At 41.5% G+C, this 72,089-nt stretch overlaps 2 long non-coding RNA genes across 2 annotated transcripts; one reads left to right on the forward strand and one right to left on the reverse strand.

Annotated features, from left to right (window-relative positions):
* Positions 1 to 16,288: 16,288 nt before the first annotated feature.
* On the forward strand, positions 16,289 to 16,666 carry LOC116711413 (uncharacterized). The gene is made up of 2 exons (XR_004337217.1): positions 16,289 to 16,488; positions 16,618 to 16,666. It is a non-coding gene; the product is annotated as an uncharacterized LOC116711413 (long non-coding RNA).
* A 2,378-nt stretch (positions 16,667 to 19,044) lies between these two features.
* LOC116711414 (uncharacterized) lies at positions 19,045 to 34,786 on the reverse strand. The gene is made up of 3 exons (XR_004337218.1): positions 34,777 to 34,786; positions 27,998 to 28,001; positions 19,045 to 19,117 (listed from the first exon to the last, which is right to left on the reverse strand). It is a non-coding gene; the product is annotated as an uncharacterized LOC116711414 (long non-coding RNA).
* Positions 34,787 to 72,089: the final 37,303 nt, after the last annotated feature.

Below are 72,089 nucleotides of genomic sequence, written 5' to 3' on the forward strand. Positions count from 1 at the left end.
ACATAGATCATCCGATTGGCGCCAAACTGGATATGTAGGACCTTTGTTCACCTCTAAAGAGCCCAACGGGTTTGAAATGTAATTTGACTCCACTGCGCCCCCTAAGTTGATACATCGGCTGTATCTCCTCGATGCATCGACCGATCTGCACCAGATTTTTTGACAGTCGTCGGGGAGCGCTGCCGAACGCATTCACGCGTGTCGCCCGGTGGACGGGCGGGGAAAATGCGCGACAGCTTCTGCAGCGGCTGGCGGGTGGCGGTGCTGGAAACTGCGGCAGAGCTTCTGCGGTGGGGAGCGGGCTGCGGCTCTGGAAACCGCGCAAGAGCTTCTGCGGTGGCTGGAACCCCCGCGGTGGCCAATAGGCCGGAGCGGCGCTTGCTCCGAGGGCCGTCCGAGGCTGCTTGCAGCTTTAATTACGATTCTGCCCCCCCAAAGAGGCGCCTTTTTGGGGGCTTTATCATATTCAAAAACTCACCAAACTTGGCGGTCGCGAGTAGAAAATGTAAAAATTTTGAATTTTAAGGTTGTCGCAAAAATCGCAAAAAAAATTGCTCAACGGCGTCAACTAGCAATTTTCTGTTGACACAATGGTATGAACGTACTTCATCGTAGAGACATGAAATTTGGTACACTTGTAGAGCTCACCAAAAGACTCAGAACTTACATTTAATGTTATAAGCCAACTATCACAGGAAGTCGGCCATTTTGGATTGAAGGTCCCATTTTGACCCCGATTTTGACGTTTACAGCCTTCGTATTTGATCGAACTCCTCCTATGGATTTCGATTGATCGGCTTCAAACCCGGTCAGTCTGATCATAAGGCATGTTTGATTTAAAGTTATCAAATTGGTGAGTTTTGGAGCATGTTGAAGGGGGGTTACCAGGGGTCAAAGTTCACCTACTCGCCATGAAACACGAAACTCTTATATTTCCTATACAAAAACACATAGAGGGACCAAACTTTCAGTGATTGATCATCATTAGGTGTCCTAAAACACCCTGTGGTGAAATTATGACATCGCTTAGGCCACACCCCCTGAGAACAGGAAGTGTCATGTTTTACTGTGAACGGTCGCTATCTTAGCCCTTTGACCTAATCAACATGAAACTGTGTCCAGAGACAGAAGACATGTTGGTGTGTTGTGGATTCAAGCCCTGACCGGCTGCGATGAAGCAGCTGGGTGTGGCGGCATGGCGAAGTGACCTGTAACGCCGATGCCATACGTTTGCTTCTAGATTTCACATGTTTCGACCGAGCTGCACCAAACTTGGCCTGAGTCATCCTGGTGTAATGCCTGACAATGCTATGTCATCATATTATGACGTCATCTAAGCCCCGCCCCCTCAGAATGAATTAGAGAGATCTTCTGTGTAATTACATTATTATGTAATTCCATGTTCGTCATTTGTAGGGCAATGCTGCCCTCTGCTGCCCACTGAAATAGTTTCAGTATTTCAGTAATTCGACACCAGAGGGCAGCATTGCCCTACGAATGACTAAGTTGAATTTTGTAATGAAGAGGAAAAAAATAAAAATTTGTATTTCGAACACAAAAACTCACAGAGATACCAAACTTTCAGTTATTGATCATCATCGGGTGTCCAATAATATCCAATGGTCAAATGATGACATCACTTAGGCCACGCCCCCTGACAACAGGAAGTCTCATATTTTACTGTGAACGGTGGATAGCTTCTGCACCAAACTTGGCCTGAGTGATACTGGTGGGATGCTCGTCGATCCTACGTCATCATATTATGACGTCATCTAAGCGCCGCCCCCTCACAACAGGAAGTGCCGTATTTTTCCTTGGAAAGCTCCGTTTATGGCTCTCTTGACCTAATGCAGATGATTCGGATGATGAGCTCTGTCAATGCTCGCTGCTGGCTGAACCGTGTGGGCGTGGCCAAATAGCGAATATCAGTCCCTCGCCATATTCATACGTTTGGCTCTAATTCACACATGGATCATCCGATTGGCGCCAAACTGGATATGTATGACCTTTGTTCACCTCTAAAGAGCCCAACAGGTTTGAAATGTAATTTGACTCCACTGCGCCCCCTAAGTTGATACATCGGCTGTATCTCCTTGATGCATCGACCGATCTGCACCAGATTTTTTGACAGTCGTCGGGGAGCGCCGCCGAACGCATTCACGCGTGCCGCCCAGTGGACGGGCGGGGAAAATGCGCGACAGCTTCTGCGGCGGCTAGCGGGCGGCGGTGCTGGAAACTGCGGCAGAGCGTCTGCGGTGGGGAGCGGGCTGCGGCTCTGGAAACCATGCGAGAGCTTCTGCGGTGGCTGGAACCCCCGTGGTGGCCAATAGGCCGGAGCGGCGCTTGCTGCGAGGGCCGCCCGAGGCTGCTTGCAGCTTTAATTAATTACTCTTATTATAATCATAATGTGAGTTATTACATATGTTTTCTGAAAAGAAACCAAGAGTAATCTATTATTGTAATTACTTGATACCAAAGTTACAGTTACTTGTTTCACCTGTAAGTGTACCCACAACTGTAAGTGTAAATGCAAGTATTCTTACAAGTAAACCAATATTAATATAAGTATTTTACTTCAAATCTTATCCAATTACTCAAAATGTTTAGATTTCATTCTTTAAAACTTTCATGCTTTGAAATAAGGAATAGTCTCAACTATTTTTATAAATCTGCAGGCTGGAAACTTACTTCCTCTTTTTCCAGGAAACCTGCTTCCTGTTTCATGACTCTGTCTGTCTGACTATGATCTTTTATGATTAGATAGAAAAAATAAGTAGAATTAAAGCAAAGTTTGCAGGAGACAAAAACAACACACACAACCAGATTGATTTTATTGATGTTTAAGTCTACTGTTGGGCCTAGATGTCACTTGTGTGATTAATTTTAAAGGTAACTTTATTTATTGTTACTGTTAAAAACCTCCTTCATGGGGAAGTGGGATGAGCTCGGGTTTTCTTGACAATGTCAGTGTCACAGCAAGTCTGATCAGGTTAGTGCTGCAGATTCAAAAACAGCTCCTGTAACAGCTTCTTATACTCCACTGTCCACTTCCTAACCAGTTTCAATTTTTCCCAGTAAATTGGAATGGGACAAAGCAGATAGTGGTCCGAGTCCTAAAGCTGCACTGGAAACTGTGAGAAATGCTTCTTTGAAGAGTGGTTCAGAGTCTTTCCCTGGTAGGACAAAAGGATTAAAATATCCCCAAGGAGAGAGAGAGTCTGGATGTTTTTGCTTCACATCTGTGATCACCACAGTGAGCTGCTGTCCAGGTGAGGACTACATGTCTTCTGTACTGTGATACAGAAGACCAGTCTTTGTATAGATAAAAGTAGATTCCACCTCCTCTCTTTTCTCAGAGAGCTCAGCACCACAGTCTACAAACTGTAATATACTGTACCTGGTAAGGCCATCATTAATGAGACTTTTTCTTGTGTTTTTTTTTTTTACTTAAATCCTAGTTACTTTGAGTCTGGCAAGTACATGGTTTCATCTCAATTCTGCAGTGGGTTAACACATACAGTTATCGCAAGAAATTTGGAAAAGATTTCCTGCTAGGAAGTGCACAGCTCCCCAAAAGTCAGTAACCTCTGGTGAGTTTCACTGTTGAATGATAATGCAATCATACTGAGGTAAAATGTTTAAATCAATGGCATTGGATGCACAGCTATTTGTTGTGTGTATACTTTTCAGAATGTGAGACCCAGACAACCAGCGCTGAGCTGAAGATTGACTTCTTTAACTTTTTAAAATCTCATTTTATACCAGATGTACATGCGGCTGAATTCCAACTCCAGTGCAGCAGTTAGTTGGACATGTGATGCCTGCTGCATGTGTGACTGCTCAGTGGGTGGATGAAACACACCGTCCTTCTATGCTGTCAGGAAATATCAGGATCCCACACTGCTGCCAATCTGAAAGCCAGGTTGGACACTTGGTTGTCACGATGGGATGTGGGCAGGAGCAGGTGGAAATGCTGTTGTTAGGCAACACTGAAAACACACCTAAAGGACCGAATGAGGTTTCTTTTATGTTTTGACAAATTTTAAAAAAAAGTTTTATGTATTTATTTTTTACCGGGATTTTTTTCTTATTTTTTTAATTTACAGCTTCAAACAAAAACAGGAACTGGCATTTAAAACTCAAATCCTCAATTTCATTTTGTGGGATTGATGATTGACTGTAAAAATGAGTTTTAGAATTGGTCGAGGTCCATTGGTGCCTCTGGAGTAATTAGAAAGTCTTGTGTATTTCTGGCACCCCATGCTGACAGTTTGCTCATGCACCACATGGGCTCCCAAATGTTGCTTAAGAAAACAGACACTATACTCCATCTGTACATGGACAGTCCTGCTGCCATCTCCCAGCAGGACTGTGTGACCCAGACTACAGGCCATGTGTTCATCTGCTGCAGATAAAGCAGGTTGTCACTCATCTTCCTCTCTCCCTCATTCTGTACTTGTAGCCTTTACATTTTGTGGCCTCTGCTCAGTAAGCCAGACATTTAATTTTGTTTAACCTCTCCAGACTTCTTTGCTCGAAGCTTATAGATGATATCTTCCTTTTCTTTTTTTACCTTAGCAACCTTAATTTACTCTAATGGTAAAAGCCTCAAACCTGCAGGACAAAATATGTAATTTCCTCTATTAACAAATGAAATATCTAACTACAACAATGTACACAAATGCACCCAAATGTGACTCCTAATTTAGGACAGTCTGATTTGTTTTCAAATACAGTATTTTATTCATAAAACTACACAGACATCTGTAATTCCAATATAAAATCTTCTGAAAGGTTTATAAATCTGCACTGCAAATACTAATTACAAAACCTGAGTGTAATTTGTATGCAGTTATTGCTGTTGCAATAATAACAGGACGTATGCTTTAGGGAAGGGGGAGCCAAGGAGGATTTTGGGATTTCATCGGATAAACTCAATATCCATCAATAAAATCAACCAACAGGCTTTTGCAGTCTATAAAAATTATTTTTGATATACTTTTTTGTTGCATTATGACAGCCTCAAACTGCCCCATATATGTGCATCAGGCTATGACAGTCAGCCACTCCTCTCGTGGACAAAAGTACAAACTGAACGCAGTGTTGTTTTTCTGATCAAACTGCCAACCTGTCATGGTAGCATCTGTATTGCTCAAAGTCACACCCCACTTCATACTTTTACCAGCATTTGATCTCTGATTTTCATCACTGCTTACGACTAGACGGGGATTTCTTTAAGTTCATTTTTGTCCATGGAGACAGCGAGTACTTTGCTCACTGTCTGCTAGCAAAGTCTCACAGACTTTGCACTGTTGCTCTTCTTTATTCTCCTTTTTTTCTCTACCTAACTGCTTATAATTGTAATATATTTATTATATAATTTTCTCTACCTAACTGTGAATAATTGTTCGAAAGTTGATTAAATACAATTTTACTTTCATGGGACTTACATAATAATCAACTACACCCCAAGCATTTAGGTGGGGTTCACTGTCTGATTTTATCTTTGTTTGTATCTCAGGATCTGCACTCTGTTGCAGTTAATCATCACAGGATAAATGTATCTGAGCTTTTAGGCATGGCCAGGATGGAAACAAGCAACAATGAGCTGTTGGCAGTCTACCACAACTACTAGTGAGGATTTGGTTTGTAGGGGCTTCTGCATCAGTTAAACTATTTCCAAGTGCCAGCTTTGCATCCACCTATCCCTGATGCTTGCAGCAACACAGCTCTGGTAAGCTTACCTCTTCTTACCCCACACCAACACATTGTCTTCTTTCTCCTATGCTTTCAGTCTTCAGCTTTAACCAATGCTGACTCTAGTAATATCGCCTAAGGAGATTTATCAGACTTCACACAGCTCCCCCTGGAGACACTAAAAGCTTTATGTGCACCATTTCTCCACAGCACACAGGCTTTGAAAGTTAAGTTTTGTCTGCAACACTGTAACTTTTTCTCAGAAAGAGAGGGCTAATGACAATTTATTACGATTGGAGGCTTAACCTGGTGGTTCTGACCTTCAATCCTTTCAGCTATGATAACAGTGTTCCCATCAAAATAATTGCTGAGATCTGGAAACAAGATTAAATCACTACAACAAAGACAGATAGGACACAAAGGGTTGGTTTATTCATATTATCTAAACCAATTTAGTTGGAAGTCAAGCTGGAAGTGAGGGCAACTGAATGCTTATAACACCTCATTGCACAGAAAAAAAAATGTGTGAGTGTGCACCTTTCAAAAGTAGGTGAAAGTTGTGCAGAAAGGGGAGCAATAATGTTTGACAAATGAATAGCTTAAGCACTTGCCATGTAGTGTTGCTCACTTTTCATATAAAATATGTTTGAACAAAATAATTTGTTGACATCTTACCTGATCATATTACTACTTTTTGGTGTTCCATGATACAATATAAATATCACTTTAAAGGTGTCTTGCAAAAATACTTGTCCCCAGTAAACTTTATTGCATTTTCACATTAAAATTTTAATAAATCAAATTTTCTTTGGATTTTGAAGGACAGATGTACACAAAGCACTGGATAATTCTGAAGTTGCAAGAAAAGGACGCATGGATTTTTTGACATTTTTATCAGTACAAATCTAAAAAGTGTGGCATACTCATGTATTCAGCACACTTTATGGAATAATTTATGGAATGTTGTGGTTTATACAGCTAAGGATTCAAATTCTTTTTCAGTTAAAAATTTTGGATGTTCAGTAGTTGTGTGTTTAGGGTAGTTGCTCTGTTTGAAGGTGAAATGTTGCTCCACTGTTTTGCAATCTCTGTTAGGTTTTCTTAGAGGGTTTTCTCTAACCATTTATCTTTTCATCCACACCGGTCAGCTTTTGGGTCAATCCCAAAGAAGAACATCCCCAGTTAGAGATGGGCCACCTGAAGCCAGGCTTCGAGGCAAGGGGGCGTGTCGATGCTTGTGACTGGCAACAAACGTTACCTCGCATTGCATGGGTCACGTGACAGCTTCATTTTGCATGTCGGTCTTCAAAATAAAAGCTTGATGAGCCGTCCTGCTTCATTGGTTATTGTATTTGATCTCGTATCAGAGGAGTATTTGTCTTCAGCAGTGGTCAAAATAAAAGGAACCTTGACCAACATAGTTCATGTGTAATTACTTTGATGATATCACTTATCAAAATGTAATGTTTGTTCCAGGTTTTCTCAATTGTTGATTATGGTATATTTTATGACTTTATATTTGTGTTTTTATTATGTAAAGCACTTTGAAACTGCATTGCTGCTGAAATGTGCTACACAAATAAACTTGATTGAAATGGAGCCAGCAAGAAGAAAAAAATATGACATCTGGGAATACTTCGAGATGATCACTCACAAGATTCTTAAATAAAAAAAGTAATTAATCCCTTCACCTCCAAAATTCTCACCTTCTTGAAATTTCCACTATTTCTTTGTCTGCAAAGATATATCAGTCTTGCACAGCAGAAACAGACTTAAAGCGGTTGGAAGAGTAAAATTCTGGCCTGATGAGTAAAAATATAAAAATATAAGTTACAAAAGAAAACAGCCACTGACAGTCAACATATACCAGGATTGACAACAAATAATTTTAATGAAAAAAAAAAAAAATAGTTAAATAGGATTTAATCGACTCTCCTGTTACTAAACATGAGTTTGACAACAACCTTGTGACAATGTTGCTTTTACAATATTTTTTAAGTAGGTCTATCTAAGTGACAAGGCTGCCTTTATGGCAAGCCGTTTTAACAAATTCGGTTTTACCGCCCTTACATTCCAGATATCTCAAATTGTTTTATGACTAGACGTTTTAGCGATTTAAGATATCTCTAATTATATTTTGACTAGTCGAAATGACGTCAGATTTACCATTGAGTTGTATGGAGACTTCAATTCAAGATATCTACAATGAATTACTGACTATCTGAAATACACATTTCAGATATCTACAATTAAATTATGACTAGTCATAAAGTAAATTCAAGATATCTCTATCTTTAGTTTTGACTAGTCATAATTCTAACTAAAGATATCTTGAATGACAACATAATTCAAGATATCTCACATTTATCTTTGGATAGGAGATATGTAGTTTTGACTAGTGAAAACTAAATTATAGATATCTTAAAAGCAAATAATGACTAGACAAAACTAAATTAAAGATATCTTGAATTGTAATTTTGACTAGTCAAAATTCCTTTTAAGATATCTCTAAATGAGTTAGCGATATCTTTAATTACACAGCTTTTCTATTTAAGATATCCTAAATTAACATTCTGACTAGTCAGAATGACATTACTGATATCTTGAATATGTATTCTGTATAGTCAAAAAGTCCCTGACTTAAGTGGCAATTTGAAAGTTTAATAAAACAATAAAAAATAGAAAAAACAAAAAAAGATGTTTGAAAATGCACAACTTTCATGTTAAAAATGCTTTTAGCTTTTCAAAGCTGTTTTTAAGTGCATTCGGTTAATCGGAAATGAATGAACAGTGTTTTTTTTGCAGAGTTGAGAAGCAGTCTTATAGTTGATGAAGTTTTGTGTTCTCCGCATATTCAACATTGCAGAGCTCTTTCTACGTCCGAGCAATTCTTAATACAGATATGTAAATTTGTAATTTTGACTAGTCATAATTAAGTTCAAGATATCTTAAATTCTTAAATTGTAATTACAGATGTGTCCTGTCAATTAACGGATCCAGTGTTGTAATTTAAGATATCTTGAAAGGAATTTTGACTCGTCAAAATGTAATTGAAGATATGTTGAATTATTATTCTTACTTATCAGAATGTAAATGCAGATATCTTGAATTACCATTCCAGATAGTCAAAATGTAGTTTTGTCTAGTCAAGATCCATTTTTAGATAGCTAGAATGTAATTACGGATAGTCAGACGAAACCGAATTTATGTTAAAATGGCTTGCCATACTGACACAGTTTCAACAGCGGATGTCACTAGTGAGAAATGACACTAGAGAGTAATGACCCTTTGGGCTAAGCAATAGGCTGGGAAGCTTCATTGCTTCATGAAGTTTCATTTGGCCATCAGTGGAAATAGGAGAGCAGCTCATCAGACAGCTCAGGGAGAAGCTGCACATGCTCCAGTCAATGAGCATCTTGTCGCTGGCTACACTCCTGGACCCACGATTTAAACTTATAGCATTTTTCAGCAACACAAAAGCTGCTGAAGCAGTGAAGCGCTTGACTTCAGAGTGTGCCACCGTCATCCAACGGAACACAGAAGAGAACACTCACGAGATTCCCCAGGCTTCCACCTCTCAAGAATTCACTGGAGGTAATCTTTTATATTACATTTTGAGATTACTTATTCCTATTACAACACTTACTAACATGACCTGTCATTTCCATTTAGGTAGCAGACTTTGGCAAAGATTGGACACTAGTGTCATGGAGGCAAAGAGGACTCAAAATGTGTCAGCAGATGCCACCGTAGAGGTCCAGCGCTACCTGTCAGAGGCAAACATAAGCAGGCTGGAGAACCCCCCTGGAGTACTGGGCTAATCATCGGTCACTGTACCCCAATCTGTACTAACATGCACTTATTTATTTATGCACCCCGGCATCATCTGTGCCATGTGAACATGTCTTTTCAAAGGCTGGAGAAGTAGTGTCTAAAAAGAGAAATCGTTTGAAACCAAAACCTGTGGAGAAATTGTTGTTAATAAAAATGCATGAAATCATCCAAGTTACACAAGCATTAGCCTATTCACTACCCCCTCCCTAGTTCCACAAGCACTTTCACTGTCCTCTGCCTGATTAAGCCCATGCCATTTTTCTAGAGTCACAGAAAAACATTATTACACAACATGCCATATCACATGACACTACTATTTTGGGAATAATTACACACAGAGAATACATTCAAACAGTATTTTATTATACACATATGTGTATACATAATTTACATAGACAAATGATTTTGTCCTACACCTTTTGTGAAGTCATTCCCAAGAGCCATAATAGACAAAAATTCAATGCATCACACGTGTTAAGATACAGCTGGCTGTGATTATACACCTGGCCAGTAGGTGGTTTTGTGTGCACATGAAGCTTCAAGAAATGAACCCTTTCTCGAACCAATTGGCTCAAGTGGTTCAATGCCTCATGAGGCTTCATCTCACCATCACTATAAATTAGCATATTTAACATTTAATTTCATAGTTAAACATCCTAACCAACATTTTTTTTTTTTACTTTCCTACTTCAACCAATAAACACCGAGTGTATTGTCCTTTTTTTTTTCAATAATATTAACTCTCAAACAATCAATCCAAGTCCATGTTTATGAGCAACAGCATTGCAAGCTTACCGGCTGTCCTTCACAGTTTTTTAGAAACTTTTGCACAGTTTCAATTTACGTGCTACCAGAATAGAATAGATAGAATAGAATAGATAGCATTTATTGTCATTGAACAGAATTCAACGAAATTTCCATTGCAGCTCCCGTGCAAAAGGTCAAATGTATACAGTATAAATAAGAAAAAAACACACAATAATAATAATAACAATATATACAACTAAATTAACTAAAGGCACTCAACCATCCAAAGAAGTAGCAGCAGGTCCAATTATGGCAAAGTACAGATAATGTGACAGTGCAAAGTGCAGAACAATATGGCTGTGTGGGGATGAGGGATATGTATGTGTGACTACGAGGTTATGATATGTGTGGGAGGGGGGGGCGGCAGGGAGTAATGGCTCTGACGGCTGTGGGGAAGAAACTGTTTCTCATTCTATTTGTTGTAGTCCGTATATTCCTGTACCGCTTGCCTGATGGCAGCGGCACAAACAGTCTGTGGCCCGGGTGGCTGGGATCCATGGCTATGGATCCAGCTCTCTTCTTGACCCGGTCTGTGTAAATGGAGTCCAGGTCTGGGAGGGGGCATCCCACAATGCCTTGTGCTGTTCTCACCACCCGTGTCAGTTGTTTCCTCTCCAGTGCTGTGCAGCTACCATACCACACAGTCATGTTGAGGCAGAGGATGCTCTCGATCATCGCCCTGTAAAAGTTCACGAGCAGCCGTGAGGAAAGTCCAGCCCGTCTCAGTTTCCTGAGGAAGAAGAGCCTTTGTTGTGCTTTCTTCACCAGGTGGGAGGTGTTTGTGTTCCAGGAGAAGTCAGACGTGATGTGGAGGCCCAGGAACTTGATGTTGTCCACACGTTCCACCACTTCTCCATCTATGAGAAGGGGAGTGTGAGCCGTCCTCCTGGACCTTCTGTAATCCACAATGACCTCCTTGGTCTTCCCTGTGTTCAGCACCAAGTTGTTGGCTGAACACCACTGAGTGAGCTGCAGAATCTCCTCTCTGTAGTGGGTCTCGTTGTTGTCTGAAATGAGACCCACTACTGTTGTGTCGTCCGCGTACTTCACGACTGTGTTGGTGGGGTGGATGGCCACGCAGTCGTGTGTAAACAGGGTGAAGAGAGCTGGGCTGAGCACACAGCCCTGCGGCGTGCCTGTGTTGAGGACCAGTGGGGACGATGTTGAGCCACTTATTCTCACCACCTGAGGCCTGTTGGTGAGGAAGTCTCTGATCCAGTGGCACAGTGAAGCGGGCAGCCCCACCTCGAGTAGCTTCAGCACCAGCTTGTCTGGGATGACGGTGTTAAATGCTGAGCTGAAGTCTACAAATAGCATCCTGACGTAGGTGTTGGGATGCTGCAGATGGGTCAGCGCTGTGTGCAGAGTGATGGAGACAGCATCCTCTGTTGACCGGTTCGCTCTGTAGGCGAACTGAAGGCTGTCCAGGTTTGCGGGGATGAAGTCTCTGATGTACCTCAGAAGAATCCTCTCAAAGCACTTCATGATCACCGGGGTCAGAGCGACAGGCCGGTAATCGTTCAGGCTGGTGATAGACCTCTTCTTCGGTACAGGGATGATGGTGGAAGACTTGAGACACTCAGGAACCATGGCGAGCTGCAGGGACAGATTGAAAATGTCCAGAAACACTCCTGCCAGCTGGTCGGCGCAGGTTTTCAGCGTCTGGCCTGACACCTTGTCCGGTCCTGGAGCTTTGTGGGTGTTGATCCTCCTCAAGGTGGACGTCACCTGATGCTTCTGTAGGACGAGGGGCTGGTGCTGCTCTTCCAGTTGGGGTAGATGTACGGCTTCTCTGGTCCTGGTCCTACCAGGATTGTTTGCTTTCATGCTGTGCCACTTCAAAACCAGGAGTGACAGGTCAGTCATCCCTTAAGTACCTACACTCTGATTGGTAGGAGATTGAATCCACCTGGTTCTCATCACTCCAGCAGAGAAGAAAGATGCAGTAGAGGGGTTTGGCAGAGGGGAGTGGCTTGCTGGCAGTTTGTCAGAACACTAATATAATGGGCTTTTAAGTTTTCATGGATTTCCAAGCGATCCTGAATTAAGAAGACAGTGGCTTGTAAATATTCGTCGCTATCAGTTAAAGCTAACGCCGCACAGCAAAGTTTACAGCCTTCACTCCGTATCAACTTCTTCAGCCTAAAGCAGAAGGTAAAGTAGCCGCCCAGTGTTATTTCCATGGAATCACTTCTGTATTCAGCCTGAAAGAGCGAGTGTACGGGAACGAGAGAGCAGACCAGAGCCAGACAGCCGAGCAACTGATCCGCCTGTACACACTGCTGTAAACACCATCCTGCTTCACAAGAAGCACGCAAAACTAATAAAGCGAAATAACACGGAGACCTTAAGGAACACGGCCATATTTTTCTAAAAGCAACATCAGAGCTGCTCTACTGTTAAGCTATGGGGTTGCTGTGCTTCCTCATGCTTCAGAAGCAAAAGCTCTGACACCAACGACAATAAACGCATGTAATATACTTAAAAATAAGGAAAAAACATTGTCCGTTAGAATGGATAAAAAATGTTTAGATACTTAAATAACACATTTTTACAAGAAAAATGTCAGAGAATATTGCCTACTAGCATAAGCTAAAGCTAAGTTTAAAGAAAGTAAAACTCACCTTTGTATCTATTTCCGTATAACAAGGCATACATCTTAAAACCTTTCTCCAGCTTACTTGTTGGGGTGTTCAAGCCCTGCAAACACCCACTGTAAAGTGCCATTTTCAATAGATCGGAAACGATTGAGCCGCTTTTCCCCGAACGCGGAAGCTAGCGTGCAAAGAGCCCATTGTTTTCCAGCCATTCAGAGTACAACTGATAACTGCCACCTTTTATAAGGCCTGCTCTTATTGGCTACAACATCAGATGAGGTACAAGACAAAAATAGAAAACTACAGTACATATAACATTGAATCAAATGAAATATAAACATCCAACAGTGTTAAAACAGACAAAAATCTGTAAACAATTTGCAGCATTTGGAAATTTATTTCAAATAATTTATAAAATTCACTTTCAATCATTTATAATTTTAAATGATTCACACAATTTATTTTAAATATTTTACTATCTGTTACAGATTTTCTTTTGTTTTGTTAACCTGCATTTGTTTTGCAGTGTTACTTTCATTCATCCAGTTTTCATGAATTTCCTTTTCTATTGGCACCATACTCTGGAGCAGAGTGCAGCCTTTTGGGCACCAATCAGTCAATCAGTTCCTTTTCTGAATGTATTTTGATGCTTAAGGTGAGAAACTTATATCAATTGGATGCATCTTTATTAAGCAAGCTTTTAGCAGGGATAAGTGACAGGTAGATTAATTATCAATTATTACAAATTAAGAATAAAAATTAAAATTAATAAAAAAAACACCTTCATCCTTTCCTAACTTCTTTCCCTAAACTGTGTCACTAATTTGCTGAGTGAGGCTTTGGGGTGCAGTTCAACTCATACACATCTCGGCAACAGAAAACTTCGATGTCCTTGGTCAGAGTCTTTGTCTTTGTAGGGCAAAATCCTCTTCTGAATAGAAGCAAAGCAGAACTGGTTGTTGTCTTCCGAACACTCAGATCTTCATCACACAGTGACCTTTGTCTTTCCACCAAGTCCAAAGTCCATTGCAAGAGCCTTGAGATCTTTGGGTTGAGTGCAGACCAGGCATTCGAATCAGGAACCAGGGTTGAAGGTCGATGGGTCTTGTCCCTTTTAGTAGTGCTGAGTCTTCACTTCTCCGTGGTTCCAGGGTGCGGTCCTCCGCTGGTCTTCTGTCTGCATCCTCTTGTTGGCTTGACTTCGGCACCGGGCACTAAGAACACTTTATTCCTCTTTTCATGGGTTTTTATACTCATCACATAGTTGTGTATGGCGTGATGGCTTACGTGACTTTTCGAACGTTCAATGGCTTCGTGGAAAATACCAAACCTTCTCATAGCAGTCAACGCCTTGCTCACATCTCCTTTTTTGTTGTTTGTCCACTGACCATCTGGATTTACTTCTCTAATCTAGTTTCGAAGAAAACACTCTAACACTCTAGTTCCTCTTTTAGGCCTCCTGCCTTTCCGCTCAGCTCTGGCACTTACTTCTGCTCTGACTTCTACTCTATAACACAGTCTGAGAACAACATGTCATTATGCTTCACACAATGTATTATTACTTCAGTTACAATTCTGTATGCTGTATGATCATCATAAGTCATTAAACATAATCATCTTTCTGATTTAATTCAAACATAACTTCTTATAATAATCATCTGAGTTTAATTCTATTCACCATTTATTCATTTCTTGATCTGCTTTTCATTACATCAACTCTTTGTATAATCATCAATAAATCAAAATACAAAAATCTTTATTTTAATAATCATTGATAAATCAAAATACAAGAGTGCGTATTTTATAATCAATCAGTAAATTAAAATGCAAGATTACTTATGTCTCCCAGGCCTTTATGATCTGTTTTCTGCGTTTACCTTGAAAGATCTCACCACTCTATACCAGTTTTCACGACAATGTGTGACTAATAAAGTGGCATATAAGTAGCTCTGTTCAGCTTCAGGTAGACATGTTTCTGAACTTACTTTGAAGAGAGATAAACTAGAATCTTTGTGTTTGGATGGGTTGATTGCAGAGTGAGTAGAATCTGGCCCTGACTAGAGAGCTGGTGTGTTCCTTTCTGGACCAGTGGGCTGAAGGTTTCTTTGTGCTCACTGTTATACTCCTACTGTAAAACTCTAAGTAGCCACATTTCGTCTTTGACAGCTTTAGAGTTCTGTTTTAAGTAGAGCGATGACTCCTCACAACATGGTCATAAAAGTGACAGGTAGAAATAGACTCTGGGTAGTCTTCTTATCTGATCTATCTGGCAGGTTTCCACCCTGCTCGTCCCTTCTTGCTGAACAACTCAGCAGCAAAAGTTCCAGTGCCTCAGTATGAGGGAGAGAACCTTCAATCGTAATACTTTACTGCTCAATATAAAACTGCAAATAGAGGTGTGGAAAATCCAGAAAGAATACAAATGAGCAAATTTAGAAAAAAGCCAACCTTATTAAGGCAAGATTGGCTTGCCTTAATAAGTCTAAGTCTAAGTGGTTTTTCACAAAAATGATAACATAAAGCTGAAAAAAGGACAAACAAAAATGGAAGAATATATGTTAAATTTACACAATGCCAAAAACACTTTATAGTGTAATTGATGATATTTCAGTCATCAATGAGTTTAAACCGCTGTGCAGCTCATACTTTAGTATTCTAAAGTATGAGCTGTCGTTTAAATCATAAACTAAAAACCAAAAGACAGAATAAGGAAAAGTCTGTGTTTTTGGTTAAGTCATATTTATGGATTCCATACCACATTGCAGTGACAGAACTGATCTTATCTTGGGGATGCAAATGGTTATATAGAAGGACAGGGATTTTAACTCGTTCATTTAAATTAATTTTTATAACACAACTAATTGCATTTCTTTTTAACATGTAAAACTTCCGAGGAGAATCTTTATATTAATCTTTATACTCACATGTTTCTGGTATGCCTGTAAACCGTCCATCCGCAAACGATGGTTGGCAAAGCTGCTTCTATTTGTCCACTGGGAGTTCATCTTTATTTCAGCTTCCCAAGGATCCACTGCACGGGCATATGGCTTAGTCTGTTACTTTTTCATGCAGTCAAAACATGATTAAATAATTCCAGATATGGAACAAAACAAATTTCATTGAATCACCCAATATCACAATAAATGCATTACAAAGTCATGTCCCAAGAGATCTTGTGATGATAAAAAGTTATATTTTTCATCAACATAGACTCCTAGAGTAGTTCATACTGTCATGAAAACTGGCATAGGGTAGTGAGATCTTTCCAGGTACATGCAGAAAACAGAGCATAAAGGCCTGAGAAAAATAAAGTAATCTTGCAGTTTGATTTAAGTATAATTAAAGAGACTGTCAAGTTAAAACAGCAAATGGTGTATTTGTGTGAGTGCAATACCATCTCCACCCAGCTGGCACGTGGCTCACAGAAAATCAAGCACACCCGTCTCTCTCACTCAGGCCTTCAGGAGCCTATAAGGCAAATCAGCACACCTGTGTTTGGGATAATCTCTACAAACAAAGACCTCATCTTTAAGCTCCTGCAGAAACACCACTGGTAGGAACTGAACTTTAAACCTGTATTCGGAGGACCTAGCTGGCTTTACAAAAATGGATTTATGAAAGTAGTTTATTTTGTTTATTTTTTTGATGACTTAAAAGTAATTTGTAATTTGTTTGTTTGTAGGTTTTCAACCTGCTTGGGTGTCATGTATTGGAAAGTACAGTGATTTAAAGAAAAAAGAGAAAAGAGAAATAAAATAAATGGATGACACTGAGAAGAGTTGGTCCTGGATTTCTTTGATGGGAGCAAGCCCTTGTCAAGTTTGGGCAGAAGCTAAGGTGATTTGTAGAGGCCAAAAAACTTGACAGAGACATAAATATATATGTGCACAATTAATCACTGAATGAGTTTCTGAAATGTATCTTTGTATTTTAATCTGTAATACTGATGAGAACATGATGATTATGATTGATAATTATGTATGTGATTTACAGTCATGGTTGATAATTAATAATGGATTATAAGAACGTGTGGATTTAAAAACATACTTAAAGTTATGATGAATGTAAATGATAAATGATAACATGATGGTGTTAATGATTTATAATGAATTAACAGAAATGTGTTGATTTAAAAAGATAGAATTAAAGTGCTGGGTGAGGTCCTGTTCTCAGGCTGTGTCGCAATAGGCAAGCTGAGCAGAGCGGAGACTCGGGGATTTTAAGGAAGTACAAACAGATGGCCTTGGAAAAAAGGGGAAGTTCACATGATGTTAGCGCTATGAGTCATGCAAGGGCTGACGGTTGGGAAAGGTTGGGACTTTCCACTGACTCATCGGACATGTGAGAAGTCACGTACACCATCTTCCCCATACACAACCATGGGCTGAGATAGTATAAAAGACGGCAGAAAGAGGAAGAGAGCATTCTTAGTCCGCGGCGTGAGGACGAGTCAACAAGAGGACGCAGAGGAAACATCAGCAGAGGACCGCACCCTGGAGCTACGGGGAAGTTGAGACTTTGCGCCGCCAAGAAGGGACAAGATCCACCAGACCCCAGCCCTGGCTCCTGATTCTACCGCCGACTCTGCCTCAACCCAACGATCTCAAACCAACCGCAACAGACTTGGAGAAAAGACAAAGATCCCTGGAGGGATGAAGAATTGGATGTTCGAAGGAAAAGGACCAATTCTGCTTTGCTTCTATTCTAAAGAGGATTTTTCCACACAAAGACAAAGATTCTGAACCAAGGAATTAAAGACTTCTGTTGCCAAGATCAACTGCCATCTGGGTATGAGTCGAACTGCTCCCCAAAAGCCTCTCTCAGTTTATTAGTGACACAGGTCAGGAAAGGAAGTTAGGATAATATGTTTGGGTTATGTTGGTTTTATTATTTTGAATTAGTATTGTAATCTTTAATAATTAATCTGTATGTCACTTACCCCTGCTAAAGCTTGCTCAATAAATATATCTTTATAAAATTTTATAGAGGTTGGTGGACATTGAAATTAATTGAGTCATTGATTATTTTAGTTTCTCCAATTAAAGTAAAATCAGTGTACATGATTCCAGTAATGTGGTGGTTTCAGACTTTCCTTTAGTGAGAGTAAAAATAACGACCTTGGGACTTGAATCTAAGTCACTAAATCTAATCTAGCCGTTTCCAAGTGCAGGTTATTTAAGAGAGAGGGCTACCGTTAACAGAAGTGGTTATTGGGACTACGCAGCTGTGAGGGCTACTCAGTTGACTGTTCCTTAACTGTAGAGGGTCGTAACTTCTGGATCGAAGGTAGTTAGAACTAGACGAGCCTCTCTCGCCACCAGTTTAAACAGATTATCTCTCATGGACCTCCTGTAGGGTAAGACCCAGGTCTTAGAGATATTCCGGACCTGTTAGACAGAGAACTGGTCAGTAGTCAGCTCAGAGGAGTTGTGAGGAGTGGGCGGGGCTGACTATTGCTAGAGTAACGAACAATACAGAACATGAGAAAGATTAACTTCTGTCTGGCCAACGTGAACATGTGGTTCAAAAGTCAGAGATAAAAATATGTATTTCCATGTCTTTGAAAGCTGATCGGGGTTGATCAGTTGAACTAAACAAGAATGTCTCAGTGTCTTTGTTCAGGCAAACTTGGCCTAGAGATGAGTTTAGGTAAACTAAACTTTGCCTAAACTCATCTCTAGGTCAGAACTTACAGGTCTAGTTTCAAACATCGTTTTCAAAGCTAACCCCCCCACACCCCAAGTTGTAGTAGTCACAAAAAATACCTCCGTGGATGTGTCTAGTTCGGAGGGAAGGCTGTCTCTATGAAGAGCATTTTTTCTGTCAGAATGACTTAGCTTTATGAAATTGGTGCTGGTGGACCATTTTATATCCTGAGTGGAACTGTTGAACAGTGACAGAGTGACAGACCAGACAAGAATGATTGTTAGTAGTGTAAGATATTTTTGCCATACGTTGCAGCTAGCATGAGCGCCATGCAAAGGAACCTACTAGCGTTCAAGGTGGTCTGTGATTCACAGCTTTGCATTCTCCATTGAGCATTAGAGGAGCAATGCTTCCAGGGGCAATGGTCAGTGATTTGGTTTTCTCATGGTTCAGTTGAATTAATTATTTTGCTCAAATACTCGCAAGTTGTCGAGAGCCCATGCAGCCGCAGCCATACAGGGCGCCGCCATCTTAACCTCAGCAGTCTTGGACTACATCAGGTTCTGCACAGACAATGTCACCAGAACTCCAGCAAACCATTGAAAAGCTTGTGGAAGGAAACCCAAAAGGTTTGACCCAAATCATACAGTTCAAAGGCAATGCTGCCAAATCAAGTACTGACTGGCTGTATGTAAACATCTGGATTTAAAGACTTTCATTTAAAAATAAATAAATAAAAAACAAACTGACCTATTCTCTATTTATTGCAGAATTTAGTAAAGATAAATATTTTTTATGATTGTAACTGACCTAAAACTGGAGAATTTTGGTCTGCTTTAACTTCTTTCATCACAATTAAATGCAGACCCCAATACCTCCCACGTGAGTTTAACGCCATTCTACTCACTGCGGTTTACATAGCACCGGATGCTAACGCTAGCTCGGCCGTGGGACTCCTGCATGATACTATCAGCAACAACCAGAACAAGTACCCCGAGGCTGTTCACATCGTCTCTGGGGACTTTAATCATGCTGATCTGAAATCAGTCCTCCCCAAATTCCATCAACACGTAAAGTGCACAACCAGGGGTGATAAAACTCTGGACAAGCTGTACACAAACATCAGACAAGCATACAGGGCTAAACCCTTCGCACACCTTGGCCAGTCTGATCATGTGTCCCTGCTACTGATCCCTGCTTACACTCCCCTGCGGAAACGTGTCCCCAGTACAACCCGGACTGTCACCATCTGGCCTGAGGATGCCTCTCACCAACTACAGGACTGCTTCCAGAGAACTGACTGGGAGGTTTTTGCACATCAGGACCTGGAGAACTACACCTCAGCAGTCTTGGACTACATCAGGTTCTGCACAGACAATGTCACCAGGAACAAACTCATCAGGATCTATCCGAATAGGGAACCCTGGATGACTAAGGAGGTCCAGGGCCTCTTGAAAGCCAGGAATGCTGCTTTCAGGTCCGGGGACAAAGCACTTTACAGTTCTGCCAGAGCCAACCTGAGAAGAGGCATCTGCCAAGCTAAGGCATCATACAGAGGGAGAATAGAGAAGCAGCACCAGGCAGGTGTGGCAGGGTGTTCAGCACATTACAAACTACAGATCCAGCAACCAGCCATGCACGGAGGGAACCACTTCCCTGGCAGAGGAGATGAATATCTTATTTGCCCGCTTTGAGGCGACACCTACCACAGCTCCATCACAGCTGCCTGTCCACAGCAGCTCTGCTCTCACAGTAGAGGAGTGTGAGGTGAGGCAGGTGATGAGGAAGGTGAACCCAAGGAAGGCTGCAGGACCTGACGGTGTGTCGGGACGGGTGCTTAAAGACTGTGCAGACCAACTGGCTGGAATCTTCACAAAGATTTTTAACCAGTCCCTGTCTCAAGCCACTGTCCCTCCCTGCCTAAAGTCCTCTACCATTGTCCCCCTGCCGAAAAGAACCAACATCAACACCCTGAACGACTACCGTCCAGTGGCACTCACACCGATCATCATGAAGTGCTTCGAGAGACTGGTGCGGAGTCACATCCTCGCTGGCCTGCCTGCTGAGCTGGACCCTCTCCAATTTGCCTACAAAGCAAAGAGGTCCACAGAGGACGCTGTATCCACAGCACTTCATGCTGCCCTGACCCACTTAGAGAAGCAGGGGAGCTACGTCAGAATGCTCTTTGTGGACTTCAGCTCAGCATTTAATACTATACTTCCCCAACGTCTGGTGTCCAAGCTAGCAAACCTTAGGCTCCCATCAGCCACCTGCAGTTGGATCCTGGACTTCCTGACAGGTCGCTCCCAGAGGGTCAGACTGGGCCCCCACACCTCCACTGCTCTGAGCCTGAACACCGGATCGCCACAGGGTTGCGTGCTCAGTCCACTTCTCTACACCCTCTACACTCATGACTGTGTCTCCAACCACCTCAGCAACAAGATCATAAAGTTTGCAGATGACACGACTGTTGTTGGTCTCATCTCAGGCGGGAAGGGGGAGCTGGAGTACAGGGATGAGGTGAAGCGGCTGTCAGAGTGGTGCAAAGTCAATAACCTGCTCCTCAACACCTCCAAAACAAAGGAGCTGGTGATCGACTTCAGGAAGAACAAAACGGACATCCAGCCTCTCACCATCAGTGGGACCTGTGTGGAGAGGGTCCCAGTGTTCAGGTTTCTGGGCATGGAGTTGGAGGACAAGCTAACCTGGAGCACCAACACCAAGGAGCTGTTGAAAAAGGCACAGCAGAGACTGTACTTTCTGAGAATACTCAAGAAGAACCGTCTCCCCTCAGACCTGCTGCAGGCCTTCTATCACTGCTCCATAGAGAGTGTGCTCACGTACAGTCTGTGTGTCTGGTACGGCAGTAGCACATCCGCGGACAAGAAGGCGCTCCAGAGGGTTGTCAGGGCAGCAGAGAGAACCATAGGCTGCCCCCTCCCCACTATGGAACAGATTCACACTTCCAGGCTCCACAAGAAAATTTTGGACATTTTAAATGACTCTTCACACCCTGGCCATGGTCTCTTCCAGCTGCTGCCATCAGGCAAGAGATACAGAGCAATAAAAACCAGGACAAATCGCCTAAAAAACAGTTTTTACCCGATGGCAATCATGGCAATAAATTCAAAGGCATAAGAACTTCTGCTCTTGACACCACTTTGTTAAAAATGTAAATTCTGTTGCGACACCTCCAGGCGCTGCAACCATCTTCTGATGTCTATTTATTTCTCATTTTGTACTATTTATTTCTTTATCTTTGTATATTATGTATATACACATAACCTGCATCTTAACTCGAGTCGAGCAAATCTCAATCTCGTAATCTGTTGATGACAATGACAATAAATCTTATCTTATCTTATCTAATTCACACTGATATTCATTGTTTTGATGGCAAATGTAAGATATACGACTACATCTTTAAGCTTTTGTTATTGTTTTGTTTTTGTTCAGTCTTATATTACAAGATTAGTTTAAAATGAAGAACATTAATTTAGAACCATGTCTTTTGAAGCAGGTGATTACAGGGTTTCTGTGTTTTTCCATTTGTTGGAGGTGTAGTATATAATAATAGAAACGTAAATTGAATGGATTACATCCACCATTTAATGAGCAGAACTTAGTAAAACTGGACAAGCAGGAGATAAGGCTTCGCATGATGAGTTGCTCATGGCTTTCTACACACAGACTGGCCAAAAAGCTGTTGTCTATGAAGAAGAGTGCGACTGCTTGGAGAAGCGGTTTCACATTTATTCCGACACAATAGCAACCAGAGTTGGAGACGAGCGGTGGAGAATTCACTCAGACACAGAGTGAATTGAAGATATTTGTGTTGAAAACACAAATGAATGATGCCTTTGGAAAATCTGATCTCTGTTTTGTCATTGCAGTTTTGCAGCTGTTTTTCTGGTGTCCTGTGGATGTGGTCTCATTCAAAGTCTGCGTTCTTTGATAAAAGATTAAAGTAATTTCCCTGATGGAAAATAACAAAGCCAAATTTACCCTTTTAAGTTAAGCCATTGTTTGATTATGCTGACACTGATGAAGATGACACTAGAGAATGTTGTACTTATGTTTCTGATGCTAATGAAACCCATTTTGTCATGAAGTGCGGGTGGTGTTGGTGGTGAGGCAGATGCAGCGGACCCAGGTTAGATGAATTATGATGATTTAATGATGAAAACCAGGCAAAACTACGAACAGCAGGCACAGGGAAACACTGAGGACGACTAGACTGGACATTGACGAAACAATGACGAGGACCCGACGAGGAACAAGGAACACAGGTGGAGTTAAATACACTGGAGGGTAATCACAGAAACGAGACACACCTGGGAACAATCAAAGGGAGGACAGGACAACGAAGAGACTAAGGACACAGAAAACTCTAAATAAACACAGAAAAACACAGATCCTGACAGTACCCCCCCCTCAAGGGCGGCTACCAGACGCCCAAAAAAAACAACACAACAAGGGTGGGCGGAGGGGCGCCGGATGGGGGGCCAGAGTCCAGAAAAAACAAAAACACAACAAGGGTGGGCGGAGGGGCGCTGGACGGGGGGCCAGAGTCCAGAAAAACAAAAAACTACCCACCATCGTGGGCGGAAACACAAGAAGGGCCAAGAGTCCATAAACAAACAAAAAACTACCCACAGGGTGGGCGGAGGCAAAGGAGGCAGGAACCACGGAGGTGGTCCGGCGGTCGTCCGCGGCGGCGGGAACCACGGAGGCGGTCCGGCGGCCGTCCGCGGCGCTGGAGGCGGGAACCACGGAGGCGGTCCGGCGGCCGTCCGCGGCGCTGGAGGCGGGAACCACGGAGGCGGTCCGGCGGCCGTCCGCGGCGCTGGAGGCGGGAACCACGGAGGCGGTCCGGCGGCCGTCCGCGGCGCTGGAGGCGGGAACCACGGAGGCGGGAACCCCGGAGGCGGGAACCATGGAGGCGGTCCGGCGGCCGTCCGCGGCGCTGGAGGCGGGAACCCCGGAGGCGGGACCCCAGGAGGCGGTCCAGCGGCCATCCGCGGCCCTGGAGGTGGCGATGATGAGCCCCGGGGGCCGCCCACAGACGGCGATGACGAGCCCCTCGAGGTAGGGTCTCTGGTGGAGCACAGGGGGTCTCGGTCGGCGCACAAGGGGTCTCGGTCGGAACGCTGGGAGTCTCGGTCGGAACGCTGGGAGTCTCGGTCGGAACGCTGGGAGTCTCAGTCGGAGCACAGGGGGTCTCGGTCGGAGCACAGGGGGTCTCGGTCTCGGGTGGAACACTGGGGTCTCGGTCTCGGGTGGAACACTGGGGGTCTCGGTCTCGGGTGGAACACTGGGGGTCTCGGTCTCGGGTGGAACACTGGGGGTCTCGGTCTCGGGTGGAACGCTGGGGGTCTCGGTCTCGGGTGGAACGCTGGAGGTCAGGGTCTCAGGAGGAACGCAGAAGGTCAGGGTCTCAGGAGGAACGCAGAAGGTCAGGGTCTCAGGAGGAACGCAGAAGGTCAGGGTCTCAGGAGGAACGCAGAAGGTCAGGGTCTCAGGAGGAACGCAGAAGGTCAGGGTCTCAGGAGGAACGCAGAAGGTCAGGGTCTCAGGAGGAACGCAGAAGGTCAGGGTCTCAGGAGGAACGCAGAAGGTCAGGGTCTCAGGAGGAACGCAGAAGGTCAGGGTCTCAGGAGGAACGCAGAAGGTCAGGGTCTCAGGAGGAACGCAGAGAGTCTGAGTCGGAACGCAGGGAGTCTCGGAAGGAACGCTGGGAGTCTCTGGAAGAACGCAGGGGGTCTGGGTCTTGGAAGGAACACTGGGAGTCTCGGAAGGAACACTGGGAGTCTCGGAAGGAACACTGGGAGTCTCGGAAGGTGCGCCGGCTGGAACGCCGGCTGATTCGGCCTCGGGTGCGCCGGCTGGAACGCCGGCTGATTCGGCCTCGGGTGCGCCGGCTGGAACGCCGGCTGATTCGGCCTCGGGTGCGCCGGCTGGAACGCCGGCTGATTCGGCCTCGGGTGCACCGGCTGGAACGCCGGCTGATTCGGCCTCGGGTGCGCCGGCTGGAACGCCGGCAGAAACGGCCTCGGGTGCGCCGGCTGGAACGCCGGCAGAAACGGCCTCGGGTGCGCCGGCTGGAACGCCGGCAGAAACGGCCTCGGGTGCGCCGGCTGGAGGTGAGCCGGAGCGGAGCCTCGGGGCCGGTTGCGGGGGCGAGCCGGAGCGGAGCCTCGGGGCCGGTTGCGGGGGCGAGCCGGAGCGAAGCCTTGGAACCGGCCGCGGGGGCGAGCCGCAGCGAAGCCTTGGAACCGGCCGCGGGGGCGAGCCGCAGCGAAGCCTTGGAAACGGCTGCGGAGGTGACAGCTCCGGAAGGCGACGAGGGGCCGGGTCCACCGGCGGCTCACGTCGCTGTCTCCGAGCGGGCAGCGGAGGTAGCGGCTCCGGAAAGCGACGAGGGGCCGGGTCTGCCGGCGGCTCACGTCGCCGTCTCCGGGCTGACAGCGGAGGTGACGGATCCGGAAGGCGACGAGGGGCCGGGTCCACCGGCGGCTCACGTCGCTGTCTCCGGGCTGACCGTGGGGGTGGCGGCTCCGGAAAGCGACGAGGGGCCGGGTCTGCCGGCGGCTCACGTCGCTGTCTCCGGGCAGACAGCGGAGGAAGTGGCTCCGGAAAGCGACGAGGGGCCGGCTCCACCGGCGGCTCAGGTCGCTGGCTTCCCGGACGGAGGTATCGACGGGGACCGTATCCGGGGGGTGCCAACACCAGTCTCGTCCCCCGGAAAAGCTCCCGCTGCAAGTCGGCAAGAGCTTCAGCCAGCTCCCTGTCCTCCCTGCCGGACCTCCGCCTCGGGCCGCTCTGCCCTCTAGGAGGCAACCTCGCTCCAGCTGGGTCCATTTTAAAGCTAGCCTCACCGTTCGGTTTGGTCGGGTCCTACTGTCATGAAGTGCGGGTGGTGTTGGTGGTGAGGCAGATGCAGCGGACCCAGGTTAGATGAATTATGATGATTTAATGATGAAAACCAGGCAAAACTACGAACAGCAGGCACAGGGAAACACTGAGGACGACTAGACTGGACATTGACGAAACAATGACGAGGACCCGACGAGGAACAAGGAACACAGGTGGAGTTAAATACACTGGAGGGTAATCACAGAAACGAGACACACCTGGGAACAATCAAAGGGAGGACAGGACAACGAAGAGACTAAGGACACAGAAAACTCTAAATAAACACAGAAAAACACAGATCCTGACACATTTTGATGAAGCAATGTCTGCCTTGAAAAACCTGCAACAGGCCATGTCACAGGATGCAGTTCCCTCACGAGGAGATTTTTTCTTGGCTCATATCTGGACCATTTTGTATTTTTACTGCCTGCATAATTCCATGTTTAAAATCAATGATAGCCAAAACTGTTGGAAATGTTGTGTATCAGTATCAACTTGTTGCCTCCATCTCTGAGGGAAACTCCGATGTCTAACGTTGTGACGGATACATTGAAAATGTGCCAGCAAGAAATGTATTTCTGATGTCTGTGTTAGACTTCATAAATAATAATATGAAAAACAGGAGGAAATGTTAGAAAAATGAACTAAGTTCATTTACTGGTGACTTTATTTGAAAGGTTATGTTTTCATATTATTTTGTGTGTTGTTTACTTGACTCCTTTTCTTCTGTGATACACTATTAACCATTTTTAGGATGTTTGCCTGGAGGCTAGAGACGTTTGCACATTCCTGTGTTGTCAGCTTTCTGTGGGGCTGATTGGTTGTGGTCAGCCTCATGCCCTTGTAAGGGCATGTCCACAGAAGTTTCCAGAACATCCTGTAGTAAAGGTCATTGGTCAAATTCTTTGTGTGACTATGTGAAAAAGCCCAACCTCCTTTTTCTATACATAATAAAGAGCAATGCAGAGAAAGAGCTGGCAGAGTTGATCACAGACAGTGTTTGATGGCGGTTCTCTGCGTCTGTTTTCAGCTCTCCTCTTCTGCAGAAAAGTAATTTGTGTCTCTGGTTGATTCTTTGCAGGTTAGGACCTAAAATAAACCTAACACACCCTTTTCTAATAGTATGTAATAATGCAATATTAGACATATGTTATTCCAGCTGTGAAACAGTCATGCCATACACAATACTCTGCCATCATTTTTTCTTCCAGAAGAAATCTCAACAGCTCAACATTTCAGGCAGTTTCAGCTTCTTCTGTCTTCAGTAAACTGCTGATAATGCAAGTTTAACACTTCCAGCTGATTCTCCTCATTAAAAGTTCAATGCTCTAATTGTTGACCTGGATTAACTGGGTAAGCTGTCAGATTATATTGACTGCATTTAACAGTGCTTGCTCTGTTTTTGCTGAGGATTTGTTTTGCCACCCTCCCCACTGACACTATGGCTGATAACTTTCTTGCGCTGCTCCATATCTTGTTGTCAAACACGAGCCCCTCTGTGTGTGGAATACGTAATGTGAATATTAACAGCCCCTGAACCAGCTCTGCCTTTGAACATGGCATTGATCTTCAGTCTGAGATGAGCCTGTCACTCAGCTCTTAATATGGAGAGTTTTATCTCTGATCAGAAATACATTCTGTTTGATTTGGCTCTTCTATCTGCAGCTCAGAGGCTTATTTAATGATCAGTATCCTCTGATTTTTCTTTCATTTTCATCTGGTCTCTCTCCCTCTCTGTCTGTTGATCTTTTATGTGCTTTAACAAATTGTGAGTGTCTGCTCTGAGCTTTGGTCCAAGTTGAAACCACAAACACCACGGAACTTGTTACCTCACTGAAATGAAGACGATTGCTGTCTGTAATGAGAGCGTGTCAGGTCACAGGCTGAATTGAGACATTTTGTCCAAGAGACTGTGAATACAATACTACTATCATTCACTTCAGATGTGGAGAGTAAATCCCAGGATTCTTATAATTGTCTAGAAAAATCTGTGATCTTTAGATGTATATTACAGGTCTGGAGAAATATGACAAAAATTGTCTAGACTTTCAGCTTGTTTCTTTCATGTGTTTGTTCACCTGTCCAATTTTCCATCAGGCCACCAGTCCATCTGGTTGTGAATCAGGTCATCCATCCATCCATTCATCTGTCCATCAGTCTTTCTCTAAATTCACCATGAACATCATGAAAGTCTGATATTTTTGGGTTTATTCACTGTCTACATTTTGTGTGTATGTTAGAAATGGCTCCTTACTGATTTGCTTAGCCAGTTTTAGTAAACCGGTATAATCATTTCACTAAAAGGCACATAGTGTTTGTGGTTATTTTTGGGACTTGTGGCCTTTTATTGACAATTACCAGACGGGACACGCTCTACCTCTATACCACGTATTGCCTGTAGTCATTATTACTTTCAAAGTCAATTAGGAGGAAAAAAAAAGATTAGCACATTTTCTATTTTAAGTAGCTTTTAGTGTAGTATGTTTTTTGAACACTCTCACATCACTAAATAAAATGTTAAGGTGAAAACTGCACCTTAACATTTTATTTAGTTTTTCTGCAACAGCCATCTGAGATGGCAGGCCATTGTTGAAGTCACACAAACACAGTCATACATTCTGGGCCAAACTTCAGACACACCAGGGCTAAACACTCAGATCTTTGTAAATTTGAGCCTGAAAAAGTATGGCATTTCAACAAAGTATGTGCAGGTACAGTTCATGGACACCAAGGTAGTTTTATTTGCCCATTCAGGCTGGCAGAATAGCAAAACAGTTGAAATAAAGTCATCCATCCTGTGTGCCATCAATTATTATAACAGAGCTCTGGGCTTTATTAGTGAGGACTATGTTCCCAGTGAGACCAGATGTCTCGTATGAAAGGTCAAACCTATTGAGTGGACCTGCGTCACACATGTGAGGCGCCAGCTAGCTTGCTGGAATAACCGTTCAATTTGAAGATAAATTAATGACCAGATGGATTTATGGATTACATACTTGGTCATCAGCTAGAAAATGAGAACTTCATCCGAATGCCCTGAGCAGAGACTGTACTGCTGTTTGTCACTGTTACATCATTGATCCCTGCTGCTCTCAGACACCATCAATCTGCTGTTTGAAGGTTTGCGTTGATCTTCTGTTCAAATCCTAAACCAATATCTTAGATTACAGGGAGAATTAAATAGTTCCCCCAACTGAATGACTTCAGGGTTAGTGAGATACCTGCTTTTGTCTCTTTGCAATTTCCCACTGTAGGTAATCATGAATAACAAAAGCTCTTCAGTATATATATTCACAGTTCACATCTTGGTGTTTTACCTAAAGTGATTCGAATTTGGCTTTCAGACGAGTTACATTAAACTGACTGAAACATACTTAATAAATATAGTATAGTCCAATCAAATGTGTGTTTTCTAAGGGGCAGTTTTTTCGTCAACATCAGTAAATTGTCACCATGACTTTCTAAATATCAGCCAATGGCGTGTCTAATTTCTCAACCACATGGTTGAGTAATTAGACATTTCTCAACCATGTGGTTGAGACATAGCAATTAGACATAGCAAACTCACATATTAAAATTACATAATTTTAATATGTGAGTTTTTCTAATATCAGAAGCTAATTAGCACAAGTGACAATAATATATGCATGTTGCAAAATTATTACACAAGGTGTCAGATGGAGTGCATTATTGTCTTTTGTTCAACAGTCACATTCCTCCTGCCAACCCTCATTACATCCAACTATAATGGGGAAAAACGTTGAATATTTCAGTGTTTTACATATTGGACCTCACATGCACATTCCACTCCAGAAATGTCTCTAGGTAGTGATGATTCTCGCTCTGTCTTCCGATCCAAAAACATGGTTTTGGTTGGATTAGAACATCTGATCTATACTCCAATCTAGAAGGTGGCAGTAATGCACCTTTAGTTGTTTGCAAACCACTATAAAAATACTAGTAGAAGACTAAGACGAAGTCAGAGTTTTGAAAGCCCAAGAGTGAGTGTTGGGAAAATTAGTATCTAAGTTCATTTAAATAATGAGTTTATCTGAAAGGTTATATTTTCATATTATTATTCTTTTGTGTTTTTTGCTAGGCTCCTTTTCTTTCTGTGGCTGATGATTAACTGTTCCAGGAAATGGGGACAGAGGCGACCAGAAGCTTGTGACTCGCTGAGATGATATCCGCAGAGAGACACAAGAAACAAGGCCATGTCAATGTCACACTCAGACTTAAAGAAAAGAGCTTGTATTTAAATGCTGTGTAATCAATTAGGACACGTTTCAGCTGTTTAGAGCTACAATGTTCATGTGATTAGGTCATACTCTGTTTCAATAAAGGGTAGTTGAGGACTGAGAACTGGCGGAGTTGATGGCGGCTCTCCGTGTCTGGCTTCTCTCCCCTCTTCTGCAGAAAAGCAACTTGTGTTCTTGGTTGATTCCTTGCAGGTAGGAAGGAATCTGCAAGGATCGTTCCTTCTTTGCCTGATCACAATCACTTCCACGTTTTTGTCTTTCAGATTTCCCTGTCTTACCTTGCCCACTTTGGATATCCCACTGGTTTTTGTTATCTGGACAACAACTCTGTTTCTGCCCCTCGACTTCTGCTTCCTGCCTCATCCCTGGGCCTGTCCGTCTGAGACTAACCCCATGTGCCTGACCTTTGTATGTCTCCAGATTCTCACCTGACCCTCGGATAAGTTTGCCTAATTCTGCTTCCCTGGTTCTGACCGCTTTGACTCCCTGACCTCCGAGTTCTGTTTGTTCCCTGTGATTAGCCCGCTGTGTGTTACCAGTGTTATTGCTGTGGACCAGTTTTTGCCACTCTGCAGAGTCCAGGTCACAGCAACTAGGACCCAGGCACAGCCCCTCACTACCCTTTGCTCACCATAGTCTCACAGAGGAACAAAGACTCTGTGCTGCCTGCTCCCTAAAGATTTTGAGGTTAGTGGTTTTCCTTTAGAGCTCATGACTACATCAAGAGTATTCAAGACACTAACCAGTTTATTTGTCGTTAGTGGTTCCTAGTCCCACTGTTGATGATCTCATTCAAATTCTCAATAAACCATTCAATGCTTTAAATTTGTGTTTCAGCTGAAATTTCAGGTCCTGCCTTGTTGAAGTTTTGGTTGGTTATGAATTAAACAAAAAAAACTACTAAAAATGTCAGAGGTAGCTAATAAGTGTATTTGTTCTCACCTTGTCTTTGACATTAATATTATTAATCAATAATTTAGACTGGACATTTCAGGATGAAGGCACAGTTGCTCTGGTTGCTGATGTGGATGAAGCTTTTTCTGGAGCTGCTTTCTCACTACACTGTATTTACACCCTCTCCATCCATACCAAACGTATGCATTTGATTTGCCTTATCATAATTGGTTTGAGTTCTATTATGTGACTCTAATCACATAGTTCGAGTTACAAAATTTAAATCAATTGGTGCCGTCAATTTTCCTAAATGATTTGAGTTAACTTGTTGGGTTTTACAGTCAGGTCTGAGTTCAGAAATTTGAAAAGATGAAGCTACAGCGGCTTTTGGAAAAAGCAAAGATGCTCTTTGTATGAGGCTTTTGACTCAGTATAATAAGATTATGTGTCGACAATGTCTCTATTTTTATGGTCCTCCACCGCTTTGAGGTAAAGTGTGAGAGTATTACTTTTTTCCTGTGGTACTCTAAGAATTTCAAATTCCTAGATATCCAAATATTTGTGTTCTTAGGCTCTGCATCAAAGAGATACTTGGTTTGTGGAACTGATTTCCTTTAGTTTTGTGAAAGAGCAAAAGGAGATGAAACACATGACTACTGATCAAACATGCATTACACCACACAAGTAAAACACCATAAATTGTGAAATAAATTAGCATGTTCTTTTTAAAATGACTACTTGAATGTTTTCTGACAGCAGGCAGTTGCTGCCTGCAGACTCCATAAAGTTAAGGAACATTAGGATATTTGCAGTGTAAGGGAATACATCCTGCATAGTCACTTTCCTTCTATATTTTTCTTGTATTTTAACTCACCCTGACGCTAAAATATGACATTAAAGTTGACAATGACATTTTGTGACATTTCATCTAATAAAAGTTCCTTCTAGTTGAAATGTGCATGCTTCAGCTATTAAAAATTTGAAGGAGTTTTAAACTCTACAATTGAAACTCTCCAGGCTGATCATATTTGCTAAGATCAGCATCATTAAATGCATGAAATTACCATTCTATTGCACCAAAATCAAGAATATATTTTGTCATTGCTTTTACAATGCATTGTAAAAAAAAAAAAATGTAAAGGTAAATTTGGCTTTGGAAAGTTGTTGATTTCAGTTCATCACAAGGTGACACCAAGCATACTGTTAGTTTTTCAGACAAGAATGTGCTTAAAAACTAAATCTTTATTTTTTTCTTAAGTCAACATATGGTCTTTGCTATATATACAAGTTCAATTCAAGTCCATTAAACGTGCTTTAACTCAGAAAAACAGAAAAATCCATGAAGGTACGTGAAGATCTGAGATGAATTTTTTTTAATCAATTTTATTGAAGACTAAATGAATCACATTCATCTTCTTTTTGCCAACATCTAGAAGTGTACCAACACTGTCATTGTGAGATGACTGGCAGTAAGACTGGATATTGAGAAAAAAAAAACAAGAAACCACCAAGACACTTCCAATATTCATTGGCATTTACATATTCATTTCTGAAATATGTAAATGTTCAACAGCAGTGTCATAAAGTCTTCCAGTATTTCTTTGTATACTGTACATGAAAGGCTTCTTCTATTTCCAGTGGAGGTTCATCCATTCCATATGGCTGGCTGAGGGATAGCAAACGTCATGACCTGAGGACAGTAGTTGACCGTAAATCTGTCCCCAAAATCACCCCATTTCTGCATTTAATGACAAAAATACTTTCCCCCTTTAAGGACCATTGACATTGGATATGACAATAAAAAATCACTTTTCTGGATTATGGAGTTAAGTACTACTACTAAGTACTACTATCTAAAGACATCTTTATGTTTATGTTAGACAAAAATAACAAGCAAAAATTTATTTAAGAAATAAGCCCCAAGGTCCTTCATATTTACTCCAACATAGGTCAGGGGGTCCCTCACTGATCCATTATGTTAAAGCAGAAAGGCTCTGCTCAAATGACTCGCCTTCTTTCTTGTGTATGTCCTGGTTTTCATGCAACTCTTGGGAAGAGCAACATGACAACATTTAAGTCATTCAGCAGCAGAGGCTTTCAAAAAAAGCTGTATGGATGGATAAAGAGACTAGTAAAGAAAACCACAGGAGTGTGGGAAAACATACACACTGACACATTTGCAGAGGGCCGGGCATCCTCTGTGCTTTCTTACTATGGCTGATTGAGTACACAGAGTTGCTCCCTGAAGGGATAATTTTGTGCCTTTGTATTAGAATAATTGGCTTGGTGTGGAAATGACATGGGTCGAGGGCATGTACCCACAATGCAGCCTGATGCATTACCACTGAAAGCCTAGAAAGTTCATAGAATATGTGGAGCTGGGCTAAATATCTGTAGGGTTCTGTGAGACATTTCCACTGGGGAGCATTACATACAAAACATACATTTTGGATATTGTAATATTTATTAAGTTACTTTAATATTTTGATCTTTTCAGTTTAGTGGGATTTACAGTGGTGGTCACGCATAAGTGTTTTTAAATGAAGGAGTTTATTAATAAGGTGTTTGTTCCTTTTTTTAGCCGGTGAAGTTGTAATGCATTTTCTGTGTTGTTTGAACAGCTAACTGTACAGATGGGGGGGGATCTGTACAGTCGCTTGAAAATCACATGTGGGACAGAAGATCAGTTGTCAGAAAGGAGTAACCCAGTTGGTTAATAATCTTAGATGTATTACATACAAATAATTTTGGTAATTATAACTGGCCTAAAACAAGACAAGTTTGGTCTGATTCGACTTCAGACTGAGGCAAAAAGGTGTATATGCCTTTTTGATCAGTTTATGTATTTGCCTTGTTCCAACTGTATTTATGATGACTTGTCCCAATTTTATTTCACAAATGTAACTTGAATTCTGTCCCTGGAGGCAGATTGCAGTATTGCACAGTTCCTTTGAAAAAGTAATCTGACTACTGATTAATGAACAATCCTTTAGAAGGTAACTTAGGGTGCATTCACACTAACTCAAAATAGTGATGGTATGTCCATCTAGTAACCATCCATTTATCTCCTACTTCCAGAGGTTGTTCATGTTTGTGTTGTTGGCTGCTTGGTATGTACTTTGCCAGACAGCAGTGCAAAGGTGTGGTGCATTGCACAATTTCATTTGTGAATTGGGGTTTAATATCCCCACTGCTTGTCACAGAATGGACTTTTTTTCTTACACCCTTTGGGGTGTTGAGGGCTTCTGTTGCCTATCTTCAGCGGTCAACGGATGAGAGGCGGAGTCACCCGGGACAGGTCTCCAGTCCATCTCAGGGCAACACAGAGACAGACAGGACAAACAATAACGCAAACTCTCACACCTAGGGAGAATTTAGACAGACAGACCCAGAGTACCCAGAGAGAACCCACCATTCACACGGAGAACATGCAAACTCCATGCAGAAAGACCCTGGGCCTGGAATCGAATCCAGGATCTTCTTGGTGCAACAGTGCTACCAACTGCGCCACTGTGCAGCCTGCATTGACTTTCATTCATTTTTCATTCATTTCTGTAGCCTAACCCTAACTGTAGACCTAACCATTAACAGTACATGCGTAATCCTAAATTGACTCAGTTCACAGTCCTAAACCTAGCCACTTACCCACAAACCCACAAACAATATTTCTTCTTATGGGATCCAGGTTCTACACACACACACACAGTTTGTTTCTGTTACCCAAAAGCTACAGTATGTCCTAATGTTATTCACTTAGCCATTGATTTCTCTGCTAAAACAGACTTGTATTTCCATTTTTCATTTGTGTTTTGATGCCAAATAAAACTGCATTCAGGATTAAAACATCTCCCTAAGCACGAACTGGAATAAAGAATTACCAATAAATTATTGCAGAAGCTTAACTTCATTCTGAAACATTGTTTACTTGTGGTCCAGTAATCACTTAATTTCCCACAGTGGATTTTATAGATGAAAGCCTTCTCACTTTGTCCTCAAACACTTTTGACAAAATCTCAGCAGAGAGATGGAACAGCACTTGTCCGTGAAAAGCCAGTGTGGGCATATTAAACAGCAATTGGGCTGCATCGTACTTTTGTCTGCTTGCTGATGGAGGATGGTAGCAAGACGAGATGTGAAGGTTAAAGATAAAAATGGTTAAACACTGCTTATAATTTGAGGAAGTAATTTGGTTATGAATGTTCATAATAACATTCCGGCATTGAACCAAGCCGTAGAAATATTTTTGATGTCTGTGCTACAATGGCAAATTAACTTTCTCTGAAGGAAGAAAGAGAATCAGTAAATGATTCTTTGCCTATCATTGCTAATGCTTGATGGGGTCTGTTGCTGCTAATGGTGTCCCAACCGAGAGTTTATAATAGAAAGTCGGGCTGGTTAGTATGACATTTCTCATATGATGAAACCATTATTTCATTTTATGCATTTGCTCATGTTATTTTAGCCATTATAGTACGTTAGATGTTTTTCTGGGTTCTTTTGTGACCTCCTTGGTGACTCATCAATATGTTCTTGAAGTTTTTTGATAAACCAGCCACTCCTGGAAAGCCTCACCACTGTAAAAACCATCTGTAGATATAAGTTGTCACTCTAATTCACTCTAGTCAGAAAACCTTTCAAATTGCTTTGTAACCCTTCCTAGGTAGACAGATGTCAAGAATTCTTCTTCTTTTCTGATCTTGAATATCTTTAGATCAGGGCATTTAGCCTACTTCACGTTGTTAGACAGGTCCTGTTTAAAGTGAGTTCTTGTTCCATCTGCAGTCTGAATTGGAAAATTCTCACTTCCCATTCGGAAAACACAGCTGGAACTCTCTTCTGAAGTCTGATTTCACTGGGAAAGAGTGCAACAGAGCAACTCCAATTACCCCTAGTTACAACTTGCAGGGCAACTTTGTGTTTCAATATGGCTGCTGCTCGCATCAACAGTAGTAAGTTGTGGTGGAAACATGTTTACTTCGCAAAACAAATTTGTAAGAGTGTGTTTAAAATCAGTGTTTCATGTAGCTACATGACCCTCCAGGATGTGGCTGTTTTTCTGTGATATGTACTAATTTTGCAATTCATCTTTCAAAAAGTTGTGGTCAAAGCTGCAATTTCTTTTAGGCTTTATTTTTTCCATAACATGGTCTAACAAGAAAGTTGAAATCGCTGTATGTTGTTGAAATAGCACCCTAAAAAAGTTATTGTAAATGTTTTTGTGCCTGAAAAAAGATTTAGGGAAAGAGAAAGTGAGTGAAGGGTGGAGTCGAGTTGGGGGACCAGGTGGAACCTCCACCTATGCTCTACTTGAGTCAATTTTTTTTGCCCATACTACATTATCAACACAGTTATGTTTACACTACTGATACGTTGAAGGGATGCACAATATCCTGAAAGATATGCTGATAAATATTATCAACCAAACTGTGATTGCTTTGGTGTGGTGATGTAACAAAAAACAGCTCAATTCGCCCCAGGCTCTCCTATGCACAGTGCACTTCAACACCCATTTGTTTTGACTGTAATGGTATGAAGGAAATTTATTATGCGGTTCATTTGTAAATCTACACTTGTGCTTTGTAAGAATCAGCTGCAATGCTGCAGCGCAACCCACTGAGTTCCATCAATCTCGACTCTGCTCAATGCACTTCACCACCATTTCAACATTTCAACATTTCAGGGAGGATGTCCAATAAAAGAAAGGCTGTTTGTTTCCATGCATCATGCCAGTCAAATTAAAACCCCGGACATTTTTATCAATCAATTAAATTCCGGTTAAAAGTTGACATGTAAGAAGACGTTGGTCAGATTACTACTTGTTAAAATGAGTAGAGCAAGGGTGTAACTTTGTGTTGCAAGTTCGTGGGGACGAAGAGGAGCGGGAGGGGTGCTGATGCACCCACAATTACTGGAAGGCCTTTTCTTTTCTAGTGCTAAGAATAATGCCAAAACTTACATGTGAATGCCAGACAGTCTTACTCAATAAATTAGGATATACGTCCTGATCAGGCTTGTCAGATTAATAGCACCTTTCTAAAATAATCTTTTAGGAGGTATTAAAGATATTACGAAATATAAATATGTTAAAACATACAGTACGTAATCTAATTAATCTATATAATGTCTTTCACTTGGTGATGGAACTGCTGACAAAGGAACTTTTCAGTTATATTGTAATTTATAGAATCAGCCTGTATTTACTGAATGCTTGCCTACAAAACAGTTTCACAATTCAGTAATATTTTTATGAGGAATTATCACATAGTTGCCTTTTACTGTCTGATTTTATCAAGTGTTGAAAACATCAACAACATGAGATTCGGGCGTGCTGTGGGGATAGCGCAACCCACGTTTGGAGGCCTTGAGTCCTCGACACGGCTGTCGTGGGTTTGATTCCCGGACCCAGCGATACTTGCCGCATGTCTTCTCCCCTCTCCTTCCCCCTTTCCTGTCAGCCTACTTTCATATAAGGGACACTAGAGCCCACAAAAGAACCCCTGGAGGGGAGTGTGATGGACCGAGTTAAAAACAGGAGGAGTCACAGGACATATTAGAAAAATAGGGTTTTTATTTTAACCCAAAGATTATAAATAACAAAAGATAAACTGAGCTCATAAAAGAGGTCAAAGAAACAAAACTGAACTCAGGCAAAAAATGTAAACAAACTGGCTGCACAAACAAACATAACTGACCTAACAAAGAAATGACACACAGGGGTTTATATACTGGCTGATCAGACCAATTAAGACACAACAGGGTAACTAAACAGAATACAATTACAAATAACACAAAAACAAATAACAGTACAGCTAAGTTTGGCTAAACTAAAGACCCAAAGATGAAAATCAAAAATATTAAACTTTAAATACTATTATTTACTTAAATACAAAACTTATCGAAACAAAGAAACTACAATTTCCCCCTGCCAGCAGGAACTAGTGGTGCAGTCCAATCAGCATTTAAGCCTGCTGAGCCTTGACCCCCATCTTTTGTCTGGCAAACTCCAAGGCAGGTAAGTACCGGTGGGAAAACAAACAGAATTAATCTTAAGCAAACAAAATTAACTTTAAGTTGATATAAATACATATGCTAACTAAATGTGCGCACTAACAAATAGAACAAATGCATTCAAATCAACTAATAAATGTTTTTATTGAAACTAAAGTGTTGTTGTGTTATATGAAAAAATAAACTGTGCATAAAAAAGAGCTACCGACATCAGAGTGTGGCCATGGATTTGGCCATCACAGGGAGGAAAAAAAAAAACATTAGATTAAATAACAATCAAAATGTTATTAAACATTTCAAAAACAGAGTAAGTAACTTCTGTGTAAACCAAATGAATCCTTGTCAGTACAAACTTTGTATTTTTCAATTATGAGATTCTGATTTTACAGCTGTTCCTCAGTTGGTTGGCAAAACCTTTTGTCCTGCTGAATTACACATAGCACATCAGATATAATGTGTCTTTAATATAGCAAATATTAAAGACGCAAAATCTTTTTTGGGTGTAGTTGGGGCAGTTGGTGAGTAGAGTGACCATCGATATTGTAATGACGTCAACACCGGAGATGTAGTCCCGCCAACAGGGTTTATTAGAAATAGGTACAAGCTGCTATTCCTGAGGCTGCAGCTCACGCCTCTAACAAACGGGCACCCTCAACTGTTAGCTTCATTGCTAACTCCCCTCTGAACTCTCCTCCACTTCCGGTCCTGGTACTCCCGCTCCACCGATCCCCCGCCCACATGACAGGCCTATCACATGAGAGTGGGAGCCAGCAGAGTCAGACAGGGAAAGCCCATAACACTAACAGAAAGGATCACAATGCAACTTATAACAAATACAAATAACCATATGAACCCCAGCAGAACTAAAACACAGAATCGTTACAATATTACTGGATTCTATAAAATGTGGCTTAAAGCTGAGATGCTGATGTTTTGATATGTGAAATATATATTATCTCTGCTAATAAATCTATAGATTGGTTTCTGTCAGTTCTAGAAACAAGAGAGAACAAAGCGAATTTCTCTTTATAATGGTCCATAATTTAATTTTACTTAATAGGAGCCATGATTTAAAATTTAACAAACTTTGGCTCCTATATACTTTATGAAATATTTCATCTTATTTAATGATTGCTCTGAATATCGCCACGTTCTACTAACAAATTATGCAGTTTGTCCTGGGAAAAATGTAGAAAAATAGGTGATTGTATTATTATTTTTCTAGTTGACTAGAAACTAGTTGTCATAGCAACCAATAAACAACAGCCCCAGGAGCGAAGAGGAAAGATTACGTTCAAGTGCATCAGGAATTAACACAAAAAAACCCCACAACACCAAACAGAACATTCTGTCTGTTGCAGATTTATGTGTTTGAATGTCCATTTTGCGATCATTAGGAAGTGACGGGCTGCACAGTGCCGCAGTTGGTAGCACAGTTGCCTTACAGCAAGAAGGAGTTCGATTCCCGGTCTAGGATCTTTCTGCATGGAGTTTGCCTGTTCTCCCTGTTAGGGTAATTGGTCTCTAAATTAGTTGTGAGTGTGTCTGTATGGTTCTGTGTTGCCCTGCGACAGACTGGCGACCTGTCCAGGGTGTACCCCGCCTCTCGCCCAGAACGTTAGCTGGAGATAGGCACCAGCACCTTTTGAGTTTTTGCGGCGCCAGTGGCTCGTATTTTTTTTGCAACAGTAGGCAGACAGGAGGGCGGAGGACATGCAGCAAAGGTCTCCGGGAGCGGGAGTCGAACCAGCGACGTCCGCATCGAGGACTAAGGCCTCCAAACGTGGGGCGTGCTAACCCCCGGTTCCACCACAGCACGCCCGAGAAACCAACTTATGTTACAGTGGTACCTTCACACTACTTAATTAAGTTGATCCAACTCATGAAAATTAAGTTAGCTGAACAAACATGCTTCATGCTGAAAGAAAGCTATTTAATCGTGTGGAAATCCTTTCCATGATTTAATTACGTTAATTCAAAGACATTTTTTTAAGTTACACTGCATTTAAGTGTTTTAAGACAGGACTGGGTGAAAGGGTAGGAAGAACACTCAACAATTAGAAAAGGTACAACAGAACTGTATTTTCAAAACCCATCCACCTTACTGTATTTTCATGCTGTAGTTTTTACAGCCATTTGTTGCAGTGCAGTTCTCAAATGCCAATAGTGCCCTGCAGAGAAAAACAAATATCTATAGTTTAATGTGTAACTAAGACCGCTTTGAAGTTTTCCCAGGCACAAAACAGTTATGTTGCATGATCTTCCATAATCTCGTGTGATCCCCTGATCTTGCTAGACCCTCTTCGGAGGGAGATCAATCTGACTGAATTGAATCACGTTATCTCAACTTGAATACATTTTATTCAAATTGAGACAAAAAACGATTGTCTCGCGTGATCTCGTGTGATATCTTGTGATTTTATATGATCTCTCGTGAACCCGCATGATATCCCGTGATCTCACTCGTCGTCTTTAGCACAAGATCAGTCTGACTATAATGAATCATGTTATCTCAACATGATTAAATTTCATAACTGTTAAGTTGTTGAATTTCTTGTTTATCCAACATGATTGTATCACGTTTTTGTTTGAAACATGAAATCATTTAGTTAAAAGTACATGATATTCTTTTGTTAATGTAATAAGCCCCTAAGTTCATTTTTTTGAGTGTTCATATTAAAGTGATAAAAGTTAAGCTAGCATAACTAACCTACTCTCCACTTTCTCTATATATATTTTTTAATTAAAGCTTTTTACTGACCTGTGAAATGTGATTCCTTCGGACCTTATTATTTTTCTGTCGTACTGCTGACAATATCAAAACTTTGCGTCCCTTTTTCAGATTCTTTGCTTGATTGTGCCATTTCCCCACTACTGATATTCCTGACTCATTGTAAAGCAACAGCGCATGTAGTCCACAGTTAGTCACGTGTTGTAGAAATCCATTAGATCACTAAAATGAAGGTTGTGTCTGGTAAAAAGAAATCTCCATGGAGAAATACACAAACAGTTAGATCTGCAAGACAACTCTGCCGTAGGGCAGAACGAAAATGGCGTAAAACACATTCATTGTGACATCTATAAAGAAAGACTATGTAACTATCATTTAACACTAAAACATGCAAGAGAGGCTTTCTTTGCAGATGTCATAAACAAAAACATTAACAATGCTCGAGCTTTATTTGCAACAGTTGACAGAATCACAAACCCTCCTGTGACGTTACTGCCTGAATTCCAATGTATTGCTGCCTGCAACCAGTTTTCCAGCTTCTTTTCAGAGAAAATTCAAAAAATCAGAGAATTAATCTTTACATCCACTATAAAGTCAGTACCAATGCTGTGCCCAAACAAAACAAATACAGGAAAAATGACCCAATTTCAACTACTTCATTATAAAACCCTACAGGAAATTATAAGTCAACTAAGCTCCAGTTTCTGCTGTCTGGATGTTTTACCCACACATTTCTTTAAGAAAGTCCTGCCTGTTATTGCTGCTGATCTGATCCAAATAGTAAACTCATCGCTCTCGTCAGGCGTTTTCCCCCAGGCTTTGAAAACAGCAGTAATCAAACCACTTATAAAAAAGAACAATCTGGACAAATCACTAATGCAGAATTACAGGCCGATCTCCAACTTCCCATTCATCAGCAAAGTTATTGAAAAAGCTGTGTGTAAACAATTAACTAGCTTCCTAACTATAACCAACCGCTTCGACTCTTTCCAGTCTGGTTTTCGTGCTCACCACAGCACAGAGACTGCCCTCGTAAAAGTGTTCAATGACATCCATATAAATACGGACTGGGGGCGAACCATAGTGCTGGTTCCGTTGGACCTCAGTGCAGCTTTTGACACTGTTGACCATGACATATTACTGAATTGACTGGAGAGTTGGGTCGGACTCTCCGGTCCAGTGCTTAACTGGTTTGAATCCTACATAAAGAACAGGGATTTCTTTGTTTCAATTGAAAACTTTTCATCAAAGAGGTCAAAGGTCACATGTGGGGTACCCCAAGGTTCAATCCTAGGGCCCCTTTTATTCAATATTTATATGCTCCTACTAGCTCAGGTTATAACAGGAAATAATATTAGCTACCATAACTATGCAGATGACACACAGCTCTACATTACGATGTCACCAGGTGACTCAGAACCCATCCAATCACTGAACAGATGCTTAGAACAGATAAATGTGTGGATGTGCCAAAACTTTCTCCAGCTGAACAGAAACAAAACTGAAGTTATTAGTTTTGGACCTTAAGAGGAACGATCTAGAGTCAATGCACAGCTTCAGTTATTACAACTGAAAACCAGCGATCAGGCCAGAAACCTGGGAGTAGTGATGGACTCTGACCTGAACCTCCAGAGCCACATAAAGACAGTCACAAAGTCGGCCTTCTATCACCTGAAGAACATTTCCAGGATTAAAGGACTAATGTCCCAGCAAAATCTAGAGAAACTCATCTATGCGTTTATCTTCAGTCGTATTGATTATTGCAACAGCGTCTTCACAGGTCTGTCCAACAAATCAATCAAACAGCTGCAGCTGATCCAGAATGCTGCTGCTCGCGTTCTCACTAAAACCAGGAAGATAGAGCACATAACACCAGTTTTAAAGTCCCTACACTGGCTCCCTGTAGCTCAAAGAATAGACTTTAAAATACTGTTGTTAGTTTATAAATCACTGAACGGCTTAGCACCACAATACATTAAAGATCTGCTTTTATTGTATCAACCTTCCAGACCTCTCAACCTTCCAGACCTCTTCTGGACTGCTCTGCATTCCCAGAACCAGAACCAAACGAGGAGAAGCAGCTTTCAGCATCTATGCACAACAAATTTGGAACAAACTTCCAGAAAACTGTAAAACAGCTGAAACACTGACTTCTTTTAAATCTCAACTAAAAACCCACCTGTTTAGAATTGTATTTGAAATGTAATCAATGACAAATTTATTGATGAAACTTGACTTAATGATTGATTCTATATTGCATTGTGTTTCTGTGTTTGTAATGATGTAAAGCACTTTGAAATGCCTTGCTGCTGAAATGTGCTATACAAATAAAATTTGATTGATTGATTGATTGATTGATTGAGCGGACATGCCATTTACGTTTTACAAAGGAAATTTAAAAAGCATTACCTGGCTGTTAATGCTTTGAATGCAACGTGCAGCTGCTGCCGAGTTACATAGATACAGGCACATAAAGAAGAAAAGATGCAGGAAACATTATTGGGGACTGTCCCCTTCATGCCAGAGTTGGTGGGGACATGTCCACACCAGTGCTTCAGGAAGTTACGCCTACGGAGTAGAGAAAATTGCAAGTTCACACAAAATTTACAAACGATGATGCGATCACAACATTGCAAATTTCTGCAGGACTTTTCTTATCCTCCAGTAGGAGTTTGTACCAGCCTCATGCTGGAGCAGCATCAGAGAATGTACAGTTAGTGGCATAAAGCCTTGCAGTTGATTAGTAAAATATAATGTCAAATGTCTGATCAGCTAATCTTCAAAAAAAATCTTTCAATGTTTGTAGAACATTACATATAATATTCTGTATTTTCTTGAGACGTTTTTAGTGCCAACATGCCAGTCATCTCCCACTTTCTGCCTCTAAGGACAGTGTGCATATGAGAAAAATTTGTAAACATAAATATGCAATTATACAAATCCTTGGAGTGGTGGATGGCTACCAAGTAGGTCAGATGTGCTACTTTAGCACACTTTTGCAAATCAAAACCACTCATATGGTCATATCACTGAGATAGATGACTATCTAAGAGAATAGATTAAAAGAAAAATGATAAAATCACTTTTCTTTTAATCATTTAATCATTAATACATTTTGTATTTCCTTATGTGATTTTGGTTGATATGAACATCAGTTTGATGGTGTGAAACAACAGAACATATAGAAGCTTTCAGATCGCGTACAGAGTCACTTCAGGACTGCAACCAATATGAGCAGCAGCTCATTATCTGAGAAGCTGCTGATGGGAAACAACATCCAATAAATTACAGGCAAGAAGTAAATGATGGGAAGTGAATTGTTAAGCCACAGCTAATGGATTTCTACTGATAGAGGTTAAATAGATACGTTTCACCGGCACAAGGTAATTATAAAACATTGCAGGGAAACTTAAAGTTAGCCTCATTTTAAACAACCAATTTCAGGTGCTTTATAAAACTTTTCTGCTTCAATAACAAATGCTGAAGTGAGCAGATTTCATGAGAGCCTACCACGATGTAGGGGACTCTCTTACTCTCTCCTTCTCTCACACACACACCCCCACACACCCACCCACACGCTTTACAAGAGAAGGGTTGATTGGAAGCTCCGCTCCGACAGCTGCTGTGCTTTCCCAAGCAGCTGAGAGGAGGGGAGCCCTTAAAAGTCATCCAAGTCAGGAAAGGGATCTGCTCATGATGAATCACCAGAAGTTCTGCGTCCATCTTCTCATTCCTCCTTCTGCGAGCCTCTCTGCTCTCTTCTCCTTCCTCTGCTCCTGAGGCGTAAAGCTTTAATATTGATTCAGCTGGCTAACTGCTCTCCCTGTGTGCCCTGTTAGAGAGGCTGAAGCATTTCTTCACTCGTTTAAGACTGCTTTCTCCCCCCAAAAAAAACTTTCATATTTTTTCCTATTGTCATTTGTTTTGCACAACTCCAGATCTCCAAAACAGCATAACTTTTAATACCAGTGTGTATATTTCAAAGGCTAGATAATATTTGGGAATCTATGAGATGGTTCGTGTTAGTGAGAGTGCAAGGAAAGCAGACAGGAAGTGACAGCAGCTGTTCAACCACTGCAGTTTTGCCACTGCTCCTCATCCTGAGGCCTTGCCTGAGGCTTGAATAGGAGAAATGTATTTGCTGAGTCTTTCCCATATTCACAACATCCTTGATTCACTTTGTTCAGTGGAAGCCCAAAGATTAATGGAGCAACGCAGAACAGAACTAATGGAATGCTTTGCCAAAACAAACAAAAAATCCACTTCATTTAATTACATTCTTTAAAATTTTAAATACCCTTTTTCTAGAATTGTGGCAGCATGTTGGAGCAGCATGTTTGAACAATCCATCTCTGGTTTTGATGTTGGCTTTTTTACTCTTAATTTTGTTCAAAAGTAACAATTCTTAGGAAGCTGGAAGCAGCTGATTAGCATCTCAAAAGAGCTAATAATACTTGAACTAGGACAGAGTTGAAAAGGAGGCTTCCTGGATACAGAGTAGGAACAAATAGCAGAGAGGGAAGGAGGAGGTTAAAACCAGCTCTTCCGTCGATCATATCCCCAACTCCAACATCTCTCTGTCCGACTTTCTAACAATGCAGTCAGACAGAGTTTAAAGTGGATTAGTAGAGCTTGATGATGTCATCCAGCACATGTTGCTGGGAAGTATAGTCTCTGCAGTCTGGAAGCTAAACTGTTGGCATTCAACACAGCAGCAGGCTTCTGTCAGAGGCCTCTACAAATTTGCTGCAAGACTAACTGTTACTGGAGAGGATTTCTGCCCACAGCATCCTCATCCACAACGACTCTATGGAAATACTTGGATTATATGAGTTATAAGAAAATTGAACTTCCCTTTAGCATAAGTCATGATGTTTCTTTTTCTGATGGGCAGAGAAAGAAAAGCAACAGTGAGGCCTATTTAGTAAAGAAACCGTGCTGGAAAATTTGGGTTCCCTCACTTGAACAAGTAAGCTTACTTGAACATCAAAGACGCCAAAGTTCATTTTATTTTATTTGCACACTGACTAAATGCGTTATCAAGATATAGTAAATAAATAACAGATTTTAACTCAAGCAGAGATTAGTATAATCAAGATAGCAGAAAAAATAAATATGTATTCATTTATTCTGTATTCAAACCATTTTTAATTTGTCATACATTTGGTTCCAACCACTAGATTGTGGCAAAAGGCACAAACAGGCATTAGTGATTTCTCTTTAAAACCGGACAATTGGCCACAATGTGTCCTCTCTTTTTACAATAAAAACACGTCACATTCGCTTTTAAATCCAACACATGGTCTGACATACTGTCGACGCTACCGAGCGCAGCAGGTGTATCTGATTCAACGAATGAAACAGGAATTACACACTCCTTCCCGTTATTTTCTGATTTGTTAAATATATTAAAAACATGTGATCGCTCAAAATTAGCTTTGTGCGTCAACATGTACTCATCAACGAGTACTGCCGCTTTTGACACGTCTGACACTTTATTTTCATTCAAGTAGGTGGTAACTCTGTCTGGCAAGCTATTTTCAAAATCTTCCATTAAAATAACCTGCCTAAGTTGCACAAAATCCGCAATATTTATAGCAGAGCACCAGCGACCAAAGAGAATTTCCTTGTCTCTAACGAAATCTACACAAGTCTGATTATAATGTTTATTTAACTTACGAAAATTTTGGCGATAAGCTTCAGGCACTAATTCATACGCCCGCAAAATAGAATTTTTAACTTTGTCAAAATCAAGGCTATCTGCCACAGACAGAGACGCATATGCCTCTTGCGCTTTGCCACTTAATGTACACCGCAACAACAAAGTCCACACCTCTTTAGGCCATTTAAGTGTGAGCGCCACCCTTTGAAACAACGTGAAATATTTATCAACATCTCCCTCATTAAATGGAGGAACCAAGCGAACATTTTTACTCACATCAAAATCATTTGATTGGGATTGCGAAGACGCAGCACCAAACTCAAGTTCTTTCAAACGCTGTTCGGCTTGTATCTCCACTTTCCTCTGTTCAAGATACAGCTCTTTCTCTCTCAAAGCAAGCCGTCCTAATTCAACTTCAAGTTCCTTCAAACGAACCAGATCATCTGGCCAAGAAGCTCCGGATGGAGACCCAACAGGACTTTTTGGTAAACTTGTAGCAGGAAAAATCCCAACCTCAACCAGTGCTGCCAACAACTCAGCCTCAATTGTTCCTCTTTTAGCACGTTTATTTACTGTAACCTTGAACTGATCGGCTATTAACAGCAACTGATCCTTTGTGCATTTACCCAAGCACTCAAATGTGGGCTTTTTAACAAACTAATCCAGGTCAAACTCCATGTCTAGACCACAGAATCAAGCCACACTCTGCGCTAAAAGCCCATGCACAAACAAAAGCTACCAGAACACCACGCCCACTATCTTAATTAAACCACCGCAACACACACCAGCTGTTCCAAACTGCATAGAAAAACCACACAACCGTAACAAACTCAAAACAAGCTCAGGGCACAACTAGTCGCTAAAGGTAAACCTTGTTAAAACGAGCCCCCATAAATATGTTACGTCCACAAAGGGCACAACATATTTGAGGACACGAAGACAAAAATGAGGATTCAAAAGTAATTTTTATTTCAACTCTCTCGACCTTTTTCTTTAAGATGAGCTTCTTTTGGTGAAGAAAAAGAGAGAATTAAGTCCTCGGTTCCCCGTGTCCCAAAAAAAAAGAAAACAAAAATCCCAAAGTAAGTTGGACCTGATGAGCCGATCAAAAAGAACAAAACGGTACAGCAGGGGGCCAACCCTATACAGGGCCGTCGAAGCCCCTGCTAGTACCGGACTACAAGAAAAAAGAAACTACTGCTAAAGAAAAATCGAAAACAGGACAACCGGTCCCACCAGGTCAAAAATCACAACAAAAAAAAACATCAAACAAACGGCTAACAAAACTACCGTGTGGCAGGCTGGAGACGTGCGCACCGCGTCAGAACGCATCCTGGGTGTTTGTTGGGAGGGGGCGTCGCCCTTTACCTGGCGCAACCCAGCCTATTTATAGGCGGTCCAACAGCGTCACAAATTAACGGACCAAATTACAAGAAAGAATTATCAAAACTCCAAAGTATATTAAACAACAACAAAAAAAAAATCATACAACTAACTTATATACAAAATGATCCAAGTGAAAAAAAAAGACAGAAATAAATACAATGTGCCGGAGCACATAACAGTCTTGGACTGGGAATATTAAATGTTTACTGCTAAAAATAATCTCATAAAATTCAATATGATTAATTTTGTAATTGACTGGGCCCCAAATTTTTTTTAATTTCTATGAACAAAACATAAATAAATAAATTGTGGAGGGCCCCCTGTCGGTCAGGGTCTCTTAGAATTGTCATAACTTTTCCCCCCTAGGCGCCTCTGCTCACCAGAGTATGTCTGTAACATGGGGAAACTCTGTATTGTCTTCTTTTCATGTGGGTAATGGTGTGAGGCAAGGCAGCATCTTGTCTCCTTGCCTTTTTAACCTATATATGAATGATTTATCTAAGCTGTTGAATCAATGTAGGCTTTCGGGTTTTCAATAGAACCATCAACCACCTGATGTACGCTGATGATCTTATGATCCTTTGTCCATACAGTGCTGGTATGCAACAGCTGTTAAGGGTTTGCTCTCAGTATAGGTTACTGTATGATATTAAATATAACACAAAAAAGAGCAACATCAAGATTGTCAAGGGCAAAGAATACACTAAATTATCTTTACCTGATTTCACCCTGTCTGGGTAGCATCCTCTTTGTTATTGATGAGGTCAAATATTTGGGACATTACATCAACGCTGACTTGATGATAAAGACATTTACAGACTGCGTTGTATGCAATATGTACAAACTAATATGCTCCTTCTGAAGTTCTTTATGTGCTCAGCATCTGTCAAAACTGCACTCTATAAAGCATATTGTCCTCTGATGTATACTGCCCACCTGTGGAGGTGTTACAGAAAAAGCAGTATGAATAAATTTCAGGTCGCTTACAATGATGGCATGAGGATGCTGCTTGGGGTGCCATGATGGAGTAATGCCAGTCAGATGTTTGTACCAACTTGTGCTGCTGTGCTTCGAAACATTATGCACAGATGTATGTGTAGGTTAATTGACTCTGTAAACAACATCATTCATACTTTGACCAATCCTGGTCAGTGATTGATTGATTGATTGATTGATTGATTGATCCTGTCTGAGTGCATTTCTGCATAAAACACATCCAACCAATCCCACAATACATCACACAGAGCTCTGCACAAAATAGTCTGGTCTGGGCCAGAGACTTAAGGCTCTCCCGTACTTTACAAATGAAGTACAAGAGAGCCTTAAGTCACATCTAAAGCAATCAAAACTAGTGTAAACTATGCCGTAGAACAGTGTTTTAGATCAGGATTTCATTTCAATAGCTTTTTAGAAAATACATGACATTTATTACTCCTGACAGCCATAACAATTTTACTACATTTACCTTTTAAATTTGAGGCAAACTTGTCACTTTTAAATTCTTTCCACCAAGTTTTGATTTGCAGGATTTCTATCCAAGCTCACTTCACTTGCTTGTTACATTTCTCTTATGTTACTGATTGGGTTGCTTTACTCTGACTAAAATATTGGCAGTCTCTAGACAAACTTTAACATCAGTGGAACAGTCTTCCCTGCCGACCTCCAGGCTGGATAAATTCTTTCAGTCCTTTACTTCGTCTCTCTGCTGTTTTCTCTGTTCATCACTGAAGGACTGGCTTTACAACAACCGTAAGACTCTAATTCATGCTTAACAAGCTCTTCATAGGAGCGCTTTACTGCAGTGTCGTTAAAGGAGAGTTGTAATTGAAAAACTGCAGGGGCGGCTGTAACTATTAAAATACATGGCAATAAATTCACCTTGAAAGCACAAAATAAAATCTTTACAATGTTCTTAGGAGAACCTGTGCTAAATTTGTATCAGTCTAATCAGTGGAATGAACAGCTAATTCCTCAGAATCAAGGAGATTTGTGTGTGTGCACCCATTCATGACTCTATGCCCATTCAGACTGACAGTAGCCTATTGGCCACGATGCATTTATAGGATAGCACTGGTTCAAACGAGCTGACCCATTTCCACCTTAATTACTCCAACCGTGTATGAATCCACTCTAATGACTCAAATTAGACATTTACATGTTGTGAATAAAACAGCAACCTTTTTTCATCATTGTCTGTAGCTTAACCAAACCAAACCTCCCTGCTAGGTTTCTTCAAATTCAGAATTGACATAAATGTCCAAAAATAATTGTCAAAGTAACCTTTGATTTGTATTACAAAGTAGTATCAGTCAATAGTAGTCAATAATAATGACAACTAATAGCCTTTGTAAGCCCACTCTAGCCACCTCAGAAGACATTGTATTTTGAATAGAAACACTCAGACAACTGTGTGGCATAGGAGAACAGTATTCAGATTTCCATCATCTCTAAAGGGAATGTTTTCTAATGCTGGAATGTTAAACTTTCTCACACAGAATGTTGGTGTTTACACCTTGTTGATGCTTTCTTCTAAATGTTGGAACTGCTGTTATGTTGTGTGAAATACTAATAAAAAGGTGAATATCATGACATTGTTTTTCAAAAGTAAAGTTGATCTGATTGAACATGGATTTTAAAAGTTTGAACAGGTGTGAGTTCTTGTCAGATGGTTTTGGGTGCAGGAACCTGCCTTTTTAAAGAGTTATTACACTTCACTGCTTTCAGCCCATCTCCACCTACCTCACACAGCTAAAGAAATGTTGGTTTCAGCAGCAGAATAAATGGTAGGCTGTGTCCTCTGATCTAATTTCATGTCAAAGTGATAAATAAAAGCTGGGGGGGGAGTCAGCGGCATAGTAAATTTCAGCTACCAACCTCTTTGAAAAGCTGTTGGTCCTCCGCTTAAGTGGTGTTCAGATGAAAAATTGGAAAAAGAAAAAGTTAATTATAGAATTATGAAATTATGTGAGAGTAAAGTCTCATTTTGAACTAATAACAGAGTTGGGAATAAAATGTCCCCTGTATGTTTTAAGGTTCTAATTTACCTAAGTTCAGATGTTTGGTAAAACACAAGTCATGTTTAGTGGTATTTGGAAGTAATTGGTAACCATTAGTAACCATTCTAACCTTCTAGGTCGTAAGTAGGAAAAAGGGAAGCCAAGCATGTAAGTTAAAGGGCCAAACATTCATGGCGAGTGGGTACTTCTACTATTTATGCCTAAGAAGAGAATTGCGCTTGAGTGGAGTCAAGTAAACAGTCAGCAAGTAAGGAATGAATAACTTTGAACTTAGCTATGAAACTCTTGTCAAACTGATGATATTTCTGGATCTTTGCAGAATAATACTGTGGTTCTATAGTCAAATGTCAAAGTCAAGAGTCTCACTCTTGTAATCGTAGATTCTCATGTTTCACATCTAGAGATTATTGTCTGCATCACTTCTGGACGTTCCTGCACCTAAAGCTTTTTACACTGTTTCTGTATGAGAAAACAAATGAGTGTGATAATATTTACTTTAGTCTGGAGAAGCAGAAGTTGGCATGTGATGTGAAGCTTCCATATTAGGTGCAAATAAAGGGTAAGGATCTGGATATGCTCATCTTTAGTTTGAGACCTATTCCTCTTAATCAACTAAAATGGATCATTTCTTGGAGAAGAGAAATTTAAAAGTCAGTTTGTGATGAGGAAAGCTTTACCATTTTCGTGAAAACTCAAACTTTGCCGTCATTTAAACCGACCTCTACTTAGAGAATCCAGACAGGTCTGAAGTTTACTACAATAATTAAAAATAGCTAGAAAAAGAAACAAAAACAGCCATTAGGTCAGAAGGATGGAACTTTACATCTGTTTATGACAAACACATCAAGAATCTGGAACTGAAAAATTTTTTTTCTAAGGAATGATGAAAGAGCTTCAGGAGGATAGAACAGAAGCCTTTTGCCTCAGTGCTTAGGTTGACAGTCACCATGGTGACTGAGAGTCACCACCAACAACAAAAAAACTATCATTGTGCATTGTACAAACAAACCGTTGCCAATACTCCTTGAACTTGTTATTTGAAAACTGACATGTTTTTCCCTGCTGACCTGAAAGCTCTGAAAGAACTCCTGGTTTGTGACAAACAGCAATAATATGGTAGAAAAATTATCCTACCAAAAGCATGCACCAGGGTTGCTCTTCCAGGTGTTGTGCATGTTGACATGTTGACTGTGATGCCGCAGGGTGAAAACTTGTTGCTGTCTGATGTATTGACATATCTGGAGGAGTCTCCAGGCAAATTTGAGTGAGGATCACTGGGATGGTGGCCTCACTGATGCTTGCTACAGGACTTACTGCACTGAATGGATGGTGAACACCCCATTACTCCATCCAATACTCATGGAGGAAAGCTGTGAAAAAAAAAAATAAAGAAAAAAAAGTATTTGACCCCCTTACAGATTCTACAGATTTTTTTCTTTGTCATTAATGACTTAACATCCAGGACAAGGCAAGCAAATACAAAATGATTTCATGTATTAGCAGGTTTTCTTTCAGGTCTGACAGTAATTTGACCTGATAGGAGCCGTAATGAAACTTGTTATGTTTTTGGAAATTGATATGTATTTCCTCACAAAGTGAATGGTGAGAGAAACTAATGAGACATTTCCAATATTTGTAATTGATCAATTGAAGAATCATATCGGTCTTTTAGACAACAAGCTGGGAGATGAGATTCATCTTAGGAAAGGTAATTTATATCATAGATTAATAACAATAAAAGTTGCTCTGTCAAAAGATAAACACATATATGTATAAAAAGATATAGCTCCATAGCTGTCCGTCAAATGAAATCATCTGAAAATTGCATTTTTGTAAATAACAGATTTTTTTTCATATCAGTTTTTGATTTTCTGACTTTAAGTCATGAAAAACAAAAAAAGGAAGAAATCCTGGTATTACCACCACCCATATGTAGCCAGGTTTTCCAGTTATGGCTTGCAATCACACTCATAATATTTTCCCTTGTACCAAAGCAATACCAGCTTAAAAAGGGTGCTGTAAACACTGAAAACCTATTAACATTAGAAAATGATGGAAAATGAAAGTTCATTTATGGAAATGCTGAGGCATATGGAAACAATATTGAAGGAATTAACCTTTAATTATATCCACTGGATGCAACGGTGGTTACAGTTCACTCATATCTGAGTGATGGTGTGTGTTGCTATCACATTTTCTATTTCATTTTCAAACATCAAGCAAAGACGGGGTGCACTGCTGCTTTTCAGAGCCTTCCTATTGCCTCAGTTGGATCCATTGGGAGCAATTCAGATTCTCATTTGAACTCATGTTGCTATAGACAAAAAGCAGGAAAATAGCTCATTTAGTGTTCTATCACCGGCTTTGACTCACATTCTAAATGAAACACCTGGGTAAGAAAGACTTCATTCATCAGAATTCTCTTTAGCTCCACAGCCGGCACAATTTCATCTGTCACACATGACATAAAAACCAGAATCACCAGAATTACACGGCGCTTCAAGGAAGGGGGAGAATGGTCACATCATCAATCTAAATACATTTAACACACACTTGCACACACCCCGTCATAGAAAGTCACCAAAAGTCCAAAGATTTTTTGTCAGTTGCTTCTATGATTAAGCATCTAGCTCATGTTTCTGTTCAACCAACATGCTCCACAGCTGTTAAGTTCTGCATTTTCCTTAAGTATAATTTAAATGTTACCATAACACAAAAAATAACAGGGAAGTCACAGTCCTGGTCACCAAATGATAGACATGTAGGAGGTTTACCAACTTAAAAAAACTGAAAAAATACATCTCATCACTATGAGTTGAGGGTAAATGTAAGCTAAAAAAAGGCGGTTAAAATTTTCAATATGTCATGACTACTGACTGTATGTATTGTACTTTCAGTGAGTGCATGGGAAGATGCATTGCTTTGGTTGCAGTAAAGACTCTGTGGAGACCTGAGCTCCCTGTTTCAGTAATCACCTTGCATTCTCTCACTCCTTCAGTCCAGAGTCGGATTTCCCTTCAAATTTCCATGCCTGTTGTGCTATGACAGTTTTAACTGGATGGTTTTCTTCCGTGCAGGGTTTTCCCTCCATTTTTATCCAGTTTTTGATCCTTTGCAATTGTTGAAGTTTCAATTTTACATAAAGACTGTAAGTTCACTCTCCCATTCTAATCCCCCAACATTTTTTCTGCAATTTAACAAAAAATAAATAAATAAAAATCATACCATGAAAATCAATTTTGAATTTATTTGCTTAACTTTTTCATTCTAAACCCTCTCATGCAGGTAAATTAAGGGGAGAAAGAAAAGCAGTTTACTGCATATATTCAAAACCATAATCTTCCCTTTTAAAATGATTAACAATTTGTATTTCAACTTCAATCACCCCTCATGCTTAAGCTGAGGAAACCAGCTTAACTGAATCAAAGGTCACCAGCCCTCTACTGGCCCTCTACCGGCCCTCCTGCCTATAGCAGACCAAAGCTTTGTCTCTGTCCCACTATAGCTGATGGTTGACTGATTGTGGCAGGCAGGCCTCTGGGGCTGCGGATCCTCACAGTGTCACCCGAGGGCCTGGCAGATGAGAGCGGATGGGTGTGAAAATGGAGACGGTTAGCACCTCCACATCTGTCAGATGGGGTGCAAAACTCACACCTAAACAAACACGGAGGTGGTGAAAGGCCGGAGGAGACTGATGGTGGGGGAGGAGTGAAAGAAAAAGATGGCACAGTGTCATATATATGTTGGTAAATATGAGGAATTATGCCAAATGGTGGCAAGAAGGTAGGAAGTTTAGCTCAGATGAAACAACTCAGAAAAAAAACCAACTACATAAATAGAAAGAGATACAAATATCTGGTAGCATCTCAGCCAAAAGCTTTCTGCTGCTGTTAAGAAAAATACACTCACCGCCCACTTTATTAGGTTCACCTTGCTAGTACCAGGATGGACCCACTTTTGCCTTCAGAACTGCCTTAATCCTCCATGGCATAGATTCAACAAGATATTGGAAACATTCTTCAGAGAATCTGGTCCATATTGACAAGATAGCATTACGCAGTTGCTGCAGATTTGTCAGCTGCACATCCATGATGCAAATCTCCGGTTTCACCACATCCCAAAGGTGCTCTATTGGATTGATATCTGGTGACTGAGGGGCCATTCGAGTTCAGTGAACTCATTGTTGTGTTCAAGAAACCAGTCTGGGATGATTCAGGCTTTATGACGTGGAGCGTTATCCTGATGGAAGTAGCTATCAGAAGATGGGTACACTGTGGTCATAAAGGGATGGACATGGTCAGCAACAATACTCAGGCAGGCTGTGGCGTTGACACGATGCTCAACTGGTACTAATGGACCCAAAGTGCGCCAGGAAAATATCCCCATATCACTGCACCACCACCACCAACCTGAACCAGTGATACAAGGAAGGATGAATGCTGTCACGTTGTTGACGCCAAATTCTGACCCTATCATCCGAATGTCGCAGCAGAAATCGAGACTCATGAGACCAGGCAACATTTTTCCAATCTTCTATTGTCCAATTTTGGTGAGCCTGTGTGAATTGTAGGATTTTTTTTCCTGTTTTTAGCTGACAGGAGTGGCACCCGGTGTGGTCTTCTGCTGCTGTAGCCCATCCTCTTCAAGTTTCGACGTGTTGTGTGTTCAGAGATGATCTTCTGCATACCTCGGTTGTAACAAGTGGTTATTTGAGTTACTGTTGCTGTTCTAGTCTGGCAATTCTCCTCTGACCTCTGGCATCAACAACACATTTGCTCCCACAGAACTGCCACTCACTGGATATTTTCTCTTTTTTGGACCATTCTCTGTGAATCCTGCGATTGCCTGTGAAAATTCCAGTTTCTGAAATACTCAGATCATCCTGTCTGGCACCAACAGTCAAGCCACATTCAAAGTCACTTAAACCACCTTTCTTCCCCATTCTGATGCTCGCTCTGAACTGCAGCAGATCATCTTGGCCATGTCTACATGTGTACATGAACTGAATTGCTGCCATGTGATTGGCTGACATTTGCATTAATGAGCAGTTGGACAGGTGTACCTAATAAAGTGTCCGGTGAATGTAAGTGAACAATCCAAAGTAACCAAGTCAATTGGTAACCTGCCTCTTTCATCCCTCATTATGCTCTGAGGTTAACTTGAGATATCTCTGTAGTTCTGCTGCTAATGGAGGACACACTGAAAACCTTTCCTCACAACATGCAGCACCATCCATTATGAATGCTGGAATGCAATCAAAATTGACGACGTCAGAAAGGAGACTAGTATGGCAATCGGGTTCTGTCACTGTATAAGGATGACACTGCTGGTGTTTTCTGGCTTTAGCTTTCAAATATTGGTGCAATATTATTTATAATCAACAAACTTTACTCACTTAAACACTGTTTCAGTGGTTAAGTGAGTAAACACTCATGTTGTCCCCTGTTTACTGATGTAACACCATCTCCAAGAGTGGACTTTTGCACAGATGTCTTCAACAGATGATTGCTTAATGCTTTGCCACAGCAAATTTATTTATAATTTCCCTTATGACAGTGTTTTTGTCAGGATGCAACTTATATGCAAGATTATTTAAAACAGTATAGCCTGGGATATAGTTAACTTTATCTCATTAAGTTATTTAATCTTTTGACTTTAGTGGTGGGGGAAAACTGTTATGAACCATTCATACCTAATTAGTTATCTCTTAACTCAGCTTTCTGGTTCTTGTCTTTCATTATCCATTTGTTTTGCTTAGATTCTCTTCTTTATGTAGTTTAAATGTTAATTTTGCTTATGTTATCTCAATCAGTTCATCATCCTCCCTGCCTCAAGGCCACTTCTTTCAACATAAAGTATCCTCAACAAACCCAAGCCTGTGTGCTCCACTATTCCTCTCCTTAACAGAACAGTGACAATTAATGTTCTAATATCATTCAACTTTTCAACCTTATATCATGTATTCAATCATGTCACGGCAAAGAGACTATCAAATATGGTAGTCTCTTAAGTGTTTTAAGGTGTTGGTCCCCCCATGATCAAGTCCAATTAGAGTTGAAACTTCCTCCTTAACAGTTCTCCTCATAGTGTGTAGCAATATAAACCTGTTTGTCACAATTTCAATTGTTTTAAGATTGTAAATTTTTCGCAGGCCCAGAAAACTGCAGTGATCAAAGCTCTTTAAAATGAACCAAATGTAGATGTCCATATCCAAACTGGCCAACAGGGATTACTTTGTGTCATTGACATCCTCAATGATTGCAGGACCAGAACTAAACAAGGTCAGGCCACATACTTACTATTTTCCTCCGCTCTGGAAATAACTCCCTGAAAACCTGAGATGTGCAGAAACCATTAGCACATTGAGCAGCGAGTACACAAGGTTGATTAACAGCACCAAGTCTACGGTGCTGTGGTGACACCGGGGCAAAGCATAAGCCACATATGGAGGCCTTAGTCCTCATGGTGGTAGTCGTAGGTTCGATTCCCTGCCTGGCGACATTTGCCACACGTCTTCCCCCTCTTTCCTGTCAAACTACTTTCAAATAAAGGCCACTAGAGCCAACAAAAACCTTCAAAAAAATAAAAAAACAGCACTAAGACCTTTATCTGATTGTCAGCTTTTGCACACAATGACTCCCGATCAGTGCATTTCTTCAGGTAGCAGTAATAATCTGGATAACAAGCCTTTTGTTTTGTTCACGTTGCTCCCTCCTCTTTTAGATTGACTGAATTTATCTCATTTAGTGTTTTTACATCCAAACTAAAAGTTCTTCAAGCTGATTCAAAGACAAGAACCTGTTTAAGCTTGACATTATCTTTTATCTGTATATTTTTTGTGTTGTGTATGTTGTTGCCTCTTGTCCATGACTCCCTTTAAAAATGTCATAAAGTGGTGTGGTGAGGAAGTGAGGCAGACGCTGAGACCCAGGTTGACGTGCAAATGATGGATTTAATGATAAGTAATCCAGGAAATAAACAGTCCAAATAACACCAGGCAGCACTGATGAGTGAAAGCCAGGGCTCAACTCAGGTAGCAACTGGAACGACGGACTGGAGCACACATAGACAGATACCACAATGAGACGAGGACCCGACAAAGACACAGACACACAGGTGACACTAAATACACAGGAGGTAATCAGGGAACAAGAAACACCTGGGGACTAATCAAAGGGAGACAGGACAACGAAGAGACTCAAGGACACCGAAAACTCAGAAATAAACACAGAAAAACACAGATCAAAACAAAAAAGTGTTGTTTTTTTTATCTCAGTGGGTTTTTTATCCTGCTGAAAATAATGGTTTAATAAATAAAAGTAGTAGCTCAATGCAGAGGTGTAGCAGATTGCACTTTTCACAGATTATCTTAGACTGTCATAAAATAATGGCAGTTTTAAAATATATGTAAGAAATATTCGTTTTTATAAAAATTACATAATGCAACTTTAAAGATCAGTAAAAGGTTATTGGGAGTAGAAGCTCCTTTAGTGGCTTCATCTAGAGAAACATCACTATAGACATTAGGTCAGATTCAGTTATCAAGTCTACAGGATGAAAGAGAGAAAAGAGAGTACATGAAAGTGCAAAAAGCTCATCAATAGCTTTGTCTTGGAGAGACAGGATTGAACAGTGAAACACGGGGCAAAGTGGATCAATTTCTATAAGGAGAGGGCTAAGTTGTTGGTAGCAGTAGCTCAGCAGTTGCCTGCCTCCAGGAAGATGTCACAGCTGAACAGAACAAATGTAGCTTATATGAAGAGAAAAATCACAAAGGGAATTAAAGAGTCGTATGAGAATATGGCAAGAAACATGCTGCTATAGGCTAACCCTATAGCAACATAAATAGTTCAGGATAAGCAGTCTAACTATAAACTTTATCAAAAAGGAAACTTTGGATTTTGGACATGTGGCTTGTCAAATTAAAGTTCTTCATTTTGTTAAACATGCTCTAAAAATGTCCACTCTGCAAACATTTTTGTATAGTTTGACTCTAACTGAGACTAATGTCCCTTTTTTCTATCATGAGACCTGAAAATAGAATACTAAAAATTTGTGCTGAAGTGAGCCGTCTGCCAGTCCTGCACAGGATGTCTGCGCTCAGGCAGAATGTTGAGCAGAGACAGAGATTTATAGAAGTTAGTAAAATGCTTCTTATTTAGTGATGCTAAAAAGTTTTGTTTTCAAGATCCATATAGCTCAGAAGTCTGTCAGGTAATGAAACATTTAAGCACACTAGATCATTTTTCTCAAGTTTAGCTCAAAGAAAAAAATAAGCTCAGCTCACACTTTGTAAAGCTTTTAGGCTTGTTACCTAACCAGCAGTGGCAAATTTAGCACATTTCCCTCTCAGGTGGTTCTGCTAGCTCACGCAGCTGCTCTCATCAGGTTGCTGAGGCTTTGTGTCTGACAGCCTCAGTTTCCTGCAATGCAGATGAAACATTTAGAACATCGCTGGGTTCCTAGAGCCATGCATGCACTAAACAAACTGAGACAAGAAATGTGATTGTGACAGATACAATATAACTTTGGGTTATACTTTCCAGTTTTGATAGAGATGTGTTACCCTATGATGAAAGTCAAGTATAGGTTTGAGCAGTCTGAAGGCAAATGAGTCTCTACAGAGCTTTTGTGTGCTGTACTTTGTAGATGAGCCAAACCAGAGGTGGTGATGGTCCTTGTGCCTGACCTGCTGCCTGTTAGTCAGGAAGCTGCTGTGGATGTTGTCTGAGTTGATGGCGATAAAGGTCTAGCCAAAATCCTCAAACAAGTTCCTGGCATACATTCCAGGGTTGTGGATGATGGAGTCAGTCCCATGCTGACTCCATCATCCACCAACCTGCTTGCCTGATTGGAAAACTGGAGAAGAAATCAAAGGTTGACCTGTGATTTCCTTTAGATGGTTCAACATCAGCTGTTCATTTATTTATTTATGTTTGATGCAAATTTTAAAGTCAAAATTGATGAGAACAATTTGTATGATGGTGGCTAAGTGATACTTAGCCAGTAATCTCATAGTGCTAAAGCTAGCAGCTAGGGCAATTTAACTGCTAAGTCTGGACTGCATTTACATACATATATTAATTAAAATACAAGTTTCAAGGTTTCCTATATGAAAACACAAAAAAAGGGCATTTTCTTTGGTTATTTCCTATTGAAAATGCCCAATGGTTATTTGGACTACTTTATGAACTTCAGTATATGTACAAGTTAATATTGACTGTATTATTGTAAAATAATTATTGTAGTTTACATATTGTTCAGAGAATGCTGTGATTTAAATTTTTACTCCATTTGAGAAAACATTCAAACTGAATTAATGTTTAAATATATCCAAGATCTTGTGTCATTCTCATGAACCCAATCTTTTGCATTGTCTCCTCTCTTGCACTGAATGTATTGCTTTGCTACGGTGACATTTTTGGATTATGGAAGAAAGCTGGAATATGCCGAGGTAGACAAAATACAGAAATAAAAGAAAAGTACACAATCAGAAACTTTCTAACGGTAAGGCAACAGTGCAACAGGCAACCACTCCATACACCAAGAACCATGCCTACCTCAAAGGCCGAAAGTACCCATTTTTTAAATTTAAAGAACTCTTAAGGTAAAGGTATAACATGCTCAAATGACTAGGTGATCAGGGGAGAGGAAATTCCTCTTAATGCCCACATTATGTTAACCACTTCTCATAGGCCAATAATGACAATACTGTCCACCATAATGTTTATTCTGTATAAATAATCTCTGCAAAATATTCCAAATAGATATTGCAAACTAGAAATGTCTCATGCCAATTTTTTACCTTTGTTGAAAAGACACAATATTTTACAGCAGATGAGTTACAAACACAAACACACACACACACCAGGTTTATTCTGTTAGTTTTGTCAGTTTGTAAAAATTTATTTACTTGTTTCACTTTCACTAACTACACATTTGAAAAATATTTTGAGACTTTTACGATGATAAGTATAACAATCCACTGTCCTAAATGGATGGTTCTCACCATTAGGTGATATGAAAGCAATAATCAATGCTCAGAACTTTTATAGGACCAACCACACTCATTATGCTTTCCATCCTTTCATTTCGTCAGCCAGTCTTTTCCAACATAATGCATTTACGCTGCGTGGCCAAATACTCTCTGAACTGAACAGCTCCTGCAAGGCTTGAATTTTATGCCAAAGTATTTGAACTTTCCATTGGTAAGTACATGAAATGAATCCATTATGAGAAAAATGATTATACTTAGGCAATGAATACAATTTTCTGTTGTTTGTTTTAACAGGGATGGCTGAGTGATTTGAAACATTGAGACAGCCTTCACTTGTAATGTGAAAACAAATTCAATGTTTTCAGATCTTTCTATCTTTGTAATTCTTTACAGATTTTATAGGCTGTTTTTCAGAGAAGCTGCAAATTTGATTTTGCACACTGTCACAAGGTTTTAAAAAACTGAAATATTCATTTCTTGCTGGTGTGCTTGACTGCCATCAAGGACAAAAAAGCATTCACTTCTTAAAAGGAAAATGTGAAGTTATGGGTAAGAGCCTGTTGTGAGATGATGCAACCAGGGTCTTATGTCACAAGCTAAAACAGAGGAAAATTAATCAACAAAGATTACAATATTTCTGCTGATAATCCAAAGTATTTCTTCAAGCAGGAGCAGCATCTTGTTTTCTTATTTGGAAGAAACAAAACAAAAATAAACCAGATAAGTTGTCAAAGGTTGATAGTTTTCAATATCATCCATTTTCTCAATAGGATTGAATACGAATTCAATACGACACTTCATACATTTTTCTCGTCATGTATTATTATTTAAGGAAAAAATTGTTTTAAAATTAGTCTCCTCTTTTTTTGCTATTTAAACCATATATGCACATTTTTTGTGCACAGTATGGACATGTACTGTATTTCTCCAAACACAGATTTTGTCTGATTTAAGTGTTTCTGATCAAAAAAGATCTGATATGTGATTAAACACACTTTTTGGGTCAAATCCTAGGAACCACACCCAGGTCTGATTACTAACAGAATCAGTGGTGGTTTTAATAAGGATCATAAGTGCAGTTTTGGATGTCCTCTGCACATGTTTTTTTTTGTCTTGATTCATGTGCACTCAATAGGGGTTCACAAGGCATTCCATATAAATCGAAATTTTTCCCAGACATGAAAATATTAAAATCAGATGTCATTGATAGCCCTTTGAACTAATCAAAGAGAAATAATTTTTTTAAATTTGAAAAAATATATGAAAAAATTACCCCTCCCGACCCCACTAGGGACAAGGGTGTTAGAAAATGGATGGATAGATGGATGGATATAAAAAAATGTGTTTTATGATCGTTCACAAGCTAAAAGTGCTTTTTCCAAATAAAGAAGATCCTAAAAGGTGAACATTGTTTCTTTATTTGAATATATCCTGTGACAGCATTATTTTAGTGCAACATTTGCTCTGTAAAGTACAAATTTGACTATCTGTATATTCTAAACCAATGTAAATTTGAGTGCTTGAGTGTTTATGCATAATTATATTGAACTTCAGTCAGTTGTAGTGTTATGTTATGTTATCACGTTAACATATATCATAAAGATAGCATCTATAGTAGAGGCCTTCATTTATATTATTAAAAATCATGAACATCTGTCAGTCACACTGTCATACAGTAATAGAATTAGTCCAGGGGCCTTCAACTCCAGGGATTGAGGGTCAGTGTAAGGCATCTTTTCCATCCGTCTCTGCACCTGAACCAGGTGTATTGAAGCAGGACTCTGAAGAACTGGACTGCATACGGAGGAGGTCATCCTTGTCTACGTACAAGCTTACAATCTTGCCAAATACAATCCTTTTATGAAAATCAGGGTTAAATGAGGTTCAGCCAAAAACAGGGTTTCAGCACCTCTGCAGAAAAACACAGACCACTGAGAACAAAGGTGAGTTCCTACGGTTGTAGTCCATGTAATTACTCACAACGCCTGAGCTTTTACAGTGCAAAGGCTAAATATGCACTGAGTGGAACAAAGAAAATATTTGTTGGAGATCAAACTTGCAACCACTTTTGGTAACATACATTTTCAGTTCATTTACATTCAACCGATGCTGCTCCTATCCAGTTTCCTAAAGTGATTGTGTGTAATTCATACACTGGATATTTTCACAGGAAGTGACTTTTAAAACCATAAATTGAAACTGTGATGTTCACATTGTACTGTTTTCTGTTTGAGCCAATCCTAGTCACGCCCCTCATTTCCGTTATTCCTCGCACCTGTGTTGCTTCCTGATTGTCTCCCTTCTTAAGCCTCTCTCAGTCGCAACCACGCTGCCAGATTATCGAACGCTTTCAGCAAGTAGTTTTCCAGCACTTTTACCTCGCCCTCATAGCCACGACCACGCTTTGTTCCTCGGACCTGCCCCTTTTGCCTTGCCCTTGTCGGACTGTTACTATCGCCCTTCTGGATCTCGACCCACGCCTGTTTCAGTTACACCGCTCTCGCCCACTCCCACGGATTCTACCCTTAGCCCCGATCGTGCATGACCTCGGCCCGTCTGACTAAGGATTCGGATCTGGATTTGGTTCTTCTGCTGCCTAACTAGTTTTTACGCTGCCCTGCATCAGCGCTTCCCTCCCCAGGCACTTCCTGCCGAGCTCTGCGTCAGCGCAGCATCTGCGCTCCTCCTGATTCCTCAGCCGATCACTTCAGTTACTGATCGCCAAGCCAGGTTAGTGTTCCCTTCACACACACGCAGTAACAGATCCTTTTGTTGCTATTTGTCCAGTCACCGATCTCTCCTCTCCGCCCCCCTTCGCAGTGCTGCAGCGGACGATCCTGCGTGCCCGGTTAAGCTGCCTTTTAATAAATATCAGAGTTTTCTGCTCACTCCTGTGTCGTGGCTGATTTTCTGGGTCCCTCTAGTGAACCATTACAGTATAATCTGGCCACTATGGACCCATCGCACGCACAGGAATGGCGCACTGCTGTAGAGAAATCAATTTCCAAATTGGAGGTCAATATGCAGGAAATGATGCCTATGCTTTCCAAGTTGACAGTCCCCACAGCGCCTCCCAGTGCCTCGGCTGCGCCAGGACAAGCTCCTCCTCAGCAGGTGCGGTTACCTCTTCCCCAGGAGCCCCGTCTGTCCCCTCCTGAGGTTTTCTGTGGTGAGCCTAGCCAATGTCGGCCCTTTATTACCCAGTGTGAAATTCATTTTGAGCTTCAGCCCAGCTCTTTTCCCTCCGAGCGAGCTAAGGTCGCTTACCTGATTTCTCTACTATCGGGCAAGGCTAAGATTTGGGGTACAGCTGAATGGCCGAAGGACTCGCTCATCTGTTACAGTTTTAATGATTTCTCCAAAGAGCTAATTCGTGTTTTTGATCCCTGCCTCCCTGAGAGAGAGGCAGCTCGAGGGCTCTGGAGAATTAAACAGGGCAAGAGACGCATTAATGAATATATCATTGACTTTCATACCCTTTCTGCTGACAGTGATTGGAATGATGAAGCCTTGTGTGACGCCTTTTACCAAGGTCTGAGTGAAAATATTAAAGGTGAACTCTCAACTCGTGACCCCCCTAAGGATTTGGCTGACTTAGAAACCATGGCATCGCGGATTGACCAACGGATGCATGAAAGAAGGCTAGAGAAGGCTTCTGACCGACTATACCCGACTACATCCTTGGGGGTCCCCTCCAGGCTCACAATGAGGTCACCTTTGCCCAAACCACCTTCCTTCCCCCCCCAGGACCAACCAGAACCAATGCAGATTGGTCGCTCCAGGCTGACGCCCGAGGAGAGGGAGCGCAGGCTCAAGAAGGGCCTGTGTTTCTACTGTGGCAGTGAGGACCATCAACTTCGCCAATGTCCCTCAAAGAGGTTAGTTCCTTCAGTCTGTAGTGCTCTACTTAACCAACATACTACTACCAAATCTTCATTAATTACCATTAGTGCTCAGATTTCTATGCGTGGTCGCTCCCACTCTCTAGCGGCTTTTGTTGATTCTGGAGCCGACACTGAATTCATGGATGCTGAGCTAGCCCGCTCACTCCACTTGAAATTAAAAGAAAGTACTCGGAAGACTGAAGTCCAGGCTATTGACGGTCATGTTTTACACCAGGTCAAGCTGGAGACAGAGCCAGTCCGACTGATCGTGGGAGGGAATCATCAGGAATCCATCTCCTTTCTTATCATCAACTCGCCTAACATCCCGGTAATTCTGGGTGCCACCTGGTTGAGACTACACAACCCACATATTGACTGGGTCAATGGTTTGGTCCTCGGCTGGAGCACTCATTGCCTGTCCACCTGTCTTCAAGCTGCTAATCATCCGGGGCCAGTCCCTTTGGGTCCCCCAGTTCAGGACCCTGACCTTTCAGGGATCCCCAAGGACTACCATGACCTCAAGGAGGTTTTCAGTAAACATCGTGCCACTTCTCTCCCTCCACACCGCCCCTATGATTGTGCCATCAACCTGCTTCCTGGCACCTGCCCACCCAAGGGTCGTCTATTTTCACTCTCAGTCCCTGAAGACCAAGCCATGCGAGACTACATAAAGGAGGCCCTCCAAGCAGGAATCATTCGTCCTTCCTCATCCCCTGCTGGCGCAGGATTTTTCTTTGTAGGAAAGAAGGATGGTTCACTGCGCCCCTGCATCGACTACAGAGCACTCAATGACATCACCATCAAGAACCGTTATCCCCTCCCACTCACAAACACTGCATTTGAACGCATCCAAGGCTCTACCATCTTTACTAAATTAGATCTAAGGAATGCGTACCATCTGGTGCGTATTCGGGAGGGGGACGAATGGAAGACTGCCTTCAATACCCCTACTGGGCATTATGAATATTTAGTGATGCCATTTGGGTTGACCAATGCTCCAGCAGTCTTCCAGGCCCTCGTGAATGATGTCCTTAGGGACATGATTGGTCTTCATGTCTTTGTCTATCTAGATGACATCCTGGTTTTCTCTAAGGATCTATCCTCACACATCAACCATGTTCGTTCGGTACTTCTTCGTTTACTACAGAATAACCTGTTTGTTAAACCTGAGAAATGTGAATTTCATGTGTCCCAGACTTCCTTCTTAGGCTTTCTAGTCTCCCCCAACCAGCTATCCATGGAGGACCGCAAGGTTTCTGCTGTGCTAAGTTGGCCAACTCCTCAGGACCGTAAGCAGCTCCAGCGGTTCCTGGGGTTTGCTAATTTCTATCGGCGGTTCATTTGCAATTACAGTTCTATTGCCTCACCCCTTCATGCTCTAACCTCTCCCAAGTCTCGTTTTCAGTGGAACCCTAAAGCAGATGAGGCTTTTCAAAGACTTAAACACCTGTTCTCTACTGCACCAGTTCTCCATTCTCCCGACCTGAATAGACAGTTCATTGTGGAGGTCGACGCCTCGGAGTCTGGTGTTGGCGCGATTCTTAGCCAGAGGTATGAGGATGATAAGATTCATCCATGCGCCTTCTTTTCTAGAAGCCTCTCCTCTGCTGAGTGCAACTACGACGTGGGGGACCGAGAGTTGCTAGCGGTTAAACTAGCATTGGAGGAATGGAGACATTGGCTGGAAGGAGCTAAGGAACCCTTCCTAGTGTGGACTGACCACAAGAACCTCCAGTACCTCAAGTCAGCCAAAAGACTCAACACCAGGCAAGCCAGGTGGGCCCTTTTTTTCTCTCGCTTTGTGTTCACTTTGTCCTACAGGCCTGGCTCCAAAAATGTGAAGCCTGATGCATTGTCCAGGATTCATGAACCCCTGAACAAACCAGTGACTCCTTCAGAAGAATTTATTCTTCCAAGGTCTGTTCGGCTGGCAGTTACTCGGCTAGAGGTCGAGAACCGGGTCAGGGAGGCCAACCAACAGCAACGCCCCCCCCCCCGGGCTGTCCTCCCTACCGCCTCTTCGTACCTGACCGTCTTATCCCTGAGGTACTCGAACTTTGCCATGTGTCTAAATTGTTTTGTCACCCCGGTGTAGTCAAGACCCTAAAAGTGGTCCAGTCACGCTTCTGGTGGAGGAACATGGCCAAGGATGTCAAGGAGTTTGTCTCTGCCTGCCGGGTCTGCTCCCAGGCTAAGCCTTCTCGCCGACCCCCAGCAGGGCTTCTTCGCCCTCTACCTGTTCCCCACCGGCCTTGGTCACATATTTCGATGGATTTCATCACGGGATTACCCACCTCCAACGGGTACACTACCATACTCACGATAGTCGATCGCTTCTCCAAAATGACTCACTTGGTTCCCCTAATGAAATTGCCCTCCTCTAAGGAATTGGGTGTGATTCTCACCAGGGAGGTGTTCAGACTTCATGGGCTTCCCATGGACATAGTCTCTGACCGTGGTCCTCAATTCGTCTCTTGTTTTTGGAAAGAGTTTTGTAGGCAGCTAGGGATCCAGGTGAGCCTCTCCTCAGGTTTCCATCCGCAGACGGATGGCCAATCTGAGCGTCTCAATCAGGAAGTGGAGATCAAGCTTCGCATGCTCTGTGAACATGATCCAACCAAGTGGGTGCAGAATCTGCCTTGGGTGGAGCATGCCATCAACTCACTTCCCTCCAGAGCCACTGGGTTGTCTCCCTTCCATACTGTTTATGGTTTCCAGCCACCTGTTTTCTCCTTGCAGGAGCGGTCTGCCATGGTTCCCTCTGCCCATGCCTCAGCCAGGAGGTGCCTCAGGGTATGGAGAAAGGCCCGCAGGGCTCTTTTAACTACGTCTGCCATGTATTCCAGGTCAGCCAACCGACACAGGATCCCGGCTCCTGCTTACCTTGTAGGTCAGAGGGTGTGGCTGTCAACCAGGGACCTTCCCCTTCGGGTAGAGAACAAGAAATTGGCTCCACGCTTTGTCGGACCGTTCCCCATCTCCAAGGTGGTGAATCCTGTGGCCGTCCGCCTCCAGCTGCCTGCTTCTCTGAGGGTCCATCCCACTTTCCATGTCTCACGCGTCAAGCCTGTCGCCACTTCCAGACTCGTGCCCCCCTCCAGACCCCCTCCTCCCGCCCGATTCTTCGCTGGGGGTCCCGTCTACACTGTGAGACGTCTCCTCCGATCCAGAAGGTGGGGCCGTGCCACCCATTATCTGGTGGACTGGGAGGGTTATGGGCCGGAGGAGCGCTCATGGGTTCCGTCCCGCCACATTGTGGACAAGACCCTCATCAGGGATTTCCATCGTGATCACCCCGACCAGCCTGGTGGTCCTTCAGGGGCCGGACCTTGAGGAGGGGGTACTGTGATGTTCACATTGTACTGTTTTCTGTTTGAGCCAATCCTAGTCACGCCCCTCATTTCCGTTATTCCTCGCACCTGTGTTGCTTCCTGATTGTCTCCCTTCTTAAGCCTCTCTCAGTCGCAACCACGCTGCCAGATTATCGAACGCTTTCAGCAAGTAGTTTTCCAGCACTTTTACCTCGCCCTCATAGCCACGACCACGCTTTGTTCCTCGGACCTGCCCCTTTTGCCTTGCCCTTGTCGGACTGTTACTATCGCCCTTCTGGATCTCGACCCACGCCTGTTTCAGTTACACCGCTCTCGCCCACTCCCACGGATTCTACCCTTAGCCCCGATCGTGCATGACCTCGGCCCGTCTGACTAAGGATTCGGATCTGGATTTGGTTCTTCTGCTGCCTAACTAGTTTTTACGCTGCCCTGCATCAGCGCTTCCCTCCCCAGGCACTTCCTGCCGAGCTCTGCGTCAGCGCAGCATCTGCGCTCCTCCTGATTCCTCAGCCGATCACTTCAGTTACTGATCGCCAAGCCAGGTTAGTGTTCCCTTCACACACACGCAGTAACAGATCCTTTTGTTGCTATTTGTCCAGTCACCGATCTCTCCTCTCCACCCCCCTTCGCAGTGCTGCAGCGGACGATCCTGCGTGCCCGGTTAAGCTGCCTTTTAATAAATATCAGAGTTTTCTGCTCACTCCTGTGTCGTGGCTGATTTTCTGGGTCCCTCTAGTGAACCATTACAGAAACAAAGCTAAACGAACAGAACATATGCAATTATATGAAAATATAATTACAACAGAAACAAAATATCTTTTAATGGACGTTAATATTACATTCAACTAAATTGCAAAAAGAGAATACTTAGGACAACTAAAACAAATGTTCTGCCTGTAAACCAAAAAATCTAATGGAAGATTTGAGCAAAGGGAAACTTATGAGGGGCCGTTTAGGACAAAAACTATGTTTTGTCTCTCACACACTACTTAAGGCTCATACACATACAACATATTAAAATTGCACATATATACTAATAAAATATCACACACGCATACAATTTTTCTTTCTCACACACATACATAAAAGAGTAAGATTGCACATATAAACTAATAAAATATTGCATGTGCATGCACTTTTTTTCTCTCGCACACAATCAAGACTAAAATTGTACATATACACTACTAAAATATCACACACACATACACACAAAGCATACAGACATACTATTCTGAATGATAGGTCAAAAATGTATGTGTCTGTGTGTGAACTAACACTAGGTGGAATGAATGAATGAATGAATGAATGAATGGGGATGAGACTTGTATTTTCTGTGTGAGAGATTTGTATTTGTCTGAGAGTTGTCACGGAAGAGGCGGGGCATAATTTGGAAATCGGATCGCGCATGCGTTGATACCACAGTGAAGTTAGCTTCAAGTTGGATATTGGTGCTCCACGGTGTAAGCGTCGTTTAGCTCAAGGTTGATCCGATTTATGAACGCTAATTTCAGCCAGCCGATCTGTACCACACCCTCCTCAAGCACTCGGAGGTGCACTTAGGGCTTACTCCGGTTCTAACCCGCTTACTCTAACGCCGGAGTAAGCCCATTCATTCATTCATTCATTCATTCATTCAGCCTAGTGTTAGTACACACAAATAAATACGTTTTCAACCTATCATGCAGAATAGTATGACTGTATGCTTTGTGTGGAGGTGTGTGTGTGTGATATTTTAGTAGTGTATATGTGCAATTTTAGTCCTGTGTGTGTGCGAGAGAGAGAAAAAATGCATGCACATGCAATATTTTATTAGTTTTATATTTTATATGTGCAATCTCAGTCTTTTATGTATGTGGGTGAGAAAGAAAAATTGTATACGCGTGTGACATTTTAATAGTATATGTGTGCAATTTTAATATTTTGTGTGTGTGTATGAGTCTTTAGTAGTGTGTGAAAGACAAATAACAAATGTCCTAATAATAGTTTTTGGCCCCTCCTAGAAACTTATTACAACACGCATGTATGGAGAGGCTGGGACTACTCAGGTAGGTTATTACTTCAGTGCTGCTTTAAATAGCAAATGTAGCAGAGAGAGGGCCTAGGGGGAAGAAACTGTCTCTGTGAGGAAGGTTTTTGCAAATACTGCTCTTTAAAAGAAAAAGTCCAGACAGTTTGCGTCCAGGTTGTGTGGGATCTACAGAGCAGCCCTTTCGCTGACTCCTAGTCAGGAGGGAAGGTTGGCCTGGGAGGAACACAAAACAGACTAATGGATGGCCACCAGCCCTTGTGATAGGCTGCATTTCTTGAGGTGTCACAAGGTGTGTAAAGTTAACCCTCCCTCGATCTTAAGAGATGGAGTCATTTTTGGACCCCTCAAGTGTTTACCCAACACCTCTTCCTTGCTATCTGTGACAATTTGCCGCACTCCTCCTGAGTGCTGCAATAACCTTGCGGGAGGTTTAAATATTTTTGTTAGTCTCACTCCACTGCTACTACTTGGAGGCAAAATTAGTAGTTATTAGTAAAGGAACTGATTCCATTTGTGTGTTTTTATTTAAAGATAGAAATAAGACCTTCATTACTGCTCAGCATGGGAGCTAATTAAAAAACCTGTTTGCCAAGACATGCATTTTAAACCTACAGGCCACCAGAATTTGCTTTGTAGGGATTTGATTCATAGCCAAAGAGCATAATCATAATAAAATTTTATAAGTTTTATAAAATTTGTAAACAACACAAATTATAAAGTGAGTTCTGATTGTTGAATAGACATAGTAATAACAATAATAATCTGCTTGCATCTTTCTGAAGATCTACAGCTTAAAGTTGAAGCATGGAAGAAAGTCAAGAGTTAAGTATCAGGGAACAGTTTACAGTGATTTACGCTTTATAATATCAGCTAACTGTCAATGAGAGAAGAGAATCTGTCAAAACTCTTAAAAAATGGATGGTTGTCATTGAAGTTACAAGTAAATTTCAAACCTGGAAGGAGCTACAAGCTGACTGAATGAAAGCGGTGAAGACGGGCTGCAGAGACAGAGGCAAACAGGGAAATGGAGATGCTGATTTCTTCAGGTTATATTTGGGATCTTTGTGACAAGTGAGTCCGGTCTTCCATGCATCAAATACAGTGTCGGCTGTCACTGTTACCATAGAAAAGGCAGATCATGAAGGGAAGAAACCTCTCTGTGAGCTGCAAAGCCTCTAAAACTGCAATGTCTTTTTGCACAGCAGAGATCATGGATCATGGAGAGAGAGAGAAGGTGAAAGAGAATGGAGAAATCGTCCATTCTCCATGCTGAGTTCTTGATGTATGAGGTCAAAGAAGAGTCAGTGAGTTGAATTCATAAATTCCATTTATTAATACCAAAATACAGCTGGTACATTTCACATACCACCTTTATGAGCTAGCAAGACAAGATGGCATCCCTAATCCCTTTGGTAGTCTCTCTCTAAGGTATGCCCCTAAGAGAGCGTTATCTAGTTTGTCATATCCTGTAACTTAGCCTTTAAGGATGTTTCCTAACATATAATTTCCTTTAGCTTAGCAACTAGCTAACAGAGATAGAATGAAAACAGATAATTATGTATCCTGAACATAATTATGTTCAATTACACATATATACATATATCATACTGTATATATATATGTCATTAACAATTCCTGACTTTTCATTGTGTCCTGATAATCCAGTGTCTTTTGGGCTTGAATCTGCTCTACACAGCTTCAATTTGCAGTACTTTTCTCTTAAGGATAAGAGCTATTGACTTACTTTTATGATAGAACTCTCCTTTTCTCTCAGTTTAATCGATTCCTTTATAAACATCTTGTATGTAGAGCAAACTTTACATGTTTTTCAGTTTATAAGGCAGATCAATACCTTTTCAGTAAGACTAAATGAGATCCCCTGGAACTGCCTTTTCTCCTCTCTGGAGAATTTTTAGTTTAGACACAAAAGTTTCAGAATCCCACACCTGATAGGATGTCATTCAGCTGCATGCATCTTGACAACACTAAAGGTAAACATATGTAAAAATGCAGGTACTTATGACAAACAAATTCTGTGTATTACCATATTAAATCAAGTGGGTATTAAATTAAAATTCTAACAATTCTAATATGAAAATATAATTGTCTTAATTAATACATTAGACTGACCTCCTGCATTTATGCCCACTTAAATAAAATGTCTTAAAGCCCACACAGGTTTTTCACACTAAAAGGTAAACACAATGAGGTTAATCGGCATTCAGCAATGTTTTGCTGAAAACAGAGATAATGTAAAGCTAATATAACATGTTTCATATATTTGTCTTTAGCATGGACTTCACCTGTGTTCTACTAGTCTCTATAGTTTACAAAGGATATGTTTCTGTAATTATTCAAATATAAATCAGAATCAAATATGAGTCAGAATACACT

Source organism: Xiphophorus hellerii, chromosome 21 (genome assembly GCF_003331165.1).
Source record: "Xiphophorus hellerii strain 12219 chromosome 21, Xiphophorus_hellerii-4.1, whole genome shotgun sequence".
In the NCBI taxonomy this organism is placed as follows: domain Eukaryota; kingdom Metazoa; phylum Chordata; class Actinopteri; order Cyprinodontiformes; family Poeciliidae; genus Xiphophorus; species Xiphophorus hellerii.